The sequence below is a fragment of the Coregonus lavaretus genome (genome assembly GCF_964263955.1).
Source record: "Coregonus lavaretus genome assembly, chromosome: 29".
In the NCBI taxonomy this organism is placed as follows: domain Eukaryota; kingdom Metazoa; phylum Chordata; class Actinopteri; order Salmoniformes; family Salmonidae; genus Coregonus; species Coregonus lavaretus.
The window spans coordinates 15,840,305-15,912,393 of NC_140016.1; the positions used below are offsets into that span (position 1 = coordinate 15,840,305).

At 41.4% G+C, this 72,089-nt stretch overlaps 1 protein-coding gene across 1 annotated transcript; it reads right to left on the reverse strand.

The window, feature by feature from the left end:
* Positions 1-20,128: 20,128 nt before the first annotated feature.
* On the reverse strand, positions 20,129-41,741 carry LOC311105271 (alpha-1A adrenergic receptor-like). The gene is made up of 3 exons (XM_084147364.1): positions 40,399-41,741; positions 22,152-22,293; positions 20,129-21,946 (listed from the first exon to the last, which is right to left on the reverse strand). The coding sequence occupies exons 1-3, from the start codon at positions 41,378-41,380 to the stop codon at positions 21,532-21,534; spliced, it is 1,539 nt and encodes a 512-aa protein (XP_084003490.1). The 5' UTR covers positions 41,381-41,741; the 3' UTR covers positions 20,129-21,531.
* Between the last annotated feature and the right edge of the window lie 30,348 nt (positions 41,742-72,089).

Genomic DNA, 72,089 nt, shown 5'->3' on the forward strand with positions numbered 1-72,089 from the left:
TATGATTACTACACAGGATAAACCAGGTTATACTTTACTTACCTACTAGATGTTTGTCCATATGATTACTACACAGGATAAACCAGGTTATACTTTACTGACCTACTAGATGTTTGTCCATATGATTACTACACAGGATAACCCAGGTTATACTTTACTTACCTACTAGATGTTTGTCCATATGATTACTACACAGGATAAACCAGGTTATACTTTATTTACCTACTAGATGTTTGCCCATATAATTACTACACCGGATAAACCAGGTTATACTTTACTTACCCACTAGATGTTTGTCCATATGATTACTACACCGGATAAACCAGGTTATACTTTACTTACCCACTAGATGTTTGTCCATATGATTACTACACCGGATAAACCAGGTTATACTTTATTTACCTACTAGATGTTTGTCCATATGATTACTACACCGGATAAACCAGGTTATACTTTACTTACCCACTAGATGTTTGTCCATATGATTACTACACAGGATAAACCAGGTTATACTTTACTTACCTACTAGATGTTTGCCCATATGATTACTACACAGGATAAATCAGGATATACTTTACTTACCCACTAGATGTTTGTCCATATGATTACTACACCGGATAAACCAGGTTATACTTTATTTACCTACTAGATGTTTGTCCATATGATTACTACACAGGATAAACCAGGTTATACTTTATTTACCTACTAGATGTTTGTCCATATGATTACTACAAAGGATTAACCAGGTTATACTTTACTTACCCACTAGATGTTTGTCCATATGATTACTACACAGGATAAACCAGGTTATACTTTACTTACCTACTAGATGTTTGCCCATATGATTACTACACCGGATAAATCAGGATATACTTTACTTACCCACTAGATGTTTGTCCATATGATTACTACACCGGATAAACCAGGTTATACTTTATTTACCTACTAGATGTTTGTCCATATGATTACTACACAGGATAAACCAGGTTATACTTTATTTACCTACTAGATGTTTGTCCATATGATTACTACAAAGGATTAACCAGGTTATACTTTACTTACCCACTAGATGTTTGTCCATATGATTACTACACAGGATAAACCAGGTTATACTTTACTTTCCTACTAGATGTTTGTCCATATGATTACTACACCGGATAAACCAGGTTATACTTTACTTACCCACTAGATGTTTGTCCATATGATTACTACACAGGATAAACCAGGTTATACTTTACTTACCTACTAGATGTTTGCCCATATGATTACTACACCGGATAAATCAGGATATACTTTACTTACCCACTAGATGTTTGTCCATATGATTACTACACCGGATAAACCAGGTTATACTTTATTTACCTACTAGATGTTTGTCCATATGATTACTACACAGGATAAACCAGGTTATACTTTATTTACCTACTAGATGTTTGTCCATATGATTACTACAAAGGATTAACCAGGTTATACTTTACTTACCCACTAGATGTTTGTCCATATGATTACTACACAGGATAAACCAGGTTATACTTTACTTTCCTACTAGATGTTTGTCCATATGATTACTACACAGGATAAACCAGGTTATACTTTACTTACCCACTAGATGTTTGTCCATATGATTACTACACAGGATAAACCAGGTTATACTTTATTTACCTACTAGATGTTTGCCCATATGATTACTACACCGGATAAACCAGGTTATACTTTACTTACCCACTAGATGTTTGTCCGAATGATTACTACACAGGAAAAACCAGGTTATACTTTACTTACCTACTAGATGTTTGTCCATATGATTACTACACAGGATAAACCAGGTTATACTTTACTTACCTACTAGATGTTTGTCCATATGATTACTACACAGGATAAACCAGGTTATACTTTACTTACCTACTAGATGTTTGTCAATATGATTACTACACCGGATAAACCAGGTTAGACTTTATTTACCTACTAAATGTTTGTCCATATGATTACTACACAGGATAAACCAGGTTATACTTTACTTACCTACTAGATGTTTGTCTATATGATTACTACACCGGACAAACCAGGTTATACTTTATTTACCTACTAAATGTTTGTCCATATGATTACTACACCGGATAAACCAGGTTAAACTATATTTACCTACTTGATGTTTGTCCATATGATTACTACACAGGATAAACCAGGTTATACTTTATTTACCTACTAGATGTTTGTCCATATGATTACTACAAAGGATTAACCAGGTTATACTTTACTTACCCACTAGATGTGTGTCCATATGATTACTACACAGGATAAACCAGGTTATACTTTACTTTCCTACTAGATGTTTGTCCATATGATTACTACACAGGATAAACCAGGTTATACTTTACTTACCACCTAGATGTTTGTCCATATGATTACTACACAGGATAAACCAGGTTATACTTTACTTACCTACTAGATGTTTGTCAATATGATTACTACACCGGATAAACCAGGTTATACTTTATTTACCTACTAATTGTTTGTCCATATGATTACTACACAGGATAAACCAGGTTATACTTTATTGACCTACTAGATGTTTGCCCATATGATTACTACACCGGATAAACCAGGTTATACTTTACTTACCTACTAGATGTTTGTCCATATGATTACTACACAGGATAAACCAGGTAATACTTTACTTACCTACTAGATGTTTGTCCATATGATTACTACACAGGATAAACCAGGTTATACTTTACTGACCTACTAGATGTTTGTCCATATGATTACTACACAGCATAAACCAGGTTATACTTTACTTAGCCACTAGATGTTTGTCCATATGATTACTACACAGGATAAACCAGGTTATACTTTATTTACGTACTAGATGTTTGCCCATATGATTACTACACAGGATAAACCAGGTTATACTTTATTGACCTACTAGATGTTTGTCCATATGATTACTACAAAGGATTAACCAGGTTATACTTTACTTACCCACTAGATGTTTGTCCATATGATTACTACACCGGATAAACCAGGTTATACTTTACTTACCCACTAGATGTTTGTCCATATGATTACTACACAGGATAAACCAGGTTATACTTTACTTACCTACTAGATGTTTGTCCATATGATTACTACAAAGGATTAACCAGGTTATACTTTACTTACCCACTAGATGTTTGTCCATATGATTACTACACAGGATAAACCAGGTTATACTTTACTTACCTACTAGATGTTTGTCCATATGATTACTACACAGGATAAACCAGGTTATACTTTACTGACCTACTAGATGTTTGTCCATATGATTACTACACAGGATAAACCAGGTTATACTTTACTTACCCACTAGATGTTTGTCCATATGATTACTACACAGGATAAACCAGGTTATACTTTACTTACATACTAGATGTTTGTCCATATGATTACTACAAAGGATAAACCAGGTTATACTTTATTTACCTACTAATTGTTTGTCCATATGATTACTACACAGGATAAACCAGGTTATACTTTATTGACCTACTAGATGTTTGCCCATATGATTACTACACCGGATAAACCAGGTTATACTTTACTTACCTACTAGATGTTTGTCCATATGATTACTACACAGGATAAACCAGGTAATACTTTACTTACCTACTAGATGTTTGTCCATATGATTACTACACAGGATAAACCAGGTTATACTTTACTGACCTACTAGATGTTTGTCCATATGATTACTACACAGCATAAACCAGGTTATACTTTACTTTGCCACTAGATGTTTGTCCATATGATTACTACACAGGATAAACCAGGTTATACTTTATTTACGTACTAGATGTTTGCCCATATGATTACTACACAGGATAAACCAGGTTATACTTTATTGACCTACTAGATGTTTGTCCATATGATTACTACAAAGGATTAACCAGGTTATACTTTACTTACCCACTAGATGTTTGTCCATATGATTACTACACCGGATAAACCAGGTTATACTTTACTTACCCACTAGATGTTTGTCCATATGATTACTACACAGGATAAACCAGGTTATACATTACTTACCTACTAGATGTTTGTCCATATGATTACTACAAAGGATTAACCAGGTTATACTTTACTTACCCACTAGATGTTTGTCCATATGATTACTACACAGGATAAACCAGGTTATACTTTACTTACCTACTAGATGTTTGTCCATATGATTACTACACAGGATAAACCAGGTTATACTTTACTGACCTACTAGATGTTTGTCCATATGATTACTACACAGGATAAACCAGGTTATACTTTACTTACCCACTAGATGTTTGTCCATATGATTACTACACAGGATAAACCAGGTTATACTTTACTTACATACTAGATGTTTGTCCATATGATTACTACAAAGGATTAACCAGGTTATACTTTACTTACCCACTAGATGTTTGTCCATATGATTACTACACAGGATAAACCAGGTTATACTTTACTTACCTACTAGATGTTTGTCCATATGATTACTACACAGGATAAACCAGGTTATACTTTACTGACCTACTAGATGTTTGTCCATATGATTACTACACAGGATAACCCAGGTTATACTTTACTTACCTACTAGATGTTTGTCCATATGATTACTACACAGGATAAACCAGGTTATACTTTATTTACCTACTAGATGTTTGCCCATATAATTACTACACCGGATAAACCAGGTTATACTTTACTTACCCACTAGATGTTTGTCCATATGATTACTACACCGGATAAACCAGGTTATACTTTACTTACCCACTAGATGTTTGTCCATATGATTACTACACCGGATAAACCAGGTTATACTTTATTTACCTACTAGATGTTTGTCCATATGATTACTACACCGGATAAACCAGGTTATACTTTACTTACCCACTAGATGTTTGTCCATATGATTACTACACAGGATAAACCAGGTTATACTTTACTTACCTACTAGATGTTTGCCCATATGATTACTACACAGGATAAATCAGGATATACTTTACTTACCCACTAGATGTTTGTCCATATGATTACTACACCGGATAAACCAGGTTATACTTTATTTACCTACTAGATGTTTGTCCATATGATTACTACACAGGATAAACCAGGTTATACTTTATTTACCTACTAGATGTTTGTCCATATGATTACTACAAAGGATTAACCAGGTTATACTTTACTTACCCACTAGATGTTTGTCCATATGATTACTACACAGGATAAACCAGGTTATACTTTACTTACCTACTAGATGTTTGTCCATATGATTACTACACAGGATAAACCAGGTTATACTTTACTGACCTACTAGATGTTTGTCCATATGATTACTACACAGGATAACCCAGGTTATACTTTACTTACCTACTAGATGTTTGTCCATATGATTACTACACAGGATAAACCAGGTTATACTTTATTTACCTACTAGATGTTTGCCCATATAATTACTACACCGGATAAACCAGGTTATACTTTACTTACCCACTAGATGTTTGTCCATATGATTACTACACCGGATAAACCAGGTTATACTTTACTTACCCACTAGATGTTTGTCCATATGATTACTACACCGGATAAACCAGGTTATACTTTATTTACCTACTAGATGTTTGTCCATATGATTACTACACCGGATAAACCAGGTTATACTTTACTTACCCACTAGATGTTTGTCCATATGATTACTACACAGGATAAACCAGGTTATACTTTACTTACCTACTAGATGTTTGCCCATATGATTACTACACAGGATAAATCAGGATATACTTTACTTACCCACTAGATGTTTGTCCATATGATTACTACACCGGATAAACCAGGTTATACTTTATTTACCTACTAGATGTTTGTCCATATGATTACTACACAGGATAAACCAGGTTATACTTTATTTACCTACTAGATGTTTGTCCATATGATTACTACAAAGGATTAACCAGGTTATACTTTACTTACCCACTAGATGTTTGTCAATATGATTACTACACAGGATAAACCAGGTTATACTTTACTTTCCTACTAGATGTTTGTCCATATGATTACTACACAGGATAAACCAGGTTATACTTTACTTACCCACTAGATGTTTGTCCATATGATTACTACACAGGATAAACCAGGTTATACTTTATTTACCTACTAGATGTTTGCCCATATGATTACTACACCGGATAAACCAGGTTATACTTTACTTACCCACTAGATGTTTGTCCCAATGATTACTACACAGGAAAAACCAGGTTATACTTTACTTACCTACTAGATGTTTGTCCATATGATTACTACACAGGATAAACCAGGTTATACTTTACTTACCTACTAGATGTTTGTCCATATGATTACTACACAGGATAAACCAGGTTATACTTTACTTACCTACTAGATGTTTGTCAATATGATTACTACACCGGATAAACCAGGTTAGACTTTATTTACCTACTAAATGTTTGTCCATATGATTACTACACAGGATAAACCAGGTTATACTTTACTTACCTACTAGATGTTTGTCCATATGATTACTACACTGGACAAACCAGGTTATACTTTATTTACCTACTAAATGTTTGTCCATATGATTACTACACAGGATAAACCAGGTTATACTTTATTTACCTACTAGATGTTTGCCCATATAATTACTACACCGGATAAACCAGGTTATACTTTACTTACCCACTAGATGTTTGTCCATATGATTACTACACCGGATAAACCAGGTTATACTTTACTTACCCACTAGATGTTTGTCCATATGATTACTACACCGGATAAACCAGGTTATACTTTATTTACCTACTAGATGTTTGTCCATATGATTACTACACCGGATAAACCAGGTTATACTTTACTTACCCACTAGATGTTTGTCCATATGATTACTACACAGGATAAACCAGGTTATACTTTACTTACCTACTAGATGTTTGCCCATATGATTACTACACAGGATAAATCAGGATATACTTTACTTACCCACTAGATGTTTGTCCATATGATTACTACACCGGATAAACCAGGTTATACTTTATTTACCTACTAGATGTTTGTCCATATGATTACTACACAGGATAAACCAGGTTATACTTTATTTACCTACTAGATGTTTGTCCATATGATTACTACAAAGGATTAACCAGGTTATACTTTACTTACCCACTAGATGTTTGTCCATATGATTACTACACAGGATAAACCAGGTTATACTTTACTTACCTACTAGATGTTTGCCCATATGATTACTACACCGGATAAATCAGGATATACTTTACTTACCCACTAGATGTTTGTCCATATGATTACTACACCGGATAAACCAGGTTATACTTTATTTACCTACTAGATGTTTGTCCATATGATTACTACACAGGATAAACCAGGTTATACTTTATTTACCTACTAGATGTTTGTCCATATGATTACTACAAAGGATTAACCAGGTTATACTTTACTTACCCACTAGATGTTTGTCCATATGATTACTACACAGGATAAACCAGGTTATACTTTACTTTCCTACTAGATGTTTGTCCATATGATTACTACACCGGATAAACCAGGTTATACTTTACTTACCCACTAGATGTTTGTCCATATGATTACTACACAGGATAAACCAGGTTATACTTTACTTACCTACTAGATGTTTGCCCATATGATTACTACACCGGATAAATCAGGATATACTTTACTTACCCACTAGATGTTTGTCCATATGATTACTACACCGGATAAACCAGGTTATACTTTATTTACCTACTAGATGTTTGTCCATATGATTACTACACAGGATAAACCAGGTTATACTTTATTTACCTACTAGATGTTTGTCCATATGATTACTACAAAGGATTAACCAGGTTATACTTTACTTACCCACTAGATGTTTGTCCATATGATTACTACACAGGATAAACCAGGTTATACTTTACTTTCCTACTAGATGTTTGTCCATATGATTACTACACAGGATAAACCAGGTTATACTTTACTTACCCACTAGATGTTTGTCCATATGATTACTACACAGGATAAACCAGGTTATACTTTATTTACCTACTAGATGTTTGCCCATATGATTACTACACCGGATAAACCAGGTTATACTTTACTTACCCACTAGATGTTTGTCCGAATGATTACTACACAGGAAAAACCAGGTTATACTTTACTTACCTACTAGATGTTTGTCCATATGATTACTACACAGGATAAACCAGGTTATACTTTACTTACCTACTAGATGTTTGTCCATATGATTACTACACAGGATAAACCAGGTTATACTTTACTTACCTACTAGATGTTTGTCAATATGATTACTACACCGGATAAACCAGGTTAGACTTTATTTACCTACTAAATGTTTGTCCATATGATTACTACACAGGATAAACCAGGTTATACTTTACTTACCTACTAGATGTTTGTCTATATGATTACTACACCGGACAAACCAGGTTATACTTTATTTACCTACTAAATGTTTGTCCATATGATTACTACACCGGATAAACCAGGTTAAACTATATTTACCTACTTGATGTTTGTCCATATGATTACTACACAGGATAAACCAGGTTATACTTTATTTACCTACTAGATGTTTGTCCATATGATTACTACAAAGGATTAACCAGGTTATACTTTACTTACCCACTAGATGTGTGTCCATATGATTACTACACAGGATAAACCAGGTTATACTTTACTTTCCTACTAGATGTTTGTCCATATGATTACTACACAGGATAAACCAGGTTATACTTTACTTACCACCTAGATGTTTGTCCATATGATTACTACACAGGATAAACCAGGTTATACTTTACTTACCTACTAGATGTTTGTCAATATGATTACTACACCGGATAAACCAGGTTATACTTTATTTACCTACTAATTGTTTGTCCATATGATTACTACACAGGATAAACCAGGTTATACTTTATTGACCTACTAGATGTTTGCCCATATGATTACTACACCGGATAAACCAGGTTATACTTTACTTACCTACTAGATGTTTGTCCATATGATTACTACACAGGATAAACCAGGTAATACTTTACTTACCTACTAGATGTTTGTCCATATGATTACTACACAGGATAAACCAGGTTATACTTTACTGACCTACTAGATGTTTGTCCATATGATTACTACACAGCATAAACCAGGTTATACTTTACTTAGCCACTAGATGTTTGTCCATATGATTACTACACAGGATAAACCAGGTTATACTTTATTTACGTACTAGATGTTTGCCCATATGATTACTACACAGGATAAACCAGGTTATACTTTATTGACCTACTAGATGTTTGTCCATATGATTACTACAAAGGATTAACCAGGTTATACTTTACTTACCCACTAGATGTTTGTCCATATGATTACTACACCGGATAAACCAGGTTATACTTTACTTACCCACTAGATGTTTGTCCATATGATTACTACACAGGATAAACCAGGTTATACTTTACTTACCTACTAGATGTTTGTCCATATGATTACTACAAAGGATTAACCAGGTTATACTTTACTTACCCACTAGATGTTTGTCCATATGATTACTACACAGGATAAACCAGGTTATACTTTACTTACCTACTAGATGTTTGTCCATATGATTACTACACAGGATAAACCAGGTTATACTTTACTGACCTACTAGATGTTTGTCCATATGATTACTACACAGGATAAACCAGGTTATACTTTACTTACCCACTAGATGTTTGTCCATATGATTACTACACAGGATAAACCAGGTTATACTTTACTTACATACTAGATGTTTGTCCATATGATTACTACAAAGGATAAACCAGGTTATACTTTATTTACCTACTAATTGTTTGTCCATATGATTACTACACAGGATAAACCAGGTTATACTTTATTGACCTACTAGATGTTTGCCCATATGATTACTACACCGGATAAACCAGGTTATACTTTACTTACCTACTAGATGTTTGTCCATATGATTACTACACAGGATAAACCAGGTAATACTTTACTTACCTACTAGATGTTTGTCCATATGATTACTACACAGGATAAACCAGGTTATACTTTACTGACCTACTAGATGTTTGTCCATATGATTACTACACAGCATAAACCAGGTTATACTTTACTTTGCCACTAGATGTTTGTCCATATGATTACTACACAGGATAAACCAGGTTATACTTTATTTACGTACTAGATGTTTGCCCATATGATTACTACACAGGATAAACCAGGTTATACTTTATTGACCTACTAGATGTTTGTCCATATGATTACTACAAAGGATTAACCAGGTTATACTTTACTTACCCACTAGATGTTTGTCCATATGATTACTACACCGGATAAACCAGGTTATACTTTACTTACCCACTAGATGTTTGTCCATATGATTACTACACAGGATAAACCAGGTTATACATTACTTACCTACTAGATGTTTGTCCATATGATTACTACAAAGGATTAACCAGGTTATACTTTACTTACCCACTAGATGTTTGTCCATATGATTACTACACAGGATAAACCAGGTTATACTTTACTTACCTACTAGATGTTTGTCCATATGATTACTACACAGGATAAACCAGGTTATACTTTACTGACCTACTAGATGTTTGTCCATATGATTACTACACAGGATAAACCAGGTTATACTTTACTTACCCACTAGATGTTTGTCCATATGATTACTACACAGGATAAACCAGGTTATACTTTACTTACATACTAGATGTTTGTCCATATGATTACTACAAAGGATTAACCAGGTTATACTTTACTTACCCACTAGATGTTTGTCCATATGATTACTACACAGGATAAACCAGGTTATACTTTACTTACCTACTAGATGTTTGTCCATATGATTACTACACCGGATAAACCAGGTTATACTTTACTGACCTACTAGATGTTTGTCCATATGATTACTACACAGGATAACCCAGGTTATACTTTACTTACCTACTAGATGTTTGTCCATATGATTACTACACAGGATAAACCAGGTTATACTTTATTTACCTACTAGATGTTTGCCCATATAATTACTACACCGGATAAACCAGGTTATACTTTACTTACCCACTAGATGTTTGTCCATATGATTACTACACCGGATAAACCAGGTTATACTTTACTTACCCACTAGATGTTTGTCCATATGATTACTACACCGGATAAACCAGGTTATACTTTATTTACCTACTAGATGTTTGTCCATATGATTACTACACCGGATAAACCAGGTTATACTTTACTTACCCACTAGATGTTTGTCCATATGATTACTACACAGGATAAACCAGGTTATACTTTACTTACCTACTAGATGTTTGCCCATATGATTACTACACAGGATAAATCAGGATATACTTTACTTACCCACTAGATGTTTGTCCATATGATTACTACACCGGATAAACCAGGTTATACTTTATTTACCTACTAGATGTTTGTCCATATGATTACTACACAGGATAAACCAGGTTATACTTTATTTACCTACTAGATGTTTGTCCATATGATTACTACAAAGGATTAACCAGGTTATACTTTACTTACCCACTAGATGTTTGTCCATATGATTACTACACAGGATAAACCAGGTTATACTTTACTTACCTACTAGATGTTTGTCCATATGATTACTACACAGGATAAACCAGGTTATACTTTACTGACCTACTAGATGTTTGTCCATATGATTACTACACAGGATAACCCAGGTTATACTTTACTTACCTACTAGATGTTTGTCCATATGATTACTACACAGGATAAACCAGGTTATACTTTATTTACCTACTAGATGTTTGCCCATATAATTACTACACCGGATAAACCAGGTTATACTTTACTTACCCACTAGATGTTTGTCCATATGATTACTACACCGGATAAACCAGGTTATACTTTACTTACCCACTAGATGTTTGTCCATATGATTACTACACCGGATAAACCAGGTTATACTTTATTTACCTACTAGATGTTTGTCCATATGATTACTACACCGGATAAACCAGGTTATACTTTACTTACCCACTAGATGTTTGTCCATATGATTACTACACAGGATAAACCAGGTTATACTTTACTTACCTACTAGATGTTTGCCCATATGATTACTACACAGGATAAATCAGGATATACTTTACTTACCCACTAGATGTTTGTCCATATGATTACTACACCGGATAAACCAGGTTATACTTTATTTACCTACTAGATGTTTGTCCATATGATTACTACACAGGATAAACCAGGTTATACTTTATTTACCTACTAGATGTTTGTCCATATGATTACTACAAAGGATTAACCAGGTTATACTTTACTTACCCACTAGATGTTTGTCAATATGATTACTACACAGGATAAACCAGGTTATACTTTACTTTCCTACTAGATGTTTGTCCATATGATTACTACACAGGATAAACCAGGTTATACTTTACTTACCCACTAGATGTTTGTCCATATGATTACTACACAGGATAAACCAGGTTATACTTTATTTACCTACTAGATGTTTGCCCATATGATTACTACACCGGATAAACCAGGTTATACTTTACTTACCCACTAGATGTTTGTCCCAATGATTACTACACAGGAAAAACCAGGTTATACTTTACTTACCTACTAGATGTTTGTCCATATGATTACTACACAGGATAAACCAGGTTATACTTTACTTACCTACTAGATGTTTGTCCATATGATTACTACACAGGATAAACCAGGTTATACTTTACTTACCTACTAGATGTTTGTCAATATGATTACTACACCGGATAAACCAGGTTAGACTTTATTTACCTACTAAATGTTTGTCCATATGATTACTACACAGGATAAACCAGGTTATACTTTACTTACCTACTAGATGTTTGTCCATATGATTACTACACTGGACAAACCAGGTTATACTTTATTTACCTACTAAATGTTTGTCCATATGATTACTACACCGGATAAACCAGGTTATACTTTATTTACCTACTAGATGTTTGTCCATATGATTACTACACAGGATAAACCAGGTTATACTTTATTTACCTACTAGATGTTTGTCCATATGATTACTACAAAGGATTAACCAGGTTATACTTTACTTACCCACTAGATGTGTGTCCATATGATTACTACACAGGATAAACCAGGTTATACTTTACTTACCCACTAGATGTTTGTCCATATGATTACTACACAGGATAAACCAGGTTATACATTACTTACCTACTAGATGTTTGTCCATATGATTACTACAAAGGATTAACCAGGTTATACTTTACTTACCCACTAGATGTTTGTCCATATGATTACTACACAGGATAAACCAGGTTATACTTTACTTACCTACTAGATGTTTGTCCATATGATTACTACACAGGATAAACCAGGTTATACTTTACTGACCTACTAGATGTTTGTCCATATGATTACTACACAGGATAAACCAGGTTATACTTTACTTACCCACTAGATGTTTGTCCATATGATTACTACACAGGATAAACCAGGTTATACTTTACTTACATACTAGATGTTTGTCCATATGATTACTACAAAGGATTAACCAGGTTATACTTTACTTACCCACTAGATGTTTGTCCATATGATTACTACACAGGATAAACCAGGTTATACTTTACTTACCTACTAGATGTTTGTCCATATGATTACTACACAGGATAAACCAGGTTATACTTTACTGACCTACTAGATGTTTGTCCATATGATTACTACACAGGATAACCCAGGTTATACTTTACTTACCTACTAGATGTTTGTCCATATGATTACTACACAGGATAAACCAGGTTATACTTTATTTACCTACTAGATGTTTGCCCATATAATTACTACACCGGATAAACCAGGTTATACTTTACTTACCCACTAGATGTTTGTCCATATGATTACTACACCGGATAAACCAGGTTATACTTTACTTACCCACTAGATGTTTGTCCATATGATTACTACACCGGATAAACCAGGTTATACTTTATTTACCTACTAGATGTTTGTCCATATGATTACTACACCGGATAAACCAGGTTATACTTTACTTACCCACTAGATGTTTGTCCATATGATTACTACACAGGATAAACCAGGTTATACTTTACTTACCTACTAGATGTTTGCCCATATGATTACTACACAGGATAAATCAGGATATACTTTACTTACCCACTAGATGTTTGTCCATATGATTACTACACCGGATAAACCAGGTTATACTTTATTTACCTACTAGATGTTTGTCCATATGATTACTACACAGGATAAACCAGGTTATACTTTATTTACCTACTAGATGTTTGTCCATATGATTACTACAAAGGATTAACCAGGTTATACTTTACTTACCCACTAGATGTTTGTCCATATGATTACTACACAGGATAAACCAGGTTATACTTTACTTACCTACTAGATGTTTGTCCATATGATTACTACACAGGATAAACCAGGTTATACTTTACTGACCTACTAGATGTTTGTCCATATGATTACTACACAGGATAACCCAGGTTATACTTTACTTACCTACTAGATGTTTGTCCATATGATTACTACACAGGATAAACCAGGTTATACTTTATTTACCTACTAGATGTTTGCCCATATAATTACTACACCGGATAAACCAGGTTATACTTTACTTACCCACTAGATGTTTGTCCATATGATTACTACACCGGATAAACCAGGTTATACTTTACTTACCCACTAGATGTTTGTCCATATGATTACTACACCGGATAAACCAGGTTATACTTTATTTACCTACTAGATGTTTGTCCATATGATTACTACACCGGATAAACCAGGTTATACTTTACTTACCCACTAGATGTTTGTCCATATGATTACTACACAGGATAAACCAGGTTATACTTTACTTACCTACTAGATGTTTGCCCATATGATTACTACACAGGATAAATCAGGATATACTTTACTTACCCACTAGATGTTTGTCCATATGATTACTACACCGGATAAACCAGGTTATACTTTATTTACCTACTAGATGTTTGTCCATATGATTACTACACAGGATAAACCAGGTTATACTTTATTTACCTACTAGATGTTTGTCCATATGATTACTACAAAGGATTAACCAGGTTATACTTTACTTACCCACTAGATGTTTGTCAATATGATTACTACACAGGATAAACCAGGTTATACTTTACTTTCCTACTAGATGTTTGTCCATATGATTACTACACAGGATAAACCAGGTTATACTTTACTTACCCACTAGATGTTTGTCCATATGATTACTACACAGGATAAACCAGGTTATACTTTATTTACCTACTAGATGTTTGCCCATATGATTACTACACCGGATAAACCAGGTTATACTTTACTTACCCACTAGATGTTTGTCCCAATGATTACTACACAGGAAAAACCAGGTTATACTTTACTTACCTACTAGATGTTTGTCCATATGATTACTACACAGGATAAACCAGGTTATACTTTACTTACCTACTAGATGTTTGTCCATATGATTACTACACAGGATAAACCAGGTTATACTTTACTTACCTACTAGATGTTTGTCAATATGATTACTACACCGGATAAACCAGGTTAGACTTTATTTACCTACTAAATGTTTGTCCATATGATTACTACACAGGATAAACCAGGTTATACTTTACTTACCTACTAGATGTTTGTCCATATGATTACTACACTGGACAAACCAGGTTATACTTTATTTACCTACTAAATGTTTGTCCATATGATTACTACACCGGATAAACCAGGTTATACTTTATTTACCTACTAGATGTTTGTCCATATGATTACTACACAGGATAAACCAGGTTATACTTTATTTACCTACTAGATGTTTGTCCATATGATTACTACAAAGGATTAACCAGGTTATACTTTACTTACCCACTAGATGTGTGTCCATATGATTACTACACAGGATAAACCAGGTTATACTTTACTTTCCTACTAGATGTTTGTACATATGATTACTACACAGGATAAACCAGGTTATACTTTACTTACCTGCTAGATGTTTGTCCATATGATTACTACACAGGATAAACCAGGTTATACTTTACTTACCTACTAGATGTTTGTCAATATGATTACTACACCGGATAAACCAGGTTATACTTTATTTACCTTCTAGATGTTTGTCCATATGATTACTACACAGGATAAACCAGGTTATACTTTATTGACCTACTAGATGTTTGCCCATATGATTACTACACCGGATAAACCAGGTTATACTTTACTTACCTACTAGATGTTTGTCCATATGATTACTACACAGGATAAACCAGGTTATACTTTACTTACCTACTAGATGTTTGTCCATATGATTACTACACAGGATAAACCAGGTTATACTTTACTGACCTACTAGATGTTTGTCCATATGATTACTACACAGCATAAACCAGGTTATACTTTACTTAGCCACTAGATGTGTGTCCATATGATTACTACACAGGATAAACCAGGTTATACTTTATTTACGTACTAGATGTTTGCCCATATGATTACTACACAGGATAAACCAGGTTATACTTTATTGACCTAATAGATGTTTGTCCATATGATTACTACAAAGGATTAACCAGGTTATACTTTACTTACCCACTAGATGTTTGTCCATATGATTACTACACAGGATAAACCAGGTTATACTTTACTTACCTACTAGATGTTTGTCCATATGATTACTACACAGGATAAACCAGGTTATACTTTACTTACCCACTAGATGTTTGTCCATATGATTACTACACCGGATAAACCAGGTTATACTTTACTTACCCACTAGATGTTTGTCCATATGATTACTACACAGGATAAACCAGGTTATACTTTACTTACCTACTAGATGTTTGTCCATATGATTACTACAAAGGATTAACCAGGTTATACTTTACTTACCCACTAGATGTTTGTCCATATGATTACTACACAGGATAAACCAGGTTATACTTTACTTACCTACTAGATGTTTGTCCATATGATTACTACACAGGATAAACCAGGTTATACTTTACTGACCTACTAGATGTTTGTCCATATGATTACTACACAGGATAACCCAGGTTATACTTTACTTACCTACTAGATGTTTGTCCATATGATTACTACACAGGATAAACCAGGTTATACTTTATTTACCTACTAGATGTTTGCCCATATAATTACTACACCGGATAAACCAGGTTATACTTTACTTACCCAGTAGATGTTTGTCCATATGATTACTACACCGGATAAACCAGGTTATACTTTACTTACCCACTAGATGTTTGTCCATATGATTACTACACCGGATAAACCAGGTTATACTTTATTTACCTACTAGATGTTTGTCCGTATGATTACTACACCGGATAAACCAGGTTATACTTTACTTACCCACTAGATGTTTGTCCATATGATTACTACACAGGATAAACCAGGTTATACTTTACTTACCTACTAGATGTTTGCCCATATGATTACTACACCGGATAAATCAGGATATACTTTACTTACCCACTAGATGTTTGTCCATATGATTACTACACCGGATAAACCAGGTTATACTTTATTTACCTACTAGATGTTTGTCCATATGATTACTACACAGGATAAACCAGGTTATACTTTATTTACCTACTAGATGTTTGTCCATATGATTACTACAAAGGATTAACCAGGTTATACTTTACTTACCCACTAGATGTTTGTCCATATGATTACTACACAGGATAAACCAGGTTATACTTTACTTTCCTACTAGATGTTTGTCCATATGATTACTACACAGGATAAACCAGGTTATACTTTACTTACCCACTAGATGTTTGTCCATATGATTACTACACAGGATAAACCAGGTTATACTTTATTTACCTACTAGATGTTTGCCCATATGATTACTACACCGGATAAACCAGGTTATACTTTACTTACCCACTAGATGTTTGTCCCAATGATTACTACACAGGAAAAACCAGGTTATACTTTACTTACCTACTAGATGTTTGTCCATATGATTACTACACAGGATAAACCAGGTTATACTTTACTTACCTACTAGATGTTTGTCCATATGATTACTACACAGGATAAACCAGGTTATACTTTACTTACCTACTAGATGTTTGTCAATATGATTACTACACCGGATAAACCAGGTTAGACTTTATTTACCTACTAAATGTTTGTCCATATGATTACTACACAGGATAAACCAGGTTATACTTTACTTACCTACTAGATGTTTGTCCATATGATTACTACACCGGACAAACCAGGTTATACTTTATTTACCTACTAAATGTTTGTCCATATGATTACTACACCGGATAAACCAGGTTATACTTTATTTACCTACTAGATGTTTGTCCATATGATTACTACACAGGATAAACCAGGTTATACTTTATTTACCTACTAGATGTTTGTCCATATGATTACTACAAAGGATTAACCAGGTTATACTTTACTTACCCACTAGATGTGTGTCCATATGATTACTACACAGGATAAACCAGGTTATACTTTACTTTCCTACTAGATGTTTGTCCATATGATTACTACACAGGATAAACCAGGTTATACTTTACTTACCTGCTAGATGTTTGTCCATATGATTACTACACAGGATAAACCAGGTTATACTTTACTTACCTACTAGATGTTTGTCAATATGATTACTACACCGGATAAACAGGGTTATACTTTATTTACCTACTAGATGTTTGTCCATATGATTACTACACAGGATAAACCAGGTTATACTTTATTGACCTACTAGATGTTTGCCCATATGATTACTACACCGGATAAACCAGGTTATACTTTACTTACCTACTAGATGTTTGTCCATATGATTACTACACAGGATAAACCAGGTTATACTTTACTTACCTACTAGATGTTTGTCCATATGATTACTACACAGGATAAACCAGGTTATACTTTACTGACCTACTAGATGTTTGTCCATATGATTACTACACAGCATAAACCAGGTTATACTTTACTTAGCCACTAGATGTTTGTCCATATGATTACTACACAGGATAAACCAGGTTATACTTTATTTACCTACTAGATGTTTGCCCATATGATTACTACACCGGATAAACCAGGTTATACTTTACTTACCTACTAGATGTTTGTCCATATGATTACTACACAGGATAAACCAGGTTGTACTTTACTTACCTACTAGATGTTTGTCCATATGTTTACTACCCAGGATAAACCAGGTTATACTTTACTTACCTACTAGATGTTTGTCCATATGATTACTACACCGGATAAACCAGGTTATACTTTACTTACCTACTAGATGTTTGTCCATATGATTACTACACAGGATAAACCAGGTTGTACTTTACTTACCTACTAGATGTTTGTCCATATGTTTACTACCCAGGATAAACCAGGTTATACTTTACTTACCTACTAGATGTTTGTCCATATGATTACTACACCGGATAAACAAGGTTATACTTTAATTACCTACTAGATGTTTGTCCATATGATTACTACACCGGATAAACCAGGTTATACTTTACTTAGCCACTAGACGTTTGTCCATATGATTACTACACAGGATAAACCAGGTTATACTTTACTTACCTACTAGATGTTTGTCCATATGATTACTACACCGGATAAACAAGGTTATACTTTACTTACCTACTAGATGTTTGCCCATATGATTACTACACCGGATAAACCAGGTTATACTTTATTTACCTACTATATGTTTGTCCATATGATTACTACACAGGATAAAGCAGGTTATACTTTACTTACCTACTAGATGTTTGTCCATATGATTACTACACCGGATAAACCAGGTTATACTTTACTTACCCACTAGATGTTTGTCCATATGATTACTACACAGGATAAACCAGGTTATACTTTACTTACCTACTAGATGTTTGTCCATATGATTACTACACAGGATAAACCAGGTTATACTTTATTTACCTACTAGATGTTTGTCCATATGATTACTACACAGGATAAACCAGGTTATACTTTATTTAAGCAAACACACCATAAAGTTTGTGATATTGACATTGAGTGATATTAACAGAAACATGATCATCTGTTCTTTACATGTAGCACCTTTCTCCGACTGACCACAGACCAAAAACAGTCACAGATCAGACCAACTGAAAGAGAAGGACCACAGACCCAGGAGACCAGAAACATTCACAGATCAGACCAACTGAAAGAGAAGGACCACAGACCCAGGAGACCAGAAACATTCACAGATCAGTCCAACTGAAAGAGAAGGACCACAGACCCAGGAGACCAGAAACATTCACAGATCAGACCAATTGAAAGAGAAGGACCACAGACCCAGTAGACAAGAAACATTCACAGATCAGACCAATGAATGACAGATTAGGGTGCAGTTCCACAGGTAGTCCCAGGGTAGCATAGTCTCTCCCAGTCCTAGGGCCAATACTGTGGCCTTTTATCAATTTGATTTGCTCATCTCCTGCATCCTCTCTCCTCCGTCCTCTCTCGCCTCCTTTTGAAAAAGGTCAAAGTTAATCAAGGAGAGTCGGCGAGGAGCGTGAACGTGGATGGAAATGCAGTTGCTTGAAATAAGACGCTCCTTTTCCACTCGCGCATCATTAGGCATATTATGTTTACAGGGGTGGATTCCCCAAACATGTGTAAAGCGCTCAAAACAAATTAAGTTAGTTGTGCAAGACATTTATAGATAAAACAATACGTAGCATATTGTTTTTAAACGTGTTCATTTTTTTATCCTCTGACAAAAAAAGCTTGTTCAAAGGGGGTGTGGCAGATTTAAAAACTATTCCGTGGTAGGATACACATGAGTATCCTTGATGAAAGATGGATCGAGGAGGGGAGGATACTCTTCCGTTCGGCCACTAATGAATTAACACACTCCTCGAACACTAAACCACATCCGTTTCCGGGTCACGGAGGAGAGGACGGAGGATGGTCTTTCGCCCAAACGAGAATCTCCCTGTATGTACAGCCTTGATACAGATGCATGCATTGGTATGCTATGGTCAAATCCATAATGTACAGTTCATGTGGTTTATCCCATTGCTTCACTATTGTCCTTGATCATGTCTCTGAGAAATACAGGACAGTTTCATCTGTAGTAGTTTCCCTCCGACAGTGGTAGTTCCATTGAACAGATGCTGGACTGATCCTGATGCTCATTAATGCCTGCTAACATACAGCAGAGATCACTGTAGTGCCATCTCCGCTCCTTCAACCATTTCCCATGCCAAAGATACAAAACCATTGACAGTTAATTTGACTTGACTTGAACCATTGACAGTGAATGGAACCATACATCACTCCCCCAAATCAGTCAGGTACTGAACATAAATACCCATCAGGAATAATTTAACAGCAACTGATGACTGTAAGACTCCCAGACAGTCAAACCTTATCCTCAGGTATGTCCCCTCCACGCTCCACACAGGGGAACGAGAACACCCCCTGGCTGGACTCCCTGTGAGACATCCCCCCCTGAGTCCCTCCACCCCCCACCCCCCCCCTCAGTGTCCCCAGCTGGCAGTCAGCAGGACTCCCAGGCAACAGAGAGGAGGGCCTGGAGGCGGCTGAGGCCCAGCAGGTGGAGAGGGTATCCCCTTCTGCGCAGGGCGGCAGGTAGCTGGGGCTGGGGCTGGCTGAGGAGGGCAGGGTGCGCTGGCTCCCGTTGAAGCAGGCAGAGTTCTTCCATGAGTGACCAGACTCTGCAGAGTTCTTCCGTGAGTGGCCAGAGGAGTTGAAGTGGGAGGTGCGGTAGTTGTAAGCCCGCCATCCTGGGCGTCTTCTATGGTGACACTGGCATCTGATGATGGGGAGGTGCGTGAACATTTTTAATTGAAAAACATTGTCCATTGAAATGTGTCTGTTGTTTCCACAGTTACAGACATAATGTACATACTCTAACATCATTTTACATCATTGGCCTAAGAAATATGAAAGACCAACTGGAAGATGCAGATGAATGAAGGAGTACAGTAATATGATAGGTAGTGAAGTAATAGACCAACCGGAGGATGCGTATGAAGGCCAGTTTGAACTCTCGGCTGTAGCAGGGGTAGATGATGGGGTTGAGACAGGAGTTGAAGTAGCCCAGCCAGAAGATCACCTTGAACAGCGTCTCAGGAGGACGGAAGTCTTGGTTGAAAGACCCTGGGGGAACAAGAACAGATAAAGGTTATACAGCTTTATATTGATCTGTATTTATCTGTGTTGATCTGTATTGATCTGTGTTCACTCTTCATAACATCAGCCTTTATATCAATGAAGTCAGTACATAAAGCTCCACACATCGGGCTTCTTCCTAAGCGCTCTAGTGTACTTCTATTTTTGTCCAATAGATGGCAGCATGCTGTAATAAAACCATGTGGTTCATGTTGGACCAAATCAGCTGGACATGTAAACTACCTCAGTGAAAGATAAATAACAGGGGACAAAAACAGCCCATTGAGGCCTATTGCAACATTGCCAGAAGACACAATAAAGGAGGGCAGTGATTCTAAACTAGATAACTATGATTTTTATGTCTTCTGACAACGACGCCACATTAGTCCCAGGTATGTGACTAGTGGACCTGGCTGGCGGATACCGGCCTAGCCACTTGGAATGGACACATAACAACACTAACAGGGCCTGGGATGACCCAACATTCTGAGGGAGGACAGATGTGTTCCAGACGAGATGCATCTCTTCAAAAAGAGGGCAGGAATTGTTATGTGTTCAAGGCTACATAGCATCGTCAACTTCGTCAAGTGCTTTCCACTTGCAATGTCAAATCTGCCCTGTCTCAGGTTGATGTCACTACAAATATTCCCAATGACACAGAGAGAGAGATGAAATGGGAGAGGGTGTGAGAGAGCATGATGAGAAGAAGAAGAAGAAGAAGAAGAAGAAGAAGAAGAAGAAGAAGAAGAAGAAGAAGAAGAAGAAGAAGAAGAAGAAGAAGAAGAAGAAGAAGAAGAAGAAGAAGAAATAGATGTGTTGCAGTATAAAGGATGTACATATGTTTTTTTATTAAATAACTGTTAAATAAAACACAACATTTATCAGTTGTCATGTGTTTTTACATGGTGCCAAAGTCAAGGGACAGCATTTACAACCACAATAAAATAATGACCCATGAGTGAAAAGCGAGACCACATGCATTTACCTACTAAATGTCGAAAACCTGGACTCATCAATTACAAACGTTCCATGCATTCCAACACCTAGCTAGTCAACAAGATTAGCATGGATTCTCATCAAACAAATGTATTCAGTAAAATAATGAGAGCAGCTAATCTGTGTTATGTTGTGTCACACTCCCCACTGCTACGGCCAAGCATCGCTGGTGAGAGGGAATCTCATAGGCTAATGATGTGAGAGTGGAAACTAGGAAGTCCGCCTTAGGAATGAAAACACTGAGTTATGAAACACATACAGGAAGTATGGAATAGCTGGACTGTTTATTTCTGTGTGTGTGTATGTGTGTGTGTGTGTGTGTGTGCATGTGTAGTGTGTTTGTGTGTGTGTGTGTGTGTGTGCCTGCCTCTGTGTGTGTGTTTGTGTGTGTGTGTGTGTGTTTGTGTGTGTGTGTGTGTGTGTGTGTGTGTGTGTGTGTGTGTGTGTGTGTGTGTGTGTGTGTGTGTGTGTGTGTGTGTGTGTGTGTGTGTGTGTGTGTCTGTATGATGTCTGTGTGTGTGTAAGCCGCACTTGGTCTCTGAGGAGATGAACGGCCCAAATTAATATCACATTCCTGGTAAGATTGTGGATGCCCTATAATCCCAAGCAATCGTGTGTGAAAGTTAGGACAAGTTAGGACATAATATCTGGAGAACAAGATATTGTTAACCTCTTCCAGGACACCAATATCAAGGCAAGAGCATCTGGTAGTGGTAACACCTGTCAACTGAAAGTGGTAACACCTGTCATCTGGTAGTGGTAACACTGTCATCTGGTAGTAGTGGTAACACTGTCATTTGGTAGTACTGGTAACAATGTCATCTGGTAGTAAGGTAACAGCTGTCATCTAAAAGTGGTAACACTGTCATCTGGCAGTGGTGATAACACTATCATCTGCGAGTAGTGGTAACAATGTAATCTGGTAGTATTGATAACATTGTAATCTGGTAGTAGTGGTAACAATGTCATCTGGTAGTAATGGTAACACTGTCATCTGCGAGTAGTGGTAACAATGTCATATGGTAGTACTGATAACACTGTCATCTGGTAGTAGTGGTAACAATGTCATCTGGTAGTACTGATAACACTGTCATCTGGTAGTAGTGGTAAAAAGTCATCTGGTAGTACTGGTAACACTATCATCTGGTAGTAATGGTAACACTGTCATCTGGTAGTGGTAACACTGTCATCTGGTAGTGGTAAAACTGTCATCTGGTAGTACTGGTAACAATGTCATCTGGTAGTAGTGGTAACAATGTCATCTGGTAGTACTGATAACACTGTCATCTGGTAGTAGTGGTAACAATGACATATGGTAGTATTGATAACACTGTCATCTAGTAGTAGTGGTAACAACGACATATGGTAGTATTGATAACACTGCCATCTGGTAGTAGTGGTAACAATGTTATCTGGTAGTACTGGCAACACTATCATCTGGTAGTACTGGTAACACTGTCATCTGGTAGTAGTGGTAAGAATGACATATGGTAGTATTGATAACACTGTCATCTGGTAGTAGTGGTAACAATGTTATCTGGTAGTACTGGCAACACTATCATCTGGTAGTACTGGTAACACTGTCATTTGGTAGTGGTAACACTTTCATCTGGTAGTACTAGTAACACTGCCATTTGGTAGTGGTAACACTTTCATCTGGTAGTACTAGTAACAATATCATCTGGTAGTACTGGTAACAATATCATCTGGAAGTGGTAACACTGTCATCTGGTAGTGATGATAACACTATAATCTGGTAGTAGTGGTAACAATGCCATCTGGTAGTACTGGTAACACTGTCATTTGGTAGTACTGATAACATTGTCATCTGGTAATACTGGTAACACTGTCATCTGGTAGTACTGGTAACACTGTCATCTGGTAATGGTAACACCTGTCAACTGTTAGTACTTGTAACACTGTCATCTGGTAGTGGTAACACCTGTCATCTTGTAGTATTGGTAACACTGTCATCTGGTAGAACTGGTAACAATATTGTCTGGTAGTACTGGCGAAACTGTAATCTGGTAGAACTTGTAACACTGTCATCTGGTAGTCAAAAGACTGTCCTCTGGTAGTACTGGTAACACTGTCATCTGGTAGGGGTAACACTGTCTTCTAGTCGTACACGTAACACTGTCATCTGGTAGTGGTAACACTGTCATCTGATATTGGTAACCCTGTCATCTAGTCATACGCGTAACACTGTCATCTGGTAGTACTGGTAACACTGTTATCTGGTAGTGGTAACACCTGCCATCTGGTAATACTGGTAACACTGTCATCTGGTAGTACTGTTAACACTATCATCTGATAGGACTGGTAACAATTCCATCTGGTAGTGGTAACACTGTCATCTGGTAGTGGTAAAACTGTCATATTGTAGTACTGGTAACACTGTCATCTGGAAGTAGTTGTAACACTGTCATCTAGTCGTTCACGTAACACTGTCATTTGGTAGTGGTAACAATTTCAACTGGTAGTAATGGTAACACTGTTATCTGGTAGTACTGGTAACACTGTCATCTGATAGTAGTGGTAACACTGTCATCTGGTATTACTGGTAACACTGTCATCTGGTATTACTGGTAACACTGTAATCTGATAGTAGTGGTGACACTGTCATCTGGTATTACTGGTATACTGTCATCTGGTATTACTGGTAACACTGTCATCTAGTAGTACTGGTAACAGTGTCATCTGGTAGTATTCTTAACACAGTCATCTGGTAGTACTGGTAACAACTGTCATCTGGTAGTAGTAACACTGTCAACTGGTAGTGGTAACACTGTCATCTGATAGTGGCAACTCTGTCATCTGGTATTACTGGTACCACAGTCATCTGGTAGTACTGGTAACAACTCTCATCTGGTAGTAGTAACACTGTCATCTGGTAGTGGTAACACTGTCATCTGGTAGTGGTAACACTGTCATCTGGTAGTGGTTACACTGTCATCTGGTGTGCACACTGCCCACAAAATGAGGTGGAAACTAAGCTGCAAAGATTTAGAAAACAAATCACATTTTAATGGGTGAAATACCACAGTGTGCCATCACAGCAGCAAGATTTGAGACCTGTTGCCACAAGAAAAGGGCAACCAATGAAGAACAAACACCATTGTAAATGCAACCCATATTTATGTAGATTTATTTTCCCTTTTGTACTTTAACTATTTGCACATCCTTACAACACTGTATATAGACATAATATTACATTTCAAATGTCTTTATTGTGAGTGTAATGTTTATTGTTTATTTTGTATTGTTTATTTCATTTTTGTTTATTATCTATTTCACTTGCTTTGGCAATGTAAACATATTTTCCCATTCCAATAAAGCCCTTTGAATTGAATTGAGAGAGATAGAGAGAGAGAGAAAGATTGAGAGAGAGAGAGATGGAGAGAGAGATGGACAGAAAGGGCGAGAGAGAGATAGAGAGAAGGAGACAGAGAGAGAGAGACAGAGAGAGACAGAGAGAGAGAGACAGACAGACAGAGCGAGACAGTGAGAGAGACAGACAGGCAGACAGACAGACAGACAGACAGACAGAGAAAGAAAGAGGGAGGTAAATGGGGGGAGAGAGGGAGGGATAGAAGTAGATAGTTTGGGGTTTAATGCCCAACCTATTCTGCACTTCAAGCAGTCCTACGCTGAATCAATTCTAGGTTACGTAAACCCATTTACTGTGGACATCTAAGGGTGAAAATAGCATTTGAAAATACAAGCCTGTAAACACTGTTTGATACATGTACTGTACAGGAGGCCAAGACACATACAGAGAACATTCTCCCTCTGTCTCTCTCTCGATCTCACAGATTGTCAGACCAAAACACACACACACTGAGATTATCCTAATTGCAAATGCATTGTGCCATCTGCGACTCAAGCCTCACAGTAAACAGTGCATACTTGCCGTCCCTGCCACAAACAGAGAGATTGGCTGAACCACAGAAAAACAAGCCCTCACTCATAATCAATGAAGAGGCCAAAATTCTCTCTCTCTCTCTCTCTCTCTCTCTCTCTCTCTCTCTCTCTCTCTCTCTCTCTCTCTCTCTCTCTCTCTCTCTCTCTCTCCTCTGCCTCCTTGGCCCGAGCTAAAGGTTTTGTGCCAAATAAAAGGAGCAGTGTACTGGGACTGAGGGGAGAGCCAGTGGGTACTGGGAAGCTTCACTTCCTCCAAAGAGCCAGGGAACCACAGATGGGCCGTTAGGCTGGTATGAGCCCGGGCCAACACAGCTGTGTTCCTATCTGCCTCTCCCTCAGGAGTGGGCCCTATATACACAGAGAGTCCCCTGGGGGCCACGACCATGGGTCAGTGCCTAGACCACAGTGCCTGGACCAATACACACAGCCACTGCGTCAACTCAACTCAACCCAACACACACAAACACACACACACGCATGTCCTTTGGATTGTTAAAGTTGCAATGGAGCCGTTTTTAGCTCAGTATCAAATCATTTCTGGGTAACAATTAAAATGGTCAAAAAGAAACAAAAATAGCTTCTTAGCAAAGAGCAATTTCTCAAGCAAGAATTTAGCTAAGACTGTCTGTGTGATGCGTGTGATAGAAGGAGTCAGGCGCAGGAGAGTAATACGCCTCCAAAAGTGTATTCCGTCGATAAACAGTTGCGCAAGCATGCGACAACAACACTCAGGCACAGGGGAAATATCTACCCTGGCAACAACAAGGTAAGGGTAGCTCGAACGAGCTACACACAGCTCACAACAAACAAACACCCACACAGACAAGGAAGCAGAGGGAACACTTATACAATGGCTAATTGGGGATACGGACCAGGTGTGTGTGATATATTAGACAAGACAAGTGGAGTGATGATAAATGGATCGGCAGCAGCTAGTAAGCCAGTGACGACGAACGCCGAAACCTGCCCGAACAAGGAGGGGAGGCAGCCTCGGCGGAAGTTGTGACAGTCTGGGAGCGGTCTGAGTGGGAAGGGGAAAACTGATAACTAGCTGTTATTGGCAGATAGATTTGGAACTCTCTTTCTTATTGGTCTATTAACTATATATACCACCAAAACATACACACATCATACAGCTCTTACAATAAAAGGGCATTATCATCATTTTCACAATTTCACAGTATTATTCCAACCTCCTAGTGTGGAAATATACAGTGCATTCGGAAAGTATTCAGACCCCTTGACTTTTTCCACATTTTGTTATGTTACAGCCTTATTCTAAAATGGATTAAATAAAATAAAATCCTCATCAATCTACACACAATTTCCCGATAATGACAAAGCGAAAACAGGTTTCTACCGTCCTGTAGGAAGGTGAACCTTCGCCACAGTCTGAGGTCCTGAGAGCTCTGGAGAAGGTTTTAATTAAGGATCTCTCTGTACTTTTCTCCGTTCATCTTTCCCTCGATCCTGACTAGTCTCCCAGTCCCTGCCACTGAAAAACATCCCCACAACATGATGTGCCACCACTATGATTCACCGTAGGGATGGTGCCAGGTTTCCTCCAGATATGATGCTTGACATTCAGGCCAACAAGTTCAATATTTGTTTCATCAGACCAGAGAATCTTGTTTCTCATGGTCTGAGAGTCCTTTAGGTGCCTTTTGGTAAACTCCAAGCTGGCTGTCATGTGCCTTTTACTGAGGAGTGGCTTCCGTCTGGCCGCTCTACCATAAAGGCCTGATTGGTAGAGTGCTGCAGAAATGGTTGTCCTTCTAGAAGGTTATCTAATCTCCACAGAGGAACTATGGTGCTGTGTCAGAGTGACCATCTGGTTCTTGGTCACCTCCCTGACCAAAGCCCTTCTCCCCCGATTGCGCAGTTTGGCTGGGCGTCCGGCTGTAGGAAGAGTCTTGGTGGTTCCAAACTTCTTCCATTTAAGAATGATGGAGGCCACCGTGTTCTTGGGGACTTTCAATGCTGCAGACATTTTTTTGTACTCTTTCCCAGATCTGTGCCTCGGCACAATCCTGTCTCGGAGCTCCATGGACAATTCCTTTATCCTCATGGCTTGGTTTTTGCTCTGACATGCACTGTCAACTGTGGGACCTTATATAGACAGGTGTGTGCCTTTCCAAATAATTTCCTATCTATTTAATTTACTCCAGGTGGACTCCAATCAAGTTGTAGAAACATCTCAAGGATGATCAATGGAAACAGGATGCACCTGAGCTCAATTTCGAGTCTCATAGCAAAGGGTCTGAATACTTATGTAAATAAGGTATTTCTGTTTTTTATCTTTAATAAGTTAGCAAACATTTCTAAAAACCTGTTTTCACTTTGTCATGATGGGGTATTGTGTGTAGATTGATGAGGGAAAAAATAATTTAATCAATTTTAGAATAAGGTTGTAATGTAACAAAATGTGGAAAAAGTCAAGGGGTCTGAATACTTTCCGAATGCACTGTATATAGAAAACACAGGAAAATTATATTTTGGACTGCATTGGGCTATAACACCAGTAAATCTGTGTACATGAGCAATAATCTTTAATTGTATTTGACACACACAGAGTTTTAGAGAGGGTAGTGGAAAAGTAACACAGCAGGATAGAAACTGGCAGAGCTTTTCCTGCATGCTTGTTCAGGAGGTCCTTTGTGATCTTTAGCTTTGAAAGCTATGTGTATTATTGTAGGTTGTTTGTGTGTTTGTGCTACGCTTTGTGTGTATTGCACTTTGTTGTACAGTATCCTCTTGCCAGTGTTTATATTGAATTCCTATACATAACTGTCAGTATAAACTGCCAACTGTTTGGCAAGGATGTAGTCAGTGTCCGGTAGTATGTGAAAGACAATGGGGTGGGGGAAGATCTGAGGGAGAACTATTGTTTCTCCTCTGATCTGATCACATCCACTGAAAACAGTGTTTGCACCTCCTTCCTGCAGACAAACAACAATCACTCACACATTACTTTACACATTATTTTACACATGGAACAAAACGTTTAATTTGTTTTGTATTCTCTGTGTATTTTTATTTTCTGGTGTGTTCCCTCTGTGTAATTTGTTGTTGTAAGATGCTCCCTTCCTAAGGAGACCTTGGTCTCAATGGGACTTCCTGTTAAAATAAAGGTAAAATAAATCAAACATTACACAGGGTAAGAAACAACAGGAGCGTCTGCAGGAACGTCCTAAGGAAGCAAGGCATCCTGTTATTCTCACTTACTGTGTGTTTGATTCCTTTATGAACACACACACGTGCAAAGAGGTGTCTAAGATCAGCAGAAGAGAAAATCACATACTCAGACTGGAATGATAGAATGTCCCTTAGGTATGTACAGTAAGATGTATCTGGTGTTATAAAAACTTGGTTTCTTGGTGACATAGCCTACATACATATGTGATGCACGATGTAAGCGGAGGGAAAGTGTTATTGCTTTAAATGAAAGACATGGAATGAAGCTATTATTGGTAAGTTCAATTGATGTCCCTGCGGCCTTGCTTTAGTGCCCTTGTCCAGTGGTCCACAGCAGCTTTGTCACAGGACTCGTCTGCCATCCCCTCTACCTCAGCATCACTCCTCTCACACTCATTATTCTTCCCCTCCAAACACCAATTCAATCACCCCCAGAGCACAGGGGCCAGCGAACTCACTGCGTAAGCACAACATGGATGCACACAGATGGAGACGTACACGCATTGAGACACATCGAGATACACACACAGCCCCACCGCCTCAATCACACACGAACACACAACACAGCCTGACACAAACATTCTTCTGTTTGAACATTCTTCTGTCACGTTTGGACATGCTGCCTTCACCATTTGATAAATGAGAAGCCTTTAGTGCTGGGCGTTAATATAATGGGTTAGGGGTTAAAGTGGCCAGAAAAATGTGTGCAGAGAAAATAACACAATTATCCCCTGAGTACTAATGATTTGTCACTGACTGGCTGAGATGAGAGATGACAGAGAGACAGCATTTAGATGTGACTTCCTCCATAGGATGACAATGCCTCCATCCACATGGCACGAGTGGTCACTAAATGGTTTAATGAGCATGAAAACATTGTAAACCATATGCGATGGCCGTCTCAGTCATCACATCTCAACCCAATTGAACACATATGGGAGATTCTGGAGCGGCACCTGAGACAGCTTTTTCCACCACCACCAACAAAACACCAAATGATGGAATTTCTCATGGAAGAATGGTGTCGCATCCCTCCAATAGAGTTCCAGACAAATGTTCAATGCCAAGGTGCATTGAAGCTATTCCGGGCTCATGGTGGCCCAACGCCCTATTAAGACACTTTATGTTCGTGTTTCCATTATTTTGGCAGTTACCTGTATATTGAATGTATATTCGTTGATAGAGGCTAATGGATTTTGTGCCCTCTGGGACGGCAATGTTACAGGTAAAGCTCTGAACCTCATTCTCATTCTATTGAGATAAAATTTGACATATTGGTTTACTGTAATTGTTGAAGGATGGGTGTTTCTTTGGGAATAACACATTATCTCCATGAGAAAGTTCAGTTCAGTGAGCAGGTCTGATAGAGCATGAATCCTACAGGTTATATAGCTGTGTGTCTGACACACATAGAGATGAATACTGACACCTGTGTATCCTCTCAGGAAGGGATTAACACTGGGCTACTGGTTGCCCATGTCAGTGACCTTCATTAGTCAGTGTGTGTGTGTGTGTGTGTGTGTGTTTGTGTGTGTGTGCGCGTCCATCTATTTTGTGCTTTGAAGTGAGGCCGCTGACCCCTATGAGCCATAGTTACCCTAAACATCCACGCTAGAAAAAAGACCCTCGGGGCACCTGGCATGGAGCAGCTTGGAGCACAGCCAGCCATCACTCTAGTTACATTACATAGACCACAGACTAGTGATTACAGTGGTTGGGTGTAGTGAGCGGCTCACAGGAAATCCCCCTTAGTGGGTGGAAGTAGGCTGATGAGGGCAGTGGGAGCGGAGCTGTGCTGGGAGGGAGAGGATGTGTGTTGTGTGTGTGTGTGTGCATGTGTGTGTGTGCATGCATGTGTGTGTGTGCATGCGTGTGTGTGTGTGTGTGTGTGTGTGTGTGTGTGTGTGTGTGTGTGTGTGTGTGTGTGTGTGTGTGTGTGTGTGTGTGTGTGTGTGTGTGTGTGTGTGTGTGTGTGTGTGTGTGTGTGTGTGTGTTGATGGAGCTTGTGTGTTTCTGCTCCTATCAGGCTACAATTACTGGGGTTTAGAAGTTGAGCCAATGAGCCAGACAGTTAAGCTCAGAAGAGCAGCAGGGGATTATTATTTAAAAAACGATAACCATCCCTTAATCCCTCCATTTACAGACTATAGGATAGGGAGAATAGATGGGTGAGGATAAGCCTACGGGATTGTCATAATAGAGGAGGAGTCGAGAAGATGTAGAGTATTCCATTGTATAGTGTGGGTGTGTAAACAATATGGATGGATGTGGTCCACTGTTCGTACCGTATCTATGCTTGGATTCACAACTTTTGCAGCTCACCTTAAATTAGCCCCTAAGGTTAAACAAGGTTGTACTGTTAAGTAACATGATGCACTGTATCGTACTGGGCCCTAATAATCAGGATATTAGTCTTGTGGTTATCCATTGATTGGTCTTAAATAAACATTCCAGAGTTGTCCACATTCTTACGTCCCCCTCCTCCCTTTCCAAAGAACCCTCAGGATCAACAGAACACAACTCCACAATGTTCCCAGAATGTTCCCAGACTTCCGTGCTTCTGTTATCTAATTAAATGTTCCTTGCAGCGGTCGGAGGAATCTCCTGTCTGCTGTCCGACCTTGTTTAGTGACCAGCAACCTCATCCCGGATAGGAACGCATAATGTGTGTGTCTGTGTGTGTATGTGCGTGCGTGCGTGTTTGTGTGTGTGTGTTTGTGTAGCAGCGGGGGGGGGGGGGGGGGGCGTAAAGGCACACTCATAGCGAAGCGAACGAGATAGATGGGAGGTGTTGAATGGAGCTGAAGGATGGGACTAATAACAACTAACAACAAATAATAACAAGATAACTAATAATGTTAGCATACTGTGTCCACAATAAGTATATAGGTTGTAGGTTGGGAGCTTTTGTGAACGAGCACAGTTAGAAAGATATGGCATATAGAAGCAAACCGGATGGACATCATGAAAATGATCAGAGAGGTTGAGAGTAGAAGAAGTTCAGGAGAAAAAACAAACAAAATATAATTATTGTAAAATTGACTGTGTCCATAAAATGTAGATAGTAAGTATAAGCTGGAAGTAGAGGCCTAAGCATTGTTGTTCACTAGTTTACTCCAAGTAGGGAAAGGGTGGCGGGGTTGGAAAGTAATAAAGGGGCATATATATATATATATATATTTTTTTTTTTAAGGATATGTATGTGTGTGTGTATGTATGTGTGTGTGTATGTATGTGTGTGTGTATGTGTGTATATGTGTATATATATATATGTGTATATGTATGTATATGTATGTGTATGTATATATATATATATATATATATATATGTGTATGTGTATGTGTATGTGTATGTGTATGTGTATGTGTATGTGTATGTGTATGTGTATATATATATATATATATATATATATATATATATATATATATATATATATATAAACATGGGGGATTGGAAGTGATACAGACAATTACATTGATGGAAGTTACAATCAATCTGATATATTAAACTGATCTACCCCTGACGAACACCAAAACGAACAAAAACGTCACAAAATGTACTCATAAAATATGCGCAAACTGTTTCGACTGGGAAGCATGCGACAGGATTAAGGTAAGGTCCTGTCAAAAAGCACGTTTCCATATGGCTGCAGTAATTATAGGCGCATTGGTTGGCTCGACTATAGTATGCATTGGTTGAAGCTCAATGTTAAATTTAAATCTCCTTATTATATCTAAGCCAATATGAAACAAATGTCAGTGGTCCTCTGTAGCTCAGCTGGTAGAGCACGGCGCTTGTAACGCCAAGGTAGTGGGTTCGAACCCTGGGACCACCCATACACAAAAAAAAATGTATGCACGCATGACTGTAAGTCGCTTTGGATAAAAGCGTCTGCTAAATGGCATATTATTATTATTATGTCAATGAAAATTCACAAATCAACTTGATTGGAGGTACACAACACACCGAGAACCACTATAACGGATTTCTGACAGGGTCGTTATTATTAGGGTCGTCAGCCAATTTTTGGAGGGAGTTGTATTACGGTTTAACCGGGCAATGGCCATCACGCCATCGAGCGAAAGTGGGGAGGAACATCCTTCTCAAATCAAACAGTCTTCTGCGTCAAACAGTAACAAGGCAGCATGGTGCATCGTCTAGAAGCATACAATCTATATTCCATAAAATAAATGTTTGAATTTTCAAACTAGTTTTCATTAGGAAGGCAGATAAAGCGTTTTTATCAAAAGCAATCACTTCTGCATGTGAAAACAGCATCCTACTCATGTGGTCCTCTGTAGCTCAATTGGTAGAGCATGGCACTTGTAACGCCAGGGTAGTGAGTTCGATCCCCTATACCACCCATACGTAACAATGTATACACACATGACTGTAAGTCGCTTTGGATAAAAGCGTCTGCTAAATGGCATATTTAATTATTATTATTATCACTCCTGCTTGACCACACCACTTTCGTTTTGAGCCGACTTCGCCGTCCTCGGCCAGAGCGGGGCACCTGGTTCACGCCCAGGTGGCAGCCCAGTACCAAAAATAAATGCAATCACTTTTCACCCAGTAACCTGGGCCAAATAAAGGAACCCCCTCATTCTTGCTTGCGTGATCTGTGAACAGTCAAAATAAGCCAGAAAAATAAACGTTCAATCAGTACTGAGTGAATGAACAATAAAACAATTTAGGAATGATCGTGGCTGTCATCACCAGACTGTCCATTTAAATGGAGTGTCAAGTTAACTTATCTATAACAGGGTTTGTAGCGTAACGGTTAGTGTCATCGCCCTGGGATTCGAAAGTCCTTGGTTTGCCTACCGGAGGGGATATTTGGAGCAATTATTTTTTGTGTTTAGTTTTTGACACCCCCGCCCTTTCCCGACACACACATACACGGTGTGTCCTTATTTAAATTATTATGTGTTTCTTAAAAGAGCCTTTGGGTTGGTTGGGCATCTTTAGGTGGCAACGGATGAAGCGTGACGTGCACTAGTACTAGTGCGCGTGATTTGCTACTATGGAGGAGAGAACCGTGGAGACACCAGCTCTCAAACTCTCAAGGAAGTTGTTGTTGCCCTCATCCATCAGATGCACCGCCATCCCAACGGTACATCCCATGGACACACTGCTTAATGGCAGGGTGGTGGATTGTGGGCATGCCCCTGTCCCATAGAAATGTGTAAACCAGCTGATTAATTTAGCACCAGGCCATCTCTATGGGAATATTTCTGTCATTTGAGAAGCTAAGAAATGTGTCAAGCTGGCCCATGTGGAGCTGACAACCAACTTCCACACATTCATATGCACACAGTAGGCTAGCCTACATCACACACTATCAGTAGCACTTATGTATGTTTTCATATTTATACTGCCATTTATAAATGTGGGAATGTGTGCTCTATTACTTGAGTTGGACAGCTGGGTACAGCATTACTAACAACATTTGTAGCTAAAGGATTTAGAGTGAGAACGTTATAGACACACAAACATCATACCCCCAAGACTATGGAGGACTAAAAGTGCCACAATTAAATGAATAAATACACCATTAAATAATTACTTAAATGTGTCAATAATTAATTAAAATTAGAATTAAATACATAAATGTGTTATTAAATGTATCATTAATTAATTCAAATACCGATTCATTTTATGTAAAATACATATATAATTATTTCACTATTTACATTTACATTTCATGATCCTGCATTGCAGTGATTCATGAATTACTTAAAACTGTCAAACTGACCCATCAAAGTCAGTGGGCGGGGCTAACGCGAATCTAGTCTGATCCATTGCTTTGGTCTGAAGTAGAGTAGGCCAACCTGGATAGAGACAATGGAGGATCTCCGTGAACTTTCCAGGGAGTTGGTTAGAGACATTTTAAACTTAGCAGAGGATGTAGAAGCAGGACCTGCTGACATTATCCGGAATTGATTTGTCTTGGCTTGATGCAGAGGGTAACCAATCAGGCGTTAGGTTCCGCCTACCAACTTTTGATGGGTCAGTTTGACAGTTTTAAGTAATTCAGGAAGCACTCCAACGCAGGACCATGAAATGTAAATGTAAATAGTGAAATTATTATATATGTATTTTACATAAAATGAATCGGTATTTGAATTAATTAATGACACATTTAATAACACATTTATGTATTTAATTCTAATTTTAATTAATTAATGACACATTTAAGTAATTATTTAATGGTGTATTTATTTATTTAATTGTGGCACTTTTAGTCCTCCATACAAGACATGCTAACCTCTCACCATTACAATAACAGGGGAGGTTAGCATGTCTTGGTGGTATGATATTTGTGCCTCTGTAACTTTCTCGCTCATCGTTATTCACAATTTATTCAGGATTATTTGTAAACATGGTAGAATCCACATTAATGTAGAAGTGTTTAGAAACATATTCTATACCTATTTACAATACAAATGACACAATACATTATTTACCATTCATTTCTATTGGGCACAAAATAATCTGAAACACAACCAAAACGAACAGCAAATGCATCCAGCAAGTTTGTAGAGTCACAAGCTTGATGTAGTCATTCCGTGCTAGGAATATGGGACCAGATAATACACTTTTGACTACTTTAGTACACATATAAGTGAATTTGTCCCAATACTTTTGGTCCCCTAAAATGGGGGGACTACGTACAAAAAGTTATGTAATTTCTAAACGGTTCACCTGATATGGATGAAAATACCCTCAAATAGCCTTTAACCTCATAGCCATTGTATCATTTCAAATCCAAAGTGCTGGAGTACAGAGCCAAAACAACAACAGAAATATGTCACTGTCCCTATACTTTTGAAGCTCACTGTATGTATTCATAAAAGTGTTTTGTACTTGTTCAATGACTGTATTTTACAGGTGTTTCTCAGCAGTTTGTCATTTGTCACAGTGTTTGTATCAAGAGTTACCAAAATTGCTATTGACGAGCCACAGGGTTATGTAGCCATTTTTGTTTAAGCCTACCACACCTGATTCTACTACTTAGCTGTTCATCAAGACCTCAGCTGTTCATCAAGACCTCAACTGTTCATCGAGACCTTAGCTGTTCATATTTTAACAGCAGGACACTGTAAAGTCCATTATCCTGTGACATTTGTGGTGATCGTAGAGCAAAATGGAGAACACCTTCGTGTTTGTGAGAGTCTCATCTTTCCATAGAGTGGTCATATTCGGCCAAACCGTTCGGACGCTACAGACGTTTTCGTGAGAAGTACGATTTTTCATGGTCTGACAAACATCGCTGTAGCTCGGTCACCTTCCACCGCAGATGAGGAAGGCTGACATAGGCGGATGGGGTGGATTGAGACGCAGCCCATGCAGATATCTCTAGCTTAAACTGACGGATTTTGATGGGGATTTTTTTGTTATGTTACTTAGATTGACGCAAGGTTAAGGATTGCTACCTAGTCATTTGACAGAGGTAATGAACTGTCCATTGACCAGCACAGCAATTGATAAAATAGGACCATGTTTGAAAAACAAGTGGTTCTGAGCTTATGTCAATATTACACAGGTACACAATGTGGTGCTCAGACCAATTCCTACTTCTCACTTAAAACATCATTTTTTGTTTTTAATAAACAAATAGTTCTAGTCGAAGCTAGGACAGCAGCCTCCTAATATGCGCACTACGGATCAGTACTTCCTGATAAGCACAAACTCCTGCACAATTCAAGTTATCTACATTCTTTGTAATGACTGGAGATCTGCATGCTCTGGTTTAGTGCATGCATTCACAACTGTCCCAAGTCAATCCACAGTGGTGGAAAAAGTACTCAATTTTCATACTTGAGTAAAATTAAAGATACCGTAATAGAAAATGACTCAAGTCAAAGTTAAATTCACCCAGTAAAATACTACTTGAATAAAGGTCTAAAAGTATCTGGGTTTTAAATATACTTAAGTACAGTGGTGGAAAAAATATTCAATTTTCATAATGTTACTGGAGGAAAAGTACATTCTTTATATTAAGCAAACCAGACAGCCTGATTTTGTTGTTGTTGGTCAAGACACCCAGTGGCACACTCCAACACTCAGACATAATTTACAAACGCAGTATTTGTGTTTAGTGAGTGCGCCAGATCAGAGGCAGTAGTGATGACAACACGTTATATGGATAGGTGCGTGAATTGGGCCATATTGCTGTCCTGCCTGAGCATTCGAAATGTAACGAGTACTCTTGGGTGTAAGGAGAAATTTATGGGAGTAAAAAGTACATATTTTCTTTAGTAGTAAAAGTAAAAGTTAACTACTTTAAATATTTGTACTTAGTTATTTTACACGACTGCCAATGCATGTATCAGGAGTTTTAGTGATTGACTGCTTCTGGTTTATTAGGGGTTATAAAAGATAGCTGACACAGTACATTACCATACTGGACCTGACCTCTTGGAGAGAGAGGCACAGAGAAGGGGAACTCCACTCTTTTCAGAGGTCTCCTCTGAAAACAACAGCAGTAAATAATGATCTATGTTTTCTTGGCCTCCTTTCTTAGCCTCCCCTCGTCTATCTGCACTGCTCTGTCCCTCGCCACAATGTGCCCGCAGCACGAGTCTCTTCTCCACAATATATATTGTTTCATTTCCTCTAGATGTTGTCTCTACAGCCGTGATGGTGGCGGTGGGCCCTTTACTGCTGTCAGTCCCAGTGGAGTCTGGCTTGGGCCCCTACAGGCCCCCACCGGCCCCCAACTGGTCCCTCTAGACTCCACTAGCCCCTACCACCCCCACTGGTCCCTCTAGACTCCACTAGCCCCTACCACCCCCACTGGTCCCTCTAGACTCCACTAGCCCCTACCGGCCCCCAACTGGTCCCTCTAGACTCCACTAGCCCCTACCACCCCCACTGGTCCCTCTAGACTCCACTAGCCCCTACCGGCCCCCAACTGGTCCCTCTAGACTCCACTAGCCCCTACCACCCCCACTGGTCCCTCTAGACTCCACTAGCCCCTACCGGCCCCCAACTGGTCCCTCTAGACTCCACTAGCCCCTACCACCCCCACTGGTCCCTCTAGACTCCACTAGCCCCTACCACCCCCACTGGTCCCTCTAGACTCCACTAGCCACTACCACCCCCACTGGTCCCTCTAGACTCCACTAGCCCCTACTGGCCCTGGGGCTGAGGATCAACAGACCAGATAAGAGAGGGGCCCAGGCAGCTCAGGTCAGACCAGCGTAATATGTGGGGTTTCCTTGACCATATTACTCCGGCTCAGGAAAACCTCCTAGGACCTAGTAATATGATTAAGGAATTATGTTCCATACCTCTGAGCATGATGTCTTACAGCTGGTTAAGTTCACCCTGACACAGTGACACCAATAGCCTGGGTATTAGTCTCTGCTATTGACAACTGGTTGTTGTTTGGCAAGGTAGTAGACCCCCACTACAGTATAATAAAGTCCACTATGCCACACACATTGTCTGCGTCCCAAAATACTTTTGACCAGGGTCCACAGGGCTTTGGTCAAAAGTAGTTCACTATAGGGAATAGGGTGTCATTTGGGACGCAGGCATCATGCTGATAAATCATGGCAGTAAATTAATGGGTGCATATTATCATATATGCCATTGTCTGCATCAGTGCCAACTTTCTGGAGATGGGATTTATGGGACAGTTCTCTATGAATGGGACCCAAGGGCCACTTAGATTTACTTCCAGATATTAATGAAAAATCTTCTCAGACACTTTTCAGCAGTTTGCTTGCGAAATGTAATATGGCACCAAAATGTATATACATTTACCATAATAGGTATATTATCACATATTGAGGGTTGTTTTAATTGTAGGCTATAGTATCATAATATTATGATTATTATCATTGTTTCATTCAACTGCTGGACTGCTGTGTCAAATAATCATATCGATCAAGATAGTTTTCTGTAATAGGCGTACTTGGATATTCGTTTGGAAAAGGGTAAATAAATATGGAAAAATATACCTACCAATGGGTAAGGCTAGGAAGAACGGCAGCCAACAAAGCGTAAACATGCCAACCACGACCCCCAAAGTTTTTGCTGCTTTCTTCTCCCGGGAGAATTTCAGAAGTTTCACTGCCAGGGAGCTCCTCGCCTGCGTCACGCGGCCCTTGCCAGTGCCTCCGCCTGTCTCATCCTGCAACTGGGATCCCCTATGGATCCTGAGCGTGAGCTCGCTCGTGTTCATCCTCTCCCTCATCACCCCGGCCTCCAAGTTCTTGGTGGTCCGTTTGGCAACTACATAAACCCTAAAATACATGGACAAGATAACAACCAGCGGTATATAGAAGGACCCGAGGGAGGAGAAGAGTGCATAAAACGGTTCCTCGGTGATGAGGCACACCGTGTCGTCCGGCGATGGAGGCTGCTTCCACCCAAGGAGGGGTCCAATGGAGATGACCACCGAGAGCACCCACACCCCGAGCATGGCCAGAAGTGCCCGCTTCTCGGTCACTATGCTTGGGTACTGCAGCGGGTGGCTCACCCCAATGTAACGGTCGATTGAAATTACGCACAGGCTCATAATGGACGCGGTGCAGCACAGAACATCTACCGCCGCCCAGATGTCACAGAAGATCCTGCCGAACACCCAGTAGTTGAGGATCTCCAGGGTGGCAGACACCGGCAGCACGGTGGTACCCAGCAGCAGGTCAGCGATGGCCAGGTTGATAATGAAGTAGTTGGTCGGGGTCCGCAGGTGCCTGTTGGTCACCACCGCCAGGATGACGAGGATGTTGCCCACGATGGCGAACACGATGAAAGCCCCAAGGACCAAGCCAAGCGGGATGGCACGGGTAAGATCCACTTCACCGATCTCAGTCCCGTTGCCAGTGGAGTTTGTGGAGTTGACAGGCGACTCTGACAGCCACGGTGTCCCCACTTTCCCACCTTGAAATTCCAAATAGGAACCATTTCCCCATAAATTGGCATGGTCAGTGCTCAGATTCATTTTGACTAAAGAGGTCCTCCATAGCAGGTTTCTAATCACATGGAGCTGTAGAAAAAGAAAATGAGCAACACCTAAATAAATCTACGCTGCTCGACTAAGTGTTGTTAGGCTACATTGTTAATGGAGAGGTTATCAAGGATTACAATTCCATTTCCAAGCCGGTGCATTTTCATAACGTCCCACTCAGTTACAAAACCAATTGGGTGAAATTTTATCAATAAAGGTCTTGTCACATCCGTCCAATTGCAGTGCAGTTGTCTCTCTCTGTCTTCTCTGGGAACTGTCTGCATGAAAAGTACCGAGCAGACAGCAGTCCCCCCTGTGCCTCCTGTCAAACCTCACTGCTCGGCGCGCTGCACTGTATGTGCTTCAGCAGCTCTCTCCTTAATGCAGCCTGACTGTATGAATGGGTAGAGAGATATACGGCCAAACAGAAGAGACGTACTATATATGACGCAAACGCCCAAGAATAACTGCACTAGGAAAATGTCTGTGGCAGCACAGAAAACGCATGGATTTCTGTGTTGGTTTTGTGGCGAGGTTTATGCATGCAACTCTTTCATGAGTCGGGCGGGGAGTGGACTAGTGGCTATGCTGTCATTGATGTATGTTTTCAGAAGAGTAGATTAGATTGTTGTTTTGGGAGCTTAGTCTATAGGCTACTATGTTATGCATGATGTGGGCAGGGGTTAAAATAGGATTTTCTGGTGGAAAAATGCTTTTCCATATCATTATTGAGTAATATTTGACTGAAGGCCTAACCTAAAATCAAACAATTATGCCTTTATGTTCATAATGGGTTTCAATGAGAGCTGATTCTGTTATGCAATTAATTCCTTAAAAAATATATAGTTTCTCCGACATTATCATGACCTTATGTGAGGAATAGCTGTCTGATCTAAACATGGCATGGTTCAAATTTGGCTTGGGATTTGTCTATGTTTTCAGAAGGGATTATTCCCTCAATCTCTCTCTATCCACCATGAAACTCCACAATATCTAGGTAATATGAACAATGTTCAGAATAAATAATCAAAAATCTATCACTACATATCCTAAACAGGATTCGCACTAGATTGAATATCTTGGGCTTTGAAAACAGCTAAGGTTTTTCTGTGCCTTTTGTCTTGATCTGTCATTTTTAGTTCAAATGGAGAGGAGGCTTAAAGGGAATCAACAAGGTGAACAAGGCCAACAAGCATATGGCTGAATTTGGCCTATGTATGAACCCATAGAATAATACCAGTAAGCAATGCATAGCTGTTAACATTTCTTTCCCTATCAAGACAGACTAATATCCTATCTTATAATTAAGATTCAGGTGAATATATTTTTCCCACAGGTGTTGCAGTCACTGTAAAAAAAAATGTGTATCAACCCCCAAAAAAATACTTCAACTGGTCACGTAAATTAGTTAGGTTTTCTCAATTGAAAAATACTACATTTGTTGAAACCAAATATATGATTCAATACCAACTGTTATTTCATTATTACCAAACCTATATTTCAAGTTGCAACTTACAGTTGAAGTCTTAGCCAAATACATTTAAACTCAGTTTTTCACAATTCCTGACATGTAATCCTAGTAAAAATTCCCTGTCTTAGGTCAGTTAGGATCACCACTTTATTTTAAGAATGTGAAATGTCAGAACAATAGTAGAGAGAATGATTTATTTCAGCTTTTATTTATTTCATCACATTCCCAGTGGGTCAGAAGTTTACATACACTCAATTAGTATTTGGTAGCATTGCCTTTAAATTGTTTAACTTGGGTCACAGGCTTCCCACAATAAGTTGGGTGAATTTTGGCCCATTCCTACTGACAGAGCTGGTGTAACTGATTCAGGTTTATAAGCCTCCTTGCTCGCACACAATTTTTCAGTTCTGCCCACACATTTTCTATAGGATTGAGGTCAGGGCTTTGTGATGGCCACTCCAATACCTTGACTTTGTTGTCCTTAAGCCATTTTGCCACAACTTTGGAAGTATGCTTGGGTTCATTGTCCATTTGGAAGACCCATTTGCGATCAAGCTTTAACTTCATGACTGATGTCTTGAGATGTTGCTTCAATATATCCACATGATTTTACTTCCTCATGATGCCATCTATTTTGTGAAGTGCACCAGTCCCTCCGGCAGGTAAGCACCCCCACAGCATGATGCTGCCACCCCCGTGCTTCACGGTTGGGATGGTGTTCTTTGGCTTGCAACTTCCCCTTGTAAGGGATCGGGGGTTGGCTGGGTCTAGACAGAGTCTGACACTTCCCCGATCTACAGAGAGGGGGAGTCATCAGACTCGATCTGGTTCACCTGAGTTCTGAGCACACCTGTCAGTAATTAGTGTAGGATTTAAGGTGTGCTCAGAAGCTCAGTCGGTGCGAGGTATTGTTCCTTTGTGACTTGCTAAGCGTTTTGTTCAGAGAGAGAGAGAGAGAGAGAGTTTGTTGTTTTTGATTACCCGTGTATCCGACCTGTGCCTCGTTGTTTGACTCCCCAAATTGCTTAATCCTCTGCTTGTTTATCCCAGTGATTACCGTACTCTGACCCTGTGCCTGTGCCCTCGACTACGACTACGCCCGCTCCCTTGGTACCTCTGCCTGTCTCTGCCTGGCCCGGTTTTGACCACAGCCCGCCCGACTACGATTAAGCTATTCCCTAGTCTGTACTCTAATAAAGCATCGCAATTCTGCGATTGGATCTTACCACTCTGTCCGAGTATTCATTACAGAATACCTCGCCAAAACCATGGATCCAGCGGAATTACAGAGGCGATGGGAGATACAGGAGAAACGGATGGATGAACTCCTGCAACTACTCAACGCTGGTGCGGCTGAAGGCACCACCCTGAGCACGGTCAGTCCTCGTCATGCACCTCCGATTTCTCTACCGACAAGGTACGACGGGGAACCTGGCAAATGTCAGGGGTTTCTACTCCAGACGTCCCTGTATGTGTCGTATAATCGTACTATGTTTCCCGATGACCGTAGCAGGGTGGATTTCATGATTTCTCTGCTAACGGGAAGAGCACTGGATTGGGCTACTGCGCTTTGGGCAGCTGAGGTCCCCGAGTTGAATGCGGAAGTTCAGTTCAAAAGACTGTTCCAAGAGGTGTTCGACCACCCAGTATCTGGGCGTAGTGTGGGAGACCAACTATGCGAACTTCAGCAGGGCCGTCGCACAGTAGCCGACTACGCTTTAGAGTTCCGTACTATAGCAGCCGGTAGCGGATGGAGCGAGACTGCTTTGCTCACCGTTTTCCGAAGAGGGCTGCGCAAAGACGTACAGACTGAGTTGGCTTGTCGAGGAGATATCACTGCGCTACATGAGTTTATCAACATAGCCATCTCTAATAATAATCTGATAGTGCAACACAAGGTATCCACAGCCCGGGAGCCCTCGATCACTGGTCCTAAGCAATCGACAGAGCGGAGGAGAGAATCTGAGGAGGAACTTATGCAACTGGGACGGTCACCCCTACAAGGTTCGGTGAGACAACAACGTCGGCAAGACGGACTATGCCTGTATTGTGGTCAGTCGGGTCATTTCATTCGGCAATGTCCGGTACGACCAAACCGTACCCCAGAATATCGCCTCGGAACTGCCAAACCGGTGAGTGAGACTCAAGTTTTCAACATCACATCTAAACAAATGTATGTGCCAGTTACCTTATCTGTTGGAGAGAGAGTGCGCAGATTGGAAGGTCTTATTGATTCCGGGGCGGCTGCCAGTTTTATGGATGTGGGTCTCGCTGAGGAATTGGGAGTTCAACTTATCCCAATTCAACCTCCCCTGCGAGTCAACGCGCTAGACGGTGAGCCCATGGGCACTGGGTTCATTACGCACCGTACCGAGGAAATAAAGTTACAAGTGGGCTCCCTGCACCATGAGAACATCATTCTGTTCGTCATCTCCGCTCCACGGGAGCCGCTAGTCCTCGGCCACCCCTGGCTCGTTACCCATGATCCGGTCATCTCCTGGAGATCTGGCGATATCACGGCTTGGAGTGAGGTATGTAGGGCAGAGTGCCTCAATTTACCTTGCAAAACGTCTACTGTGGAGGATGTGCAGGGTGCGGTGTCTACTGTTGTTCCTACAGAGTACCAGGATTACGCGCAGGTGTTCTCCAAGGAGAGGGCTACCGTGTTACCACCGCATCGGGCCTGGGACTGTGCAATTGATCTGCTATCCGGGGCTACACCTCCTCGCGGAAGAATCTACCCTTTGTCACAGCCGGAACGAGAATCTATGAGCAAGTATATTGATGAGGCACTACAGCAAGGGGCCATTCGCCCATCTACGTCTCCCGCCGCATCCAGTTTTTTCTTTGTTAAGAAAAAGGATGGCGGACTGCGTCCTTGTATAGACTATCGAGGTTTGAACGATATTACCATTAAAAATCGTTACCCTCTTCCTTTGATTCCAGCAGCCCTCGAGCAGGTGGGGCAGGCCTCCATCTAGAGTAAACTGGACCTCAGGAGTGCGTACAATCTGGTGCGCATTAGAGAAGGGGATGAATGGAAGACCACCTTCATCACCCATCGAGGACATTATGAATATTGTGTCATGCCCTATGGACTTACTAACGCGCCCTCTGTGTTCCAGGCGTTCATGAATGACATTTTCAGGGACTTGATTGATCGCTTTGTTATAGTGTACATTGATGACATCCTAATCTACTCTAACTCTCTGAGTGAACATGTGTCCCATGTACGACAGGTTCTGGACCGCCTCCGACAACACTCTCTGTTCGTGAAGGCCGAAAAGAGTGAATTCCATGTCACTACGATTTCCTTCCTTGGGGCCATACTCACTCCCGACGGGGTAAAACTGGATGAATCCAAGGTGCAAGCTGTATGAGACTGGCCTCAACCCCAGACGGTGAAAGAGCTCCAGAGATTCTTAGGGTTTGCCAATTACTATAGACGGTTCGTGCGTAATTTCAGCACAACCGCAGCTCCCCTGTCGGCGATGACCAGCTACAAGGGTCGTGGTCTGAAATGGACGGAGGGGGCAGTGCGGGCTTTTGAGACATTGAAACAACGCTTTACCACCGCTCCCATTTTATGTCAGCCGGATCCTACCTTGCCGTTTATCGTGGAGGTGGACGCCTCGGAGGTTGGAGTTGGAGCCGTGCTATCCCAGCGCCAAGGTGAGCCGCCTAAATCACGACCCTGTGCTTTTTTTTCTAAGAAGCTGAATCCGGCCGAGCAGAACTACGACGTGGGAAATCGTGAATTACTGGCGGTGAAGTTAGCACTGGAGGAGTGGAGACATTGGCTGGAGGGAGCAGATCATCCGTTCCAAGTGCTCACGGACCACCGCAATCTGGAGTATCTTCACAGTGCTAAACGACTGAACTCCCGACAGGCAAGGTGGTCTTTATTCTTCAACCGTTTCCAATTCACTGTCTCTTATATTCCCGGGTCCAAGAATTGTAAGGCGGACGCGCTTTCCCGACGGTTCGAGCGCGCGGAAAGACCCGTGGAACCAGAACCTATCCTCCCCATGAGTTGCCATGCTGGTCCAGTGAGGTGGGCTATCGATGACACTATTCAGGAGAGCCTACAAGCGGAACCAGCCCCCCCAGAAACCCCGGAGTCTAAGATGTTTGTACAAGCTCCGCTTCGACCTCAACTGATGGAATGGTGCCACACGTCGCTGGGATCTGGTCATCCCGGAATCACTCGAACTACACGACTCATCAGTCGTAAATACTGGTGGGATTCCCTCACAGATGACGTCAGAGACTACGTATTATCCTGCCCAGTATGTGCTCAGTCCAAGGCGCCTCGAGCACTACCGGAGGGTAAGCTGATGCCATTGCCAACTCCTCAACGACCCTGGTCGCACATTGCTATGGACTTTGTTACCAATCTACCAGAATCAGAGGGCCATACTATAATTCTCGTGGTCATCGATCGATTCTCCAAGAGGTGCCGGTTAGTACCCATGACCCGTTTACCTAACGCCACTCAGATGGCTGAGACTATGTTTAACCAGGTGTTCCGGCAGTTTGGTGTTCCGGAGGATATTGTTTCCGACCGGGGACCCCAGTTCGTATCCCGGGTATGGAAGGCCTTCTGCGAACGCTTGGGCATCTCGGTGAGCCTCACCTCCGGATATCATCCCCAGGCCAATGGGCAGACAGAACGGCTCAACCAGGAAATTGGGAAGTATCTACGGCAACAATGTTCGCGGCAGCCGCAAGAGTGGAGCCGATTCCTTCCTTGGGTAGAATGCTCAGAACTCACTCATTCACACCTCTCTACGTCTAACGCCCTTCCAGTGTGTTCTAGGGTATCAACCACCCCTGTTCCCGTGGGATACCGCACCCGGGATGGTACCGGCGGTGGACGAGTGGTTCCGTCGGAGTGCGCAGGTCTGGGAGACGGCCCATCAACATCTCAGTCAGGCCTCACAACAGCAAAAGACCTACGCCGACCGACGCCGGAGACCTACTCCCACTTATCAACCCGGGCAACGAGTGTGGCTGTCTACCCGAGACCTGCGGTTCCGACGGAGCTGCAAGAAGCTCCAACCCAGGTACATCGGGCCTTTCAAGGTACTGAGACGTATTAACCCTGTCACCTACCGTCTGTTACTCCCTCGACACTACAGGATAAACCCTACGTTCCACGTCTCCCTGTTGAAAGCTGTCCACTATAGCCCGATGTACCCCCCCAATTGCTCAACAACCTACTACACCACCTTTGGAGGATGAACAGGACACCACCTATACAGTCCACGAGATACTGGAGTCAAGACGGAGACGAGGGGGCATCGAATATCTCGTAGACTGGGAGGGATATGGACCTGAGGAACGGTCCTGGATCCCTGCTAAGGACATACTGGACCCCGCTCTCAAGGCCACCTTCCACGCTGAACACCCAGATCATCCAGGACCCCGACCCAGAGGAAGACCTCCCGGTAGAGGTAGAAGGCCGTCAGGAGCCGGCCCTGGGGAGGGGGATACTGTAAGGGATCGGGGGTTGGCTGGGTCTAGACAGAGTCTGACACTTCCCCGATCTACAGAGAGAGGGAGTCATCAGACTCGATCTGGTTCACCTGAGTTCTGAGCACACCTGTCAGTAATTAGTGTAGGATTTAAGGTGTGCTCAGAAGCTCAGTCGGTGCGAGGTATTGTTCCTTTGTGACTTGCTAAGCGTTTTGTTCAGAGAGAGAGAGAGAGTTTGTTGTTTTTGATTACCCGTGTATCCGACCTGTGCCTCGTTGTTTGACTCCCCGAATTGCTTAATCCTCTGCTTGTTTATCCCAGTGATTACCGTACTCTGACCCTGTGCCTGTGCCCTCGACTACGACTACGCCCGCTCCCTTGGTACCTCTGCCTGTCTCTGCCTGGCCCAGTTTTGACCACAGCCCGCCCGACTACGATTAAGCTATTCCCTAGTCTGTACTCTAATAAAGCATCGCAATTCTGCGATTGGATCTTACCACTCTGTCCGAGTATTCATTACACCCCTTTTTTCCTCCAAACATAACGATGGTCATTTTGGGCAAACAGTTCTATTTTTGTTTCATCAGACCAGAGGACATTTCTCCAAAAAGTACGATATTTGTCCCCATGTGCAGTTGCAAACCATAGTCAGGCTTTTTTATGGCAGTTTTGGAGCAGTGGCTTCTTCCTTGCTGAGCGGCATTTCAGGTTATGTCGATATAGGACTCGTTTTATGAAAAGCAAGGTATGAAAAAAAGTATGAAAAATGTATGCACTCACTAACTGTAAGTTGCTCTGGATAAGAGCGTCTGCTAAATGACTAAAATGTAAAATGTTTTACTGTGGATATAAATACTTTTGTACCCGTTTCCTCCAGCATCTTCACAAGGTCCTTTGCTGTTGTTCTGGGATTGAATTGCACTTTTCGCACCAAAGTACGTTCATCTCTAGAAGACAGAACGCATCTCCTTCCTGAGCAGTATGACGACTGCATGGTGTTTATACTTGCATATTATTGTTTGTACAGATGAGCGTGGTACCTTCAGGCATTTGTAAATTGCTCCCAAGGATGAACTAGATGTGTGGAGGTCTACAATTTTATTTCTGAGGTCTTGGCTGATTTCTTTAGATTTTCCCATGATGTCAAGCAAAGAGGCACTGAGTCTGTAAACAATTGTTGGTAAAATTACTTGTGTCATGCACAAAGTAGATGTCCTAACCGACTTGCCAAAACTATAGTTTGTAAACAAGACATTTGTGGAGCGGTTGAAAAACAAGTTTGAATGACTCCAACCTAAGTGTATGTAAACTTCCAACTTCAACTGTATGTCTTTCAACACTTACTTTTCCCATTTGGTTAATTCTAATATATAACAAATAAATACAACCCTTTTTTTTCCCGTTCCAAGTAAATTTTTTATTTGGAATTACCCATCCACATTTATTCAACTGGGTTACAATGAAATACATTTCCTGTAAATCAAGAAATAAGTTGGTTCAATAACTTGAAATAATGTTTTCAAACATACTATTTACACAAGACTGTCATATATAGTAGACACAATATATAAACCTTACCCTTCTCTTTAGTAGCGCATGCACTTATGCAAGTATAATTACAAAAATGGTGGCAGTGTATCAGTTTAAGTATAAATAACAAATGCAAAAGACCACATTAACTGGAATGACATTCATTCTCACGGGTAGGCAAAAATAACAAACTGAAAGCCACGCCATCAATAAGCCACGCCTCCAACTCTTCTTATAGGCTGCCTCCACTACATTCAATGCACATGCGCATGAGGTGTTGAAAGCAATTTAAAAGCTTTCATTCAATTAAAAAAATCACATTGATCTGTCAAAATTGTTATTTGACATCAGAAAAATGGAATAATAGGTTGAACGAACCAAAGCGTAATTTTTAATATTTCCAACAGTGTCATCCCATTTTGTACAGTGTAGGCTCTAGGGTGGCCTAATGCAAGGGATAGTTCATCCATTTGCAGAAAAATTTATGTTCTTCTCCAATTTTTGCCGATCAGGCATTTCAATTTCTGCTTTGGCACAGACCGGATTTCTCTTGTAGGATAATTACGCAGCAATAGAAATTAAACACAATATATACTGCAGCTTCCCTTTATACTGGCACTGCCTGGAACCTAAACTACCTTGTGTTTATATAGAAAAAACATTCCTACACAACGCAGCACGCATTGGTGGTGGATTGAGGTGTTTTATAGGCTTATGCAATGGAATGCAAATAAAAGTCCTAATAATTGCAATTTTTTTCTGTAGCTTGTCTGCAAATAGTCTGGGTTGCATTTCACCTTTGATTTCTTCTTCACTACAGCTGTTTCCAATAGGGGTTCACTAGCAGTTTGGTCACTGTAATGCCATGCCACATTCATTCATAATGTTCTGTGTGTTCCGGTCCAGCACGAGCAACAAGTCCATCTAACAAGGGGTTACTAGTGTTAACATTGTGAGGGGGGGTGGCAAAGCCGCATTACGGACCTCTTCATGCAAATGATTGCTAGCGATTAGCAAGGCACGAAGGCTAACTGAGAGGTTACTCTGATGGTGGCCTGTCAGTCAGTCTGGAAACATTTTGAGCTGAATTCATAACACAATAACACAATAACCTTAATGATCTGTCATTACCCCTGGAGTTAGATGTGTTGATGTTTTCATCCTGATGATTAGCACATGCCAGAGAAGCTAATGTGGCTTACCCCACACGCATCCCCCGTCTGGTCAAATATACAGTACATAGATCACATTTGTACCAGTCAGTGCTCTATTTAGAGTGGTCTCCAGATGTCTGATTCTGTATAGAGAGTCTGTCCCTGCCCATATATGTTTGATCTGTAGAAACATAACTAAGGAGACCACTTTGTTTAGCTGCATGTGAGACTTATTTACATCATATGATTTTGACACCACAGCAAAACATGCTCTCACTCATAATCAATGAAGAGGCCAAAATTCTCTCTCTCTCTCTCTCTCTCTCTCTCTCTCTCTCTCTCTCTCTCTGTCTCTTGCGCTCTCTCTCTCTCTCTCTCTCTCTCTCTCTCTCTCTCTCTCTCTCTCTCTCTCTCTCTCTCTCTCTCTCTCTCTCTCTCTCTCTCTCTCTCTCTCTCTCTCCCTCCCTCTCTTGCTTTCTCTCTCTCTCTCTCTCTAGCTCTCTTTCTCTCTCTCTCTGTCTCTTGCTCTCTCTCTCTCTCTCTCTCTCTCTCTCTCTCTCTCTCTCTCTCTCTCTCTCTCTCTCTCTCTCTCTCTCTCTCTCTCTCTCTCTCTCCCTCCCTCTCTCTCTTTCTCTTTCTCAGAACCTTTGCTGATAATTGAGCTTCAAAGGAGTATTTCCTAGAAAGACCGCATTTCTCAAATCCTACTCTTATTGTCAGCCAGCACACTGTAAATCCATGACAAAACAACCTATTCAACTGGGAATCCAAGTCCTAAATCCCAGGAATTGCTACTAGAAAATAGCGGCCTGGTGATGTTGTTGGTCAAAATGCTTGTCACAGCTGTACGCTGTAAAAGTCTGTTAAACTGGTCCTCGATGATTTTCAGACACTGTATTGTGCTGTGCTTTTGTTGTTGTTGTTTGTTAATGTAACATATGACCTCCGGGACCCCTTCAGAAACAGGGGATATCGACTTGCCGAAAGAGCTTCAGCACACAGCCATGTCCATATCTGGAAGAGTTTACGATTCTGAGCACCCTAACTTCAAACGTATGAATAGCCCTTGTCTTTGTTTAGGGAAGACAAAATCCTTTAAAACAAGAGAAACCATTTTTTGATTATGTTGCTTGGCCACAGGCCTCTACGCAGTACTATGTTTTATTATTATTATTTCTCCCCCTCTGAAAAAAAGCTCTAGATTCTACTAGTCTTCTGGAGCAGACCGACTGTCCCTGGAGATTGTGATTGAGTATCAAGCAATGAGAGCCATTTGTGTGAGACAGCATGCAGGGAGAGAGGGAAAGAGAGAGAGAGAGAGAGGATACCCGCTAATTATCAAAATCCAGAAAAGAGCCGTTAAATTCTATAACCACTTAAAAGGAAGCGATTCCCAAACCTTCCATAACAAAGCCATCACCTACAGAGAGATGAACTTGGAGAAGAGTCCCCTATGTAAGCTTGTCCTGGGGCTCTGTTCACAAACACAAACAGACCCCACACAGCCACAGGACAACAACAACAACAACAACACAACTAGACCCAACCAAATCATGAGAAAACAAAAAGAGAATTACTTGACACATTGGAAAGAACAAACAAAAAAACAGAGCAAACTAGAATGATATTTGGCCCTAAACAGAGAGTACACAGTGGCAGAATACCTGACCACTGTGACTGACCCAAACTTAAGGAAAGCTTTGACTATGTACAGACTCAGTGAGCATAGCCTTGCTATTGAGAAAGGCCGCCGTAGGCAGACCTGGCTCTCAAGAGAAGACAGGCTATGTGCACACTGCCCACAAAATGAGGTGGAAACTGAGCTGCACTTCCTAACCTCCTGCCAAATGTATGACCATATTAGAGACACATATTTCCCTCAGATTACAGCGATCCACAAAGAATTCGAAAACAAACCCAATTTTGATAAACTCCCTTATCTACTGGGTGAAAAACCACAGTGTGCCATCACAGCTGCAAGATTTGTGACCTGTTGCCACAAGAAAAGGGCAACCAGTGAAGAACAAACACCATTGTAAATACAACCCATGTTTATGTTTATTTATTTTCCCATTTGTACTTTAACTATTTGCACATTGTTACAACACTGTATATATACATAATATGACATTTGAAATGTCTTTATTCTTTTGAAACTTCTGAGTGTAATGTTTACTGTTAATATTTATTGTTTATTTCACTTTTGTTTACTATCTACTTCACTTGCTTTGGCAATGTTAACACACGTTTCCCATGCCAATAAAGCCCTTAAATTGAATTGAAAATTGAGAGGAAGAGAGGGAGAGAGGGGGAGAGAGAGAGAGAGAGAGAGAGAGAGAGAGAGAGATAGAGAGAGAGAGAGAGAGAGAGACAGAGAGAGAGAGAGAGAGAGAGAGAGAGAGAGAGAGAGAGAGAGAGAGAGAGAGAGAGAGAGAGAGAGAGAGAGAGAGAGAGAGACAGAGAGAGAGAGAGATATAGAGAGAGAGACAGAGAGAGAGAGAAAGAGAGGAAGAGAGGGCGAGAGAGCGCCAGGTTCTCACTCATTGCCCAGCATTGCGCAACACACATAGTTCGCTCCATAAACCCTTCTCCAATGGCACGCAACAACAATCAGCACGCAACACCACTCTGCAAGCTCATGTATTCATATAAGGACACAGCATACATTCACTCAGCCATTGGAACATGTAGAGGGTAGGTTAGAGACCTTTACCTGTAATGTATACTCTGTAACGCAAGACCACGTTAGCCTACTGAGCCAACACCTCCACTCGCTAACCTCTAAACATTGAATTAAATTATATCACTATCCTCAGGTCTCTGGCGATCTCTCTACAACAGCCAAGCAATTGAACTATCCCATCCACAATGAGAAAGCCAGCCTTATAAAACGTCAGAATGGTGGAAGTTGGATACATATTTTGTGCTCTCCAGGGACAGACATCGTGGTTCCTGTTGAATGTTTCTGTGTTATACGATGACTCGAAGTGACAGACGATATTTCGGGAGGGAAATTCGAATGACTCACTCTGCCTCCTGGAATGGCACTTTAAATGGGAACTGAATTTAGGCAGTCGTTCACAGCTTTGATTGGAATACATCTCACAGAGAGAATAGCGCTAGAGAGATATTAATCGCTTGAGTGGTTAGAGTACGATAATATTTCACCGTTGTTACTTTTTTATTTTCTAATAATACCGAGCAGTTTGAGTTGTTTCACACCCCAGAAAAAAACAGCGCTGTAACTGAATGGCTTTCATTTAGAAATAATGGTCTGTTCTTAAAGTTTCTAATTTCATGCAGATATTTTTGTCTTGCCTTTGCAGCTTGAAAATGTATTATTAATATACATCCCAGCAAATTGAGTACTGGGTTGAGATTAAATAACTCCCTTGACAGAGACAGCCATTCAATAAGTATTTCAGCTAAAATGTTATGGTCCCCACTGAATAGAACACATTTTCCCTCATCCTAACCCAAAAGGCTGATTCAGTTGGTTAATGTGGTCTGTTGTTCGGCTTACACAGCACTGCTATTTAATTTTTAGGGCTATCCTGCAGACACTGTACAATAACACAAACACAGTTTCTAAACTCTGGTGGGATGGTTTGTCAGCGCTCTTATATACAGTCGATCTCACCCAGTCCCCTCAGATCACTGGCCATACAGGAATAGAGATAAGGAAAGAAAGACGGTAATGATAGTTGGCACCCAGCCATAGCCCTCTTAACGTATTGACTTTGATCTTTCCCTATAGATCGCCAGTGTAATATGGATTTCTGGACCTGTCAATCACAGGTCTGTTAGGCGTGGTAAAGTTCAGAGAGGCTTCTCAGGTTTCTGTCCCTAGATGAGCTGTTATTAACAAAGGTGCTACGTCCCAAATGGCATCCTATTCCTTATATAGTGCACTACTTTTGACCAGAACATATGGGCCCTGGTCAAAAGTAGTGCGCTATAAAGGAAATAGGGTGTCATTTGGGACGCACATAGGATGTTCTAATCACATTAATAGCCCCACATTAACGCCCCCCTCCCAGAGGCCCTGTTGTTGCCACGTTGAGCACATCACAGTTCAGAACAGCACAGTACAGTTCAGAACAGCACAGAACAGCACAGTTAAGAACAGCACAGAACAGCACAGTTAAGAACAGCACAGAACAGCACGGTTCAAAACAGTTCAGTTCAGAACAGCATAGCTCAGAACAGTTCAGAACAATTCAGTTCAGAACAGCACAGCACAGTTCAGAACAGTTCAGTTCAGAACAGTTCAGAACAGCACAGAACAGTTCAGAACAACACAGAACAGTTCAGGGAGACAATAAATGTGTATTGCTCTCTCTCTGTCTGTCCCTCTCTCTTTGTATTGCTCTCTCTCTGTCTGTCTCTCTCTCTCTCTCCCTGTCTCTGTCTCTCTCTCTCTCTCTCTCTCTCTCTCTCTCTCTCTCTCTCTCTCTCTCTCTCTCTCTCTCTCTCTCTCTCTTGGATAGCATGCAGCTCTGATGACTGACAGGGGAAGAGAGATACTGTGAAACACTGTGTCCTGCCTTCTGTCGGACAAAACACACACACACACACACACACACACACACACACACACACACACACACACACACACACACACACACACACACACACACACACACACACACACACACACACACACACAAACACACAAACACACAAACACACACTGCTCCTCTCCTCTTTTCTCACTTCTTCTCTCTCACCATCGGGGAGAAGTTACCACGGCAGCCCAGGTGGTGACAGTCACAGCCCATACAGTTATATACACCAAGCCACCCACTATTTACTACCACAGGTCAATATGAAGCCCAGAGGCAATGAACAGGTGGCCACCGGGTGATTTCTGCCCCTCCACAATCAAAATGCAAGCCTGGCACTTTCTGAGGAAAGTGGGGTCATTCAACCTGCTCCATTAATATGATGGAGCAGGTTGTTTGACAGAAAAAGGCAGGGGAGTATGAGAGGTTAGATAGCCACTGTGTGTTGTCATGTGGGGTACAGGTTGGCATGTCTATCAGGTTGAATGCCTGCATGGGCCTCGGCTGGCTGATGAAGGGGGGACTGTTGTTGGATGAAGGGATCTGTCTGGCAGTCACCCAACCTGCTCGCAGCAGGCTGCTGAGTGGACGCTTTAGCTCGGAGTCTGACCATTAGATGATTGAATTTCTGGCATTCTGAGGAGTGTGGTTCGTTATACAGTATATCTTCTGTTGGGTCATGGTGATTAGAACTCTGACCTCACGGTCCAGAACTGTCCTCTGTGCTCTATACAATACACACATAATCCAGATTTATTTTTATAACTATAATTATATACTGTAGGATGAGCCATGACTATAATAATGTATATACATATAAAGTGGGTAAAACAGTATGGAAACATTATTAAAGTGACCAGTGTTCAATGACTCTATGTAAATAGGGCAACAGTCTCCAAGGTGCAGGGTAGAGTACCGGGTGGTCTAAGATGAAGAGGTGATTTTCCATAGACAGAGAAAGGATTAATGGGAAGGTGGAAGTAGCATTAGTGTGGTATCTCTGATGAACAATCTCAACCATATTGTTATTCACATTCTCAGACTGGAATGTGTGTTTTAGCAAAGAACTTAGAACTATTAATAGTAGTAAAAAAAAAGAACATTTCACACATGTACACGCACACCACACACACACCATACACACACCATACACACACCACACACACACCACACACTACACACTACACACTACAAACACACACCACACACCACACACTACACACCACACACACACCACACACCACACACACACCACACACTACACACTACACGCTACACACACACACCACACACCACACACACACCACACACTACACACTACACACTACACACACACCACACACCACACACTACACACCACACACGCACCACACACTACACGCTACACACCACACACACACCACACACACCACACACTACACACCACACACACCACACACTACACACCACACACACTACACACCACACACACTACACACCACACACTACACACTACACACTACACACTACACACATACCACACACTACACACTACACACTACACACTACCACACACCACACACTGCACACCACACACCCACACCACACACCACACACACCACACACACACACCACACACAACACACACCACACACCACACACAACACACACACACACACCACACACAACACACACTACACACCACACACACTACACACCACACACACTACACACCACACCACACACCACACACTACACACTACACACTACACACATACCACACACCACACACTACACACCACACACACACCACACGCCACACACACCACACACACACCACACACAACACACACCACACACCACACTCAACACACACCACACACACCACACACACCACACACACCACACACACCACACACACACAAACACACAGGCTCTTCTTTCCTCCAGACTGAGATAACAGGACATTCTTACTGGGATTAAATGAAAATAAAGCTGCTACAATAACATCAGTCTATTTTTTGGATCATAGACTTACAGCGGCAATCAGCAGTTGAAACAATAACAAAGCTGTCCCCGCCCCTGTTTTGGTAAAAAGCTGAGAGATGGGGCTGGAGAAATGTAACCACTCTCAAATTCATAGACAGAGCTATGGATACAAGGACTGACCATCCATGATATCAAAATGATAGTTTAACCATGTTTTGAGGCTATACAGTATTTGTTTACATTTACTTTGTTTACAAACATTGGAGTATAACAAGCTTATATGTTGGGTTCTGATGGGGTACGACACTTGAACTCATGAGGCATTTGTAAGTTATATTCTTTAAGAATAAATGGGTACATGTCATTCATTTATAAGTCAAAAAATGGATGGAGCAACTGCAGATTGCCCCTTTAACCAACTCACCCAACACAAAGTTGGATAAAAGTTCAGAGTTCTTTTTTTTAAACATTGCTGATCAAAGAAAATAAGGTACTGGTACTGGCCTGTATATACAACCACTCCAGTATCCCTGCACATTGAATAAGGTACTGACACTGACCTGTATATACAACCACTCCAGTATCCCTGCACATTGAATAAGGTACTGACGCTGACCTGTATATACAACCACTCCAGTATCCCTGCACATTGAATAAGGTACTGACACTGACCTGTATATATAACCACTCCAGTATCCCTGCACATTGAATAAGGTACTGACACTGACCTGTATATACAACCACTCCAGTATCCCTGCACATTGAATACGGTACTGACGCTGACCTGTATATACAACCACTACAGTATCCCTGCACATTGAATAAGGTACATTTCATTTAAATCAATTTCCCTCTTTGTTTTCCTCATCCGTCCCATACAGTGAATAGCTACAGGAGACCAAAGAATCGACTCTGTCATCACTCTGTGTCTGAGAAACTGAAAACATATTCAACTCTGCTACTTATGTAATTCCTCTACTCTGTCCATCAAGGAAATTAGCTTTAGCAGGAGAGGAGAGAGACCTTTAGAAAATGAAGTCAATGAAAGGCTGGCATCAAGCAGCACTGTTTAATGGAGCATTTGAAAAGGAGGCCTTTTTTCGTTTGTCAATGAGGTGCTATAAAAATGACATTCGATTTGGCATTATGCCTTCACTACGTAATGGAATGCATTCAGCTAAAGGCTACTCAGAATATAAATTATGAATTTATAATCCCTCCACAGATTTGCAATCTGTCATTTTCTATTCCAGTGGCCCAGACTGTGTGATTTTGTATACTGTAGTAAATTAACTTTCTGTTCAAAGCATACAACAAAAGAACAATACTCAGTGTACTGTTTGTATTTAGCTCTATCTGTGTGTTCAGCTTTTCCATCTCTTCCAGAGTAATGTGAATTTGAGACTAACGTCATTAAAATTAGGACAAACAAAAGTCATTAAAACTGCAAAAACCCAGACAGAACAAACAACGCAAGAAAATACTTAGTGGTGTTCCATAGGCCTCAATATCTTGTAACTCACTTGAACCGGACCACCAGCCAGTTAGTGGAACATAACTCTTATGAAGTTTCGAAGAACCAAATGTCAACGTTAGCAGCTGGCAGAATCAGGAGGAGAGGTAGAGGCAGAGATACCCACAAGGCATCCATGCAATTACAGGGATCTTCTGCTGAAGTGGTCAACATCATTGATTTTTCATTTCCTTGGGTAGAGATGCAGAATCGAGATCTGTTCAATTTTTTTATCAAATAATTGGGATGTTTTGCACGAAACGTTCATCTCAAATGTGCCCTTTTGTAAAATATTTTTCGTCTTTTACGACACATCTGAGCAAAAAAGTATGTTTAGTTTCATCTTATGCAGATCAAAATATACACACCATATGGCCATAGGGGAGAGTGGGGGAAGTTGAGCCAAAGGGGAAGTTACGCCAGGTTTATGTTTCTAGGAAACCATACACAAAATGTATCATTTTACCAAATAAGTAAGGTACAAAACATTGGTTTTCACCAAGTCAAATGAATGTATTGTGTTAGAGGTTTCATAATGCTTGTATCTAAACCAAAGTAGATCATTTTAAGATTGTTCTATAGATCAGTTGGGGTCTTTTTAAGCTTCAATATGAGGTCCTAAACCTACCATGAAAGTGCATCCTTGTAGCTGTGTGGGCTAATATAGTCCAAATGTTTGCCTTGGAGTAAGTTGAGCCAATGGTTGAGCCAATGGCAAGTTGAGCAAATTGAAGTGTTTTCTTCCCAAGCCTAATGCAAGGCATTATTGCTGGGATAGAGGTAACAACAGGGTCTATGTTAAAAGTGTTTAAAAAAGTACAAAGTGTTTGTTAGGTGTTAAGGATGTGTTAAAATATGCTTAAAATTATTTAAATAGTGATTGTGATCGTGTTTAATTGTGTTTGGGAAATAAAGATTCCAGATAGACATGGTTTTATAAAGGTTGTGGTAATATTTAATTCAGTACAGAAATGTGTAGGCGGCTCAACTTACCCCGTCCCACTGCTCAACGTACTCCATACCCAGGGTAAGAGAGACCACTTTTTTTGGACAAGTTATGTTTTCAAAACTGGAATGTGTACATTAGTTCTGATTATTTCCAGGGATACACAACATCCTGAAATATATGTAGATGTTTTTTGTTGTTGAAATAATACTAGATTTCCCTTGACGGAGTGATTCTGAATGTAAACAAATATCCTCTACTGATCAAAAACATACAACAAGACCAACTGGTTCTGTAATCGAGAGGGGGTCTTTCATTCATATATAAATTATATTTATAGATGCTAGCATGCATTTTGCTATAGGAAGACTGTATTTCTCACAGAGATCCAGGCCTGTTTAGTAAACCCAGACATCTGACATTGCTGAAGCGCAATATCTTTGAAAGCTGTGAAATCCCTCTGATGGAGCCTTCAGGGGCCCGGGACCCCTTACAGCAGAGTTATGGCCCCTGCAGGGCCCCTATTGAGATATGAACTGTCAACACAAGGGCTTAGTCCCAAATGGCACGCTATTCCCCATATAGTGCACTATTTTTGACCAGGGCCCGTACTATATAGAGAACAGGGTGCCATCCCGCCATCAAAATACGCTGATTCCACAAGTGAAGATTTCCCCAAGACTGCATTGTCTAAGACTTTCTACTTGGCAGAGTCTTTTGGCTTTATATCTGGTCTGTTGTCAAGTTGCTGAATGTTCTGTAAAGAGTTGTGCAGGCTTTTGTTCTGAATCACTCATCGATCCAAATGTCACTCTATTCCCTTTGTAGTACACTACCTTTGACCAGGGTCCATAGGGCTCTGCTCAAAAGTAGTGCACTATATAGGGAATAGGGTGCCATTTGGGATGCACACATTGAGTGCCACACTCCACCCTGCCAGCTCCCCTCAGCACTGTCCCGATACATGTTCTAGTGAACAAGAATCTTTACTGGAACACCTGTAGAGGGAGGGCTCAATGATGATGATGATGATGATGATGATGACGCAGGTTAAGGTGTGCTGTGTTGGCATATTGGTTATTAGACAAACAGTCACTGACCGGCAAGAGAGATCCGGGATGAGAGCAGAGATGCTACCCACAGCACAGAGTTATTGGTCTCCAAGATGGAGATTGTGTTTATAGGGTCATATGTTTTTGCTGCCATAGTAAATGACAACCCTGGGGTGTTGTAACAGAGTGTGGTCATCAACCATGTCTTTACCGGACAGTCAGTAATCAGTAATAGATTCCATGGATCTGCTGAGGCTGCTGGTCTGACTTTACTGTAGATGATCATAAACCTGGATGGCTGTTCTAGAAGTATTGTTCTGGTCAAACTCATCTCTGAGAGATGACACACACATATGGAGTGATTTCAGTGCCAACATAAATTTTAGTTGAAATCCATAATTTAGAATTTTTATTAGAATATTGAATGTGTGTGTGTGTGTGTGTGTGTGTGTGTGTGTGTGTGTGTGTGTGTGTGTGTGTGTGTGTGTGTGTGTGTGTAGCGATTTCAGTACCAACAGAAGTTGTATTTGAATTCCATAATTTTGCATTTGATATTACATTTGAATTTCAATATTTTGGAATTTGTAATGCACAAATTGAATTATTGAATTCATAAATGTAACTTGTATGTTATGTTTTGAAACTGAATTGAGTCAATATTGCATTCAGTTTAAAAATTCAATTTCAATTTAATTTAATATTCAAATTCAGATGCATTCAGATTCAGTTTTCAAATTCAGTTCTCTAAATTCAGATTCAAAACCAGAGACAACATCCTGGTACTTTGCCAGACAGGAAAATTAGAGGAGAACAGATAGAATAAAACACTCTCTGTGGTGAACAGAAGCTTCTGGCGGTTTCTGAAGCCAATGTGGCTTTTTTCTTCCTATGAATTTGGCTCTAGCGTTCGGACTGTTTCGGCTATAAACTATTATGAACCCATTCCTAAGACTGTCTGGAATATATCTGTGCCTTCAGTTTCCCTCTATGATGATCACAGGCCGCGTTAGAAAGGAATGTCACAAAAACCACAGTTTGGCCCCCATAAGAATACAGTTGAATAGCCCTGTCATAGCCCTTCTAAGGATAGCCTTTCCACTCCCTATTTGACCTTGGTCATGTGACTGACTGGGTTCAAACCAGGTCTCCTACATGTCACAAGACTAGCTAAAGCCCATGAGTTCAGGAAGCTAACACAAGTCTTCAGCAAGGTTACTCATCAAAAGAGCATGGTCATCGAACCACCTGTGTTACACTTCAGCCCCCTTTGACCTCCTCCTTGAAGAGACCCATCCAAGTCACAGGACCAATGCCTAGGCTTTAGCTCAACAGGCTAACACAGTATTAACCCAGTCAGTCACATGTAACCTTATAATGACTACCCTTGCCAGAAACGTTAAACTAACATACCAAGAGAATTGTATTTGGTACAAATCATTCCCTAAGTTCTAGACCTCATCTGAATCTGATAATGAATAATGTCGCTGTTGAACAAGTTGAGGAGACTAAATTACTGTCCGTGATAAAGAGATGCTCTGCTTTTTTGACACCACACAAAGCAAGTCTTGCAGGCTCTAGTTTGATCTTATCTTGATTATTGTCCAGTCATATGGTCAGGTGCTGCAAAGAAGGACCTAGAAAACTGCAGCTGGCCCAGAACAGAGGGCACGTTTTGCTCTTCATTGTAATCAGAGGGCTAATATCAATACTATGCATGCCAGTCTCTCTTGGCTAAGAGTTGAGGAAAGACTGACTGCATCACTTCTTGTTTTTATAAGAACAATTGTGTTAAAAATTCCAAATAGTTTGCATAGACACCCAGCTCTGACACACACACTTACCCCACCAGAAGGGTATTTTCACAGTCCCCAGGTACAGAACAAATTCAAGTCAATGTACAGTATTATATAGAGTAATTATTGCATGGAACTCCCTTCCACCAAAGATTGCTCAAGTGAGCAGCAAACCTTGTTTAAAAAAACAGATAAAGCAACACCTCATGGCACAACGCCTCTCCCCTATTTGAGCTAGATATTGTGTGTATGTATTGATATATACTGTAGGCTTTGTGTGACGCTTTCAATTTATGTAGTTCTGTACTTGAGCTGTTCTTGTCTATTAATGTTCTGTATTATGTTTCATGTTTTGTGTGGACCCCAGGAAGAGTAGCTGCTGCTATCGCAACAGCTAATGGGGATCCTAATAAAATGCCCAAAATAACAAGTCTTCAGGTCTCATGCAAGGTTCTCATCACATAAGCCATGATCACCAAACCTCTTTTAATGATTAACCTTGCTGGATCTTAGTGTAGCAGATGGGGATCTGTGAAACTCACTCATCAGCCTGAAGCGTCGCCCTTTGTGCAGTTAACAAAGGCCTTTTTCAATAGCATGGTGATCTGGAACACTTCAGGAGAGCTGGGCGACTTACAGGAGCAATTAGGGTTAAGTGCCTTACTCAAGGGCACATTGACATATTTTTTACCTAGCCGGCTCGGGATTCAAACAAGCTACCTTTTGTTTACTGGCCCAATGCTCTTAACCGCTAAGCTACCTGCCGCCCTATAAATCAAATCAAACCAAATCAAATTGTATTTGTCACATACACATTTAGCAGAAGTGATTGCGAGTGTAGTGAAATGCTTGTGTTTCTAGCTCCAACAGTGCAGTAATATCTAACAATTCACAACAATACACACAAAACACTCAAATATAAATAAATATTAGGACGAGCAATGTCGGAGTGGCATAGACTAAAATACAGTAGAATAGAATACAGTGTATACATATGAGATGAGTAAAGCAAAAATATGTAAACATTCAAGTTACTAGTGTTCCATTATTAAAGTGGCCAGTGATTTCAAGTCTATGTATATAGGGCAGCAGCCTCTAAGGTGCAGGGTTACGTAACTGGGTGGAAGCCACCTAGTGATGGCTATTTAACAGCCTGATGGCCTTGAGATAGAAGCTGTTTTTCAGTCTCTCGATCCCAGCTTTGATGCACCTGTACTGACCTCGCCTTCTGGATGATAGCGGGGTGAACAGGCAGTGGCTCGGGTGGTTGTTGTCCTTGATGATCTTTTTGGCCTTTCTGTGACATCGGGTGCTGTAGGTGCCCTGGAGGGCAGGTAGTTTGCCCCCGATGATGCGTTGGGCAGACCGCACCACCCTCTGGAGAGCCCTTCGGTTGCGGGCGGTGCAGTTGCCGTACCAGGCGGTGATACAGCCCGACAGTTTTTTAGATATCTCTCTGGACATCGTCCTTTGCCAAGCCTCAGTGAGGAGGGAGGTATTTTCATCCTCAGAAATGTAAAGTGTCCTGAGATCCTTCAGCTGAGAGGAAAACAGGAGGAGAGTAGGTAGGAACAGAGGACACTATTCAGATCCCTTGACTTTTTCCACATTTTGTTACGTTACAGCCTTATTCTAAAATGTATTAAATTGATATTTTTTCTGATCGATCTACGCACAATACCCCATAAGGACAAAGCAAAAACAGGTTTTTAGAATTTGTTGCTTATTTATAAAAAAATACAAAATAATTTAATTTACATAAGTAAAGCCCTGACTCAGAGGACGCTTATATGTTGAGTCAGGGTGTGTATATTCATTGTTGTGATGTTCTATGTTGTATTTTCTATGTTTAGATCTAGGATGTCTATGTTGGCCGGTGTGGTTCCCAATCAGAGACAGCTGTCGCTCGTTGTCTCTGATTGGGGACAATACTTAGGCAGCCTATTGGCACTAGTGTGTTGTGGGATCTTGTTCCAGTTAAGGTATGTTGTGTTGTGCTGCCTTGGACTTCACGTTTTGTTTTGTTTGTTGTTTTGTCGTTGTGTTTAATATTTAATAAACATGTACGCATATCACGCTGCGCCTTGGTCTGACCCGTGTGTAAACGAACGTGACAGAAGATCCCACCAAACGAGGACCAAGCAGTGTGCCCAGGAAGAGCGAATAGCCATGTCACAGGTGGGTAAATTGTGGTCATGGGAAGAGATATTCGAAGGGGAAAGGGCCATTGGCGAAGGTAGATGCCCAGGCAGGAGAGGAGCAACGGCAACACGGAAGCCGGCCGAGGAGGAGGCCTGAGAAGCAGCCCCAATATTTTTTTTTGGGGGGGCTAAAGGGGTGGTCGGGGAGCGATAGAGAAGAGCCCCGACCACTGCACCCGGTTGGGTTTCAGATTGGGTCCCTACGACCTTGGGAAGAGGAGTGGGAACAGTATTACACTGAGGAGTCGGAGGATGACGACGACGAGTGTCTGTTCCCTAACTCGTGGGGGCTCCCGGAGGAGTCCTCACGGGAAGAGAAGTGCCGACGACGGAGACCCGAGAGGCTACCCCAAGAAAATGTTTGGGGGGTCACACGGTGTGGACGAAGAGGCAGCAGGAGGCCGCGACAGGGCGGATCTGCATGTTAGGAGAGGAGGCCACCATGTTACGGGGGCTATTGGTTCAGAGGGAGCAGGGGTTATTCGGTCAGAGGGAGGAGCTACAGGAGACTAAAAGGGAGAAGGAAAGTGTAGAGGCACGGCGAGAGGAGCTGGTTAGGCAGGAGAAGGAGCGGGGGTTAATAAAGGAACCCAGTCCCGCTCCTCGCACCAAGAAAGTGGTGCGTGTCGCCAGTCCGGTCCGGCCCGTTCCTGCTCCCCGCACTAAGCCAGTGGTGCGTGTTCCCAGTACAGACCGACCCGTTCCTGCTCCCCGCACTAAGCCAGTGGTGTGTGTTCCCAGTACAGTCCGGCCTGTTCCTGCTCCTCGCATCAAGCCAGTGGTGCGCGTCGCCAGCCCGGTCCGGCCTATTCATGTCTCTCGCACCAAGCCAGTGGTGCGCATCGCCAGCCCGGTCCGGCCTGTTCCTGTCCCTCGCACCAAGCCAGTGGTGCGCGTCGCCAGCCCGGTCCGGCCTGTTCCTGTCCCTCGCACCAAGCCAGTGGTGAGCGTCGCCAGCCCGGTCCGGCCTGTTCCTGTCCCTCGCACCAAGCCAGTGGTGCGCGTCGCCAGCCCGGTCCGGCCTGTTCCTGCCCCTCGCACCAAGCCAGTGGTGCGCGTCGCCAGCCCGGTCCGGCCTGTTCCTGCCTCTCGCACCAAGCCAGTGGTGCGCGTCGCCAGCCCGGCCCGGCCTGTTCCTGCCCCTCGCACCAAGTCAGTGGTGTGCGTCGCCAGCCCGGTCCGGCCTGTTCCTGTCCCTCGCACCAAGCCAGTGGTGTGCTCCGCAAGCCCGGCCCGGCCTGTTCCTGGCCCTCGCACCAAGTTAGTGGTGCGCGTCGCAAGCCCGGTCCTGCCTGTTCCTGTCCCTCGCACCAAGCCAGTGGTGCGCGTCGCCAGCCCGGCCCGGCCTGTTCCTGCCCCTCGCACCAAGCCGTTGGTGCGCGTCGCCAGCCCGGCCTGGCCTGTTCCTGCCCCTCGCACCAAGTCAGTGGTGCGCGTCGCCAGCCCGGTCCGGCCTGTTCCTGCTCCTCGCACCAAGCCAGTGGTGCGTGTGTCCAGTCCGGCACGGCCCGTGCCTGTTTCACCGGTGCCTGATCCAGCTCCGGTCAGCTGCTCCACTCCGGAGCCAGAGCAGTCCGCTCCACCGGGATCCAGTCCAGCTCCGGTCAGCGGCTCCACTCCGGAGCCAGAGCAGTCCGCTCCACCGGTGCCCAGTTCAGCTCCGGTCAGCTGCTCCACTCCGGAGCCAGAGCAATCCGCTCCACCGGGGTCCAGTCCAGCTCCGGTCAGCGGCTCCACTCCAGAGCCAGAGCAGTCCGCTCCACCGGTGCCTGATCCAGCTCCGGTCAGCGGCTCCACTCCGGAGCCAGAGCAGTTCGCTCCACCGTCGTCGGGTCCAGCTCCAGTCAGCGGTTCCAGTCCAGACCCAGACGTCAGCCCCTCTCCAGGTTCGGGGTCTCCCACACCAGGATCCAGACAGGGCTTGGTACTTCGTGGGAGGAAGGAGAGGGCAAGCAGTGCGCCGAGGTCCAGACCAGACCAGGGGCGCAACAGGGAGGCGGAGAATCGGTGGTTGTCACGTCCTGAGCCGGATCCGCTTCCGAGGCGGAATGCCCACCCGGCCCTACCCTGTTATGTGTATGTTGTGCGGTCGGAGTCCGCACCTTTGGGGGGGGGGGTACTGTCACGCCCTGACTCAGAGGATGCTTATATGTTGAGTCAGGGTGTGTATATTCATTGTTGTGATGTTCTATGTTGTATTTTCTATGTTTAAATCTAGGATGTCTAGATCTATGATGGCCGGTGTGGTTCCCAATCAGAGACAGCTGTCGCTCGTTGTCTCTGATTGGGGACCATACTTAGGCAGCCTATTGGCACTAGTGGGTTGTGGGATCTTGTTCCAGTTAAGGTATGTTGTGTTGCCTTGGACTTCACGTTTCATTTTGTTTGTTGTTTTGTTGTTGTGTTTAATATTTAATAAACATGTACGCATATCACGCTGCGCCTTGGACTGACCCGTGTGTAAACGAACATGACACTTTGCCAGCGATTACAGCATTGAGTTTTCTTGGGTATGACGCTACAAGCTTGGCACACCTGTAATTGGGGAGTTTCTCCCATTATTCTCTGCAGATCCTCTCAAGCTCTGTCAGGTTGGATGGAGAGCATTGCTGCACAGCTATTTTCAGGTCTCTCCAGAGACGTTAGATCGGGTTCAAGTCTGGGCACTGGCTGGGCCACTCAAGGACATTCAGAGACTTGTCCCGAAACCACTCCTGCATTGTCTTGGCTGTGTGCTTAGGGTCGTTGTCCTGTTGGAAGGTGAACCTTCGCCCCAGTCTGAGGTCCTGAGCGCTCTGGAACAGGTTTTCATCTCTCTGGACTTTGCTCCATTCATGTTTGCCTCGATCCTGACTTGTCTCCCAGTCCCTGCCGCTGAAAAACATTCCCCCAGCATGATGCTGCCACCACCATGCTTCACCGTAGGGATGGTGCTTGGTTTCCTCCAGACGTGACGCTTGGCATGCAGGCCAAAGAGTTCAATCTTGGTTTCATGGTCTGAGAGTCTTTAGGTGCCTTTTGGCAAACTCCAAGTGGGCTGTCATGTGCCTTTTACTGAGGAGTGGCCTCCATCTGGCCACTCTACCATAAAGGCCTGATTGGTGGTTGTCCTTCTGAAAGGTTCTCCCATCTCCACAGAGGAACTCTGGAGCTCTGTCAGAGTGACCATCTGGTTCTTGGTCACCTCCCTGACCAAGGCCCTTCTCCCCTGATTGCTCAGTTTGGCCGGGTGGCCAGCTCTAGGAAGAGTCTTGGTAGTTCCAAACTTCTTCCATTTAAGAATGATGGAGGCCACTGTGTTCTTGGGGAACTTCAATAGTGCAGAAATTGGGGTGGCAGCATCATGCTGTGGGGATGTTTTTCAGCGGCAGGGAGACTAGTCAGGATCGAGGCAAAGATGAACGGAGCAAAGTACAGAGAGATCCTTGATGAAAACCTGCTCCAGAGCGCTCAGGACCTCAGACTGGGGCGAAGGTTCACTTTTGTCATATTCAGCATTTCTATGTCATGTTCCATATTTGCTCCTTTGGATATAGTCATCTTAGCTTCTACATATTCCTTCACAGTATTTAATGAAGGAAGACTCAGTGACTGAGGGCTGAGGACTGCTGAATGAAGCATGCTCTCTGTTCTGCCTCCCTATGTCTCTCAGGCTTGGTGACTCTCTAAAAGCAATTAGACGACTCACCTTATTAGCACCTAACGAGGAGAAACAGCTGAGCTTTATTTCATTGAGTACTCTCCCTCCCTCCCTCCTTCTACCTCTCTCTCTCGCTCTTTATCCTTCCCTCTCTCTCTCCCTCCCTCAACAGGGCTGTTGTGGAGCAGGTCGAGAGCTTCAAGTTCCTTGGTGTCCACATCAATAAGGACCTGTCATAGTCCAAACACATTAACACGGTCATGAACAGGGAACGACAGGCTGAAAAGATTAGGCATGGGCCCTCAGATCCTCAAAACGTTCTAAAGCTGCACCATTGAGAGCATCTTGACTGGCTGCATCACCGCTTGGTATGGCAACTGCTTGGCATCTGTCCTCAAGGCGCTACAGAGGGTAATGCGTACAAGCTCCCTGCCATCTAGGACCTCTATACCAGGCGGTGTCAGAGGAAGGTCCTAAAAATTGTGAAAGACTCCAGCCACCCAAGTCATAGACTGTTCTCTCTGTTACCGCACGGCAAGTGGTACCGATGCACCAATCCTGGAACCAACAGGACCCTGAACTGCTTCTACCTCCAAGCCATAAGACTGCTAAATAGTTAATCAAATAACTACCCAGACTATCTGCATTGACCCTTTTTGCATTACCTCTGACTCATCACATACGCTGCTGCTACTGTCTATCATCTATCCTGTTGCCTAGTCAATTTATCCCTACCTATATGTACATATGTACCTCAATTACCTCGTACCCCTGCACATCGACTCGGTACTGGTACCCCGTGTATATAGCCAAGTTATCATAACTCATTGTGTATTTATTCCTTGTGTTATTATCTTTCTATAATTTTTCTATTATCTTTCTGCATTGTTGGGAAGTATGTATTTCACTGTAAGTTTAAACCTGTTGTTTTCAAAGCATGTGACAAATGCAATCTGATTTGATTTAGACACATTTAATACCATGTGTAGACTGATGCATTTCTGAAATGTGGGCACAATCAAGACACAGGATGAGGTATAGCACCAGGTATAAACAAGGCTTTAGATAGTTTTTAAGATTTACAGAACTCTACAGAGGGAAAAAAAAAGACTCTGTTTCGTTACTAATATCACATTGTTTTCTTTTCTTGCTAATAAAGTACTGACATCAAAACCGTAATTTGATTCAACACTGAAGACAAGACTCTCGCTACAGTGAGGTGGAAGCAGGAAGGATCTAGTGTCATCACTAAGAAATCCCATCTTTCTCTGTAAATTACTGTATTGGTCAGGTCTGCTCTGGCTCTGTATCTGCCTGTAAGATCTCTGGTCCAGACTTCTATCAGGACATTAACCATACATTAACCATACTAGTGTGTCAAACGTAATAAATCTTATACAAGTATCACTCAGATGAATCCCAATTGAGATTCCATTTGGGGGACATAAATATTTAGAAGAGGTTCAAATTCTTCACAGATGGAAACACATGGTTGCAGTTAAGGCAGAAAGATATAAAGTCAAATCAAATCAAATTTTATTTGCCACATGCGCCGAATACAACAGGTGTAGACATTACAGTGAAATGCTTACTTACAAGCCCTTAACCAACCGTGCAGTTTTAAGAAAAAAATTGAAAAGTAAAAAAATAAAAAATAAAAATAAATAAAGAGCAGCAGTAAAATAAAATAACAGCAGGCAGGCTATATACAGGGGGTACCGGTACAGAGTCAATGTGCGGGGGCACCGGTTAGTCGAAGTTAGACTTGAAGACAAATGTGAGCTTGTGAGTTTGCGTGAGTGAGCTTGAGGGTGTTTGTATGCATTTTGTTGTGCGTGTGCGTGTGTGTGTGTGCGTGTTCCTGTGTGTGTGTTTGTGTGTACAGTATATGTTGAACACCAGGCATCATGAAACCTGTCAGCTGTAATCAGTTTATTATCTCTGCCTCTCTATTATCTCTGCCTCTCTATTATATCTGCCTCTCTACTATCTCTGCCTCTTATTGTTTCCTTCATCCAATGGTGACTCATGTTCTATTCTCCACAAATGAAATTTGAACAAACATTTATTTTAATCCAGGTCCATCTCTGCTTTCTAAACATTGGATTCCATTCTGCGGGTCTGATTAAGTCAACTTGTACAAGTGTTTAGTCAACAGAGTACTCTCGCTGCTGAGTGGTATTGAGTTGTAGAGGGGCATCTGCCCAAGCTCTGTGGTCTACTAATGGTGGAGAGACATGGTTACAAGTTTTCAACTTCAAGGTGAGAAGAAGAACTATGGTTGTCAGCTAATGTCATATTCAGCATTTCTATGTCATGTTCTGTATTTGCTCCTTGGATATAGTCTGCTTAGCTTCTACATTTTCTTTCACAGTATTTAATGAAGGAAGACTCAGTGACTGAGGGCTGAGGACTGCTGAATGAAGCATGCTCTCTGTTCTGCCTCCCTATCTCTCTCAGGCTCGGTGACTCTCTAAAAGCAATTAGACGACTCACTTTATCAGCACCTAACGAGGAGAAATAGCTGAGCTTTTCTCTCTCTCTCTCTCTCTCTCTCTCTCTCTCTCTCTCTCTCTCTCTCTCTCTCTCTCTCTCTCTCTCTCTCTCTCTCTCTCGCTCTCTCTCTCTCTCTCTCTCCTCCTCTCTCTCCCCCCCCTGTCTTTCACCCTTTCTCTCTTCCTTCAGGAGGTGTGTGCTGATGAAGCTGTTTTTCCTAATTAAAATAAAAAGGTATCGTTCAATTTGAGCGCAGGTAATGGATCAATGCTCTGTGTGATAGACAGAGGAACAGCTAATTTCATGGAACATTTGCTTTTGGAGAGCTGCATGCGTGGGATAAATAAAGGGGATATTCATTTTCATTAACCTGGAGTTCTTATAAATGAACTTTCGTGTGAAAAAGCATAAATCAAATATCAAATACTGTATATCCTGGAAACTCTGCCATTGTCTGGAAAGACTGTTGTTATCTGAACTGGCCAGACTTTCCCCTTCAATGGTACTGCTGCGTTTGAAATAATTAGTCTGGAATTAATTTGCCACCGCCACTATGAGTCTCATCAGAGAATGAAGACCACCTGGTCTTGAAGGGATGGTTTTGACTAGAGGTATCACTGTGGCATCTCTGTAATAACATCCTATAGTATGATAATAAAGGTATGTAATGACAATCTGGCAAGGATCAGGGGGCCATTTGTAGGGGTTGGGTTACAAATAGTAAGCCTCATAGACTAACTCATGGCCCCTTGAATCTATACGTGGTTCTGTATTTCCTTATATAGTTGTGCATAAGTAAGGGACATGAACCATTGAATGGACCCTATCTATTGGTACGTTTGCATGGGACTTATGTAAGATGGTTGCTAGGTCAAAAAGTAGGTCATCCGAAAGAT

Coding starts and splice junctions, on each gene's coding strand:
- LOC311105271 (XM_084147364.1), bottom strand. CDS start 41,380: ATGAATCTGAGCACTGACCATGCCAATTTATGGGGAAATGGTTCCTAT. Junction 22,294..40,398: donor CTTCCTAGCCTTACCCATTG/GTAGGTATATTT, acceptor TTGTTCCCCCAG/GGTCTTTCAACCAAGACTTC. Junction 21,947..22,151: donor GCCTTCATACGCATCCTCCG/GTTGGTCTATTA, acceptor CCCCATCATCAG/ATGCCAGTGTCACCATAGAA.